At 43.1% G+C, this 59,298-nt stretch overlaps 1 protein-coding gene across 6 annotated transcripts; it reads left to right on the top strand.

Moving 5' to 3' along the window:
• The first annotated feature begins 35,251 nt into the window (after positions 1–35,251).
• Positions 35,252–57,561, top strand: ZNF133 (zinc finger protein 133). Of its 6 annotated transcripts, none has more exons than XM_045981736.1 (5): positions 35,252–35,619; positions 45,629–45,706; positions 52,494–52,620; positions 52,761–52,856; positions 55,010–57,561. In XM_045981736.1, the coding sequence occupies exons 2-5, from the start codon at positions 45,674–45,676 to the stop codon at positions 56,755–56,757; spliced, it is 2,004 nt and encodes a 667-aa protein (XP_045837692.1). In that variant the 5' UTR covers positions 35,252–35,619; positions 45,629–45,673; the 3' UTR covers positions 56,758–57,561. The 6 variants fall into 6 exon arrangements, with proteins under 6 accessions (XP_045837692.1, XP_045837695.1, XP_045837694.1 ...); XM_045981739.1 differs by lacking the exon at positions 45,629–45,706 and adding an exon at positions 36,905–36,977; XM_045981737.1 differs by lacking the exon at positions 35,252–35,619 and adding an exon at positions 36,967–36,977.
• Positions 57,562–59,298: the final 1,737 nt, after the last annotated feature.

Raw genomic sequence — 59,298 nt, 5'->3', positions numbered from 1 at the left:
CACGCAAGAATGAGTAATGGAATATTATTCAGCCCTTAAAAAAGAAGGCTATTCCGATGTACGCTACAACACCAACAACCCTGAAGACTCCCTGCAAAGCAAAATAAGCCATTGCCAGAAAGACAAACAGGGTATGATTCCTTTCACATGAGGAGTTTAGCATCTTCGAATTTGTAGAAATTCTCCGAAGTGTAGGATGGCTTCCCACAGACTGGGGAGGGAAGCGTGGGGAGTTGATTGTTGAATGGGGATGGAGTTTCAGTTTTACAAGTTGGACGGTAGGGATGCTTGCTCAACATTCTGAATGTGCTTAATGCCATTGAACTGGACACTTAAAAATAATTAAGATGGGGGCGCCCGGGTGGATCAGCCGGTTAAGCGTCTACCTTCTGCTCAGTCATGATCCCAGGGTTCTTGGATCCAGTCCTGCATCAGGCTCCTTGCTCAGCGGGGAGCCTGCTTCTACCTCTGCCTGTGCCCTCTCTCTCTCTGACAAATAAAGTCTTTAAAAAAATGGTTAAGATGGTAAAGTCACTGTTATGGGTCTTTTACTGCAATTTTTAAATTGGGGAAAAAATGGTTTAAGTAGGGCTCAAGCCAAACAAAACTTGTCTCCACTTGTCCCGGTGTGGCCCAAGATGCTGGGTGATTCCCGGGTTCAGTCTGTGAGCAGGCGCTGAGGGTCCTGCCCATCTTCTCAGACATGCAGGGATCCCTGATTTCTTGGTCTGCATCTTGGTCTGCATCTGGCTGGTACCCTCTGCTCTCTGTGACCCTCCCTGTCAGCCTGTTCATTCTCTCTGCTTTCCTCCCCAGCCCAGATCTGGAAGCCAGTCTTGGGAGCCAGGCACACTTAGCTTTGAATTCTAAGAGCCTCTGACTAGTCACGAAATGTTGGATAGTTTATGAGCAGCTTTGTCCCGTGTTTGTTTCCCACCTGAAAGCCTCTGGAGGTACCAGAACCAACTCCAAATGGCTCAGCCCAGGGGTCCTGGATTCACTGATCTGAGTCAACATTCATTGACCTGAGAACAACATTCGTGGCTGATACCAATACGTCCTGTACCTGTATGATATTAACGGTGAGCTCAGCTCCTGGCCATGTGAACTGGCTACCAGCATGCTGATTTGGAACAGTGCCTTAGAATTACAAATTCTCTTTGACCAGCGCTTAACCCAGGCCTTTAAGAGAGAGGCAGCAAAATCACCAATGCAAGTGGTGGGCAGGTGTTTTGGGAAGGTCAAACTAAACATTGTGAAGAAGAGAAGGCAGGAGAGGATGTATTCTTAAAACAGCTTTTTTTTTTTTTAAAGAGTTTATTTATTTATTTGACAGAGATCACAAGTAGGCAGAGAGGCAGGCGGGGTGGGGAGGGGGAGAAGCAGGCTCTCTGCTGAGCAGAGAGCCCGATGTGGGGCTCGATCCCGGACCCTGAGATCATGACCTGAGCCAAAGGCAGACACTTAACCCACTGAGCCACTCAGGCACCCTCTCAAAACAGTTTTTAAACAATTTCCCCCCACAGTCTTCTTGTAGCATTTAGCATTTCCACTGATGCCTCTTTCCCCTGAGGGACTCCAACCGACTTGCTTTTTCTGGCACTATAAAATTTAGTAAAAGTGGGGCACCTGGGTGGCTCAGTGGGTTAAAGTGTCTGTCTTCAGCTTGGGTCATGGTCCCAGGGTCCTGGGATCAAGCCCCGCATCGGGCTCTCTGCTCAGCGAGGAGCCTGCTCCCTCCCCAACCCCTCTCTGCCTACTTGTAATCTCTGTCTGTCAAATAAATAAATAAAATCTTTAAAAAAATAAAACAAAATTTAGTAAAAGTGAATTTGTTCTCTTGTAAAAGTAAATTTTTGAGTTATAGCTTTAAAATGTACCATCCCTTTTTTTGTGGGGAGTGGGGACAGGCACTAAGGATTCAAAAACAAGTTAAGTTGTGCAGAGTCCCTGTCTCCAAGGAGCTTATATTCTAGAGGAAAGAGAAAATTAACTGGAATGTTTTAAATTTCTGGACAAGAGGGTACGACATGGGTTCCATAGGATAGGGAAGTGAGCCGCTGGAGAAGAGAGGTCAGGGAGAGTGTCCTGCTGGGGGGGATGCCTGAGCTGAGCAGGAGTTAGCCCAGTGAGCAAATGGGAGAGGGGCAATGGGGAAGCACCCTGTGACATGGGGTCTAAAATCAGGACCAATATTAGTGCTGCGTTGATATCTGGCAGAACAGGGAAAGCCCCAAATGCCCCAACCGCAAGTTCCCCTCCCCATTCTGCTCCCAAGGGTCAGGTCTGTGGCCAAACAACCCTCCTTGTCAAGGAGAGTAGGTGTACCTCCTACATATCTCGGAGCCCAAGGACTTGTTCAAGCAAGAGAGCCTCATCCTCTCACTGAGCCAGAGGTCACCCCATCCTCTTGACACGATGAAGCCAGCCTCCACTGGAAACACGTTGTTCACTCTGTTTCCTGGCCCGGCTGGGCTGTGAGTATAGGCGAATCCTAAGCTATCTGTCCAGCACCCCGTGTGTGCACGGCCAGCCTCATAACCTTGAGACGGAAAGCCCTCCTCACCAACAGGATGAAAACAATGTCCTTAAGGGATGTGCATGAAGAACCATGAATCAACATTGAGGGAGGATTTGGCGAGGCTGCAGCAATGGGGTGGCCGGCTGTTTGGGGAGGGAGACCATGAAAGTTCTGATAAATTCAACAGAGCAGTGTGGGTCACAGTGGCAGGAGCCCCTAGAGGGCACTGAGCACGGATGGGAGCTGGCCAGTTCTGAGTTTTAAATCAAAGACTCTGGGCAGTGTGTGGGCTGGGTTCAGAGGAATGAGACCAGAGGTAGCAAGTCTGATTAGGGAGCTACCCACTACGATGTCTGGGTAAGAGATGGTGAGGACCCTACCTAGGACCCCGAGTGTGAGGTGCAGGGCCTTGGGGAGTGTTTGTAATGTAGAAAATGTAGTCCATTTGGCCCCACTCAATCAAAAGGCGGCAAATATGGGGCTCAGGTGATTAAGCAACAGACTCTCGATTTCAGCTCAGGTCATGATCTCAGGGTTGTGAGACTGAGCCCTGTGTCGGGCTCCACTCTGGGCATGGAGTCTGCTTAAGATTCCCTCTCTCCCTCTCCCTCTACCTACCCCCTCTCCCTCTCTACTGAATGAAAATATATTAATCAAGCTCTTGCTGGGGCCCAGCAAGATAACGGTAAGGTGGGGGGGAGCACATCCCCAGGATGACCAGCCTGAAGGGGAGTCGGTCCTGTGGGGCTCACGTTGCATTCCACTTTCCACACATAACAGGGACATTTGTAGGACATGATAAGGACTTTGGAGACCAGGGTATGCCCAGAAAGGCTGTAAGGTTGGGTGTGTGCAGGGTGGTCAGCTCTGGCCCCGGTGAGAGAGGAAATATACGTTGGGAGGCCAGCAAGCCACATCTTACATTAAAGGACTTTCAAAATCGCCAGCTTTCACTATCCCATGTTACTCACGTATTCTACTAGAGCAGCGCTCAGAAGTCTTGCTCCTGTTCTCACACCAAGCATTTAAGATTCAAGTACAGGAAAGCTGCAAGTTGAAAAAAAATATTCAAGAAGATTCCATCTCATTGATTCACATGAAGCACGTTATGGAGCACTTTGGAGGAACGGCTGTTATCCAGAGTGTCAGATGGGTTTGGAAAAATCGCCCAATGATTTAAAAAAATACATTATGTGTGAGACTTGGGAGCACTGATAATTAGGTCGACGTCTTAAATTCTGGTGACAATTTTTGTTTCATCTTCTCCCTACCCCAAAGAAAATAAAAAATCATTTTTCACAAGGACTTATAGGAGTTTTTTCCCCCAGTAAGTCCCCAGAAAAGTGTGGCAGAGTCCAGAGAAACCTGCTTTTTATGTGCCCCTGGGCTTAGCTGCCATTGTTCCTGTGGCTTTTGGCAGTTTCTTAGTTTTCCCACCAGTGTGATTAGTGAAAGGCCCTACACTCCATGGATAACATCCACAGCACCACGAGACTCTACCAAGTACTTTCAAGAACTCTGTTGTTTCCTCTTTTCTCTGTTACGTTCTTCTGGATTGTGCTAGGTATTATAATACATGTTTTTAACTGATAGCGCACTTCAAGTTAATACTGACTGAATTCTGGTAAAATACATCAATCTTTCCCCAATACAGATCCATTCCCTTCCCTTCCTTATGATGCTATTGTCTTACGTAGCACGTCCCTATATCTTATATTACCACACCTACTCACACACTCTTTACATCTATTATTTATAATACGATATTTATTTTAGCATCTTAAGTTAGTGTGGTACCTATGTAGTAATTGATGAACTGCTATTATTACAATATTATTAACTAAAAGTCTATCATTTACACTAGGCTTCACTTTTTGTGTTGTACAGAACTATAGGTTTTTGATAAATGCGTACTGCCATGTATCTGCCAGCATAGTTTCAGAGAGAATAGTTTTGCAGCCCTAGAAATCTCCTATGCTCTAACTATTCATCCCCACCCTCAAACCTCAAGGGTCATGAGAAGGAGCACCGGTGACCACTGGTCTTCTTGACTCTGTAGTTTCGGAGACAATGGCATATAGGTGGAATCATACAGAATGGGACCTTCTCAGGTTGGTTTCTTCCATGTAGCAATATGCCTTGAAGGTTCCATGCTCTTTGTGAATTCATAGCTCATGTCCTTTCATTACTGAATAATATGTCGTTGTATGGAGGTACCACAGTGTGTATATTCAATTACCTCCTGAAGGTCATCTTGCTTGCTTCCACTTTTTGGTGAATGTGAATAAAGCTGGTATGAACGTTCATGCGCAGGTTTTTGTGTGGACATAAGTTTTCAACTTATTTTTTTAAATACCTGGGAGTGCAATGGCTGGATTGTGTGATAAGACTACATTTAGTTTTGTAAGAAACAGCCAGACTGTCTTCCAAAGTGACTGTACCATTCTGCATTCCCCAGGCAATGATGAGAGTTCCTGTTGCTCCACATCCTCGCCAGCATCGGGTGTTGTCATTGTTTTAGATTTTAGCCGTTCTATCGGGTTTGTTTTAATTTATAATTCCCGTGTGATACATGGTGTTGAGCATTTGTTCATCTGCTTGTCATTATAGAACTCCTTTGAGGAGATAACTGTTTAATTCTTTTGCCCATTTGAAAAAGTGGGTTCTTTGTTTTCTTATTGTTGGCTTTTAAGAGTTTTTTGTATATTTTGGATAACAGCCCTTCTTCAGGTACGTATTTTGCAAAGTTCTTCTCCCACTCCATGACTTGTCTTTTCTTCTAAGATCATCCAACTTACCTATTTCTTCTTTTTTTTTTAAAGATTTTATTTATTTATTTGACAGACAGAGATCACAAGCAGGCAGAGAGGCAGACAGAGAGAGAGGAGGAAGCAGGCTCCCTGCCAAGCAGAGAGCCCGATGTGGGGCTCGAACCCAGGATCCTGGGATCATGACCTGAGCTGAAGGCAGAGGCTTTAACCCACTGAGCCACCCAGGCGCCCACCTATTTCTTCTTTCATAGTTGGTGCTTTTGGTGTTGTACCTAAAAGTTATTTCTGAACAGTTAGCATTATGCCCTCGAGGTCCACTTATGTTGTCACAAATGGCAGGGGTTCCTTCTTTTTTAGGGCTGAATTATATTCCATTGTGTGTATATACCTTATTTTCTTTCTCCCCTCATCTGTTAATGGACATTAAGAGTGTTCCCATATCTGGGCTGTTGTGAATAATGCTGCAGAGAACACGGAAGTGCAGGTATCTCTACAAGATCCTGTTTTTGTTTCCTCTGGATCTATCCCCCGAAGTTAAATTGCTGGATCATATACAGTTCTATTTTTTACTTTTGGAGGAACTACCATACCATTTTCCACAGCGGCTGCACCAGTTTACATCCCACCAAAAATACACTATTCTCGCTACACGATCCAGCGTTGAACTATCTTTACATCATGGGAATAAATCCCATCTGAGCGTGGTGTCTTATCCTTTCAACGTGCTGTTGAATTTGGTTTGCCAGCATTTTGTTGAGAATTTTTACATCTATGTTCATCAGGGATATGGGCTTGTGGTTTTCTCTTCCTGTAGTGACTTTATCCAGCTGTGATATCAGGGTAATGCTGGCCTCATAAAATGAATGTGAAAGTATTCCCTCCTCTTTAAATTCTTGAAAGTGTGAGAAGTACTGGCATTAACTTTCTTTAGATATTTGGTAGAATTCACCAGTAAAGCCTATCTGGCCTTGGGATTTTCTTTCTGGAGGTTTTTGATTACTGGTTCAATCTCCTTTAGTCATTACTGGCCTGCTTAGATTTTCTATGTCTTCAGGACTCAGTCTTGGTAGGTCATATGCTTCTAAGAATATATTTGCATCTTCTAAGTTGTCCAATTTGTTGGCATATTATTGTTCATAAGACTATCTTATGACCTTTTGTATTTCTGTGGTATCTGTTTAATGTCTCTTCTCTCATTTATAACTTCATTTATTGAGTACTCTCTCTTCTTGGTAAATCTAGCTGATGTTTTGTCCATTCTTTATATTCTCAGAAAAACCACTCAAAGTTTCATTGACCTTTTCTGTTCTTTTTCTATTCTGTTTTATTTATTTCCACTCTGAGCTTTGTCTTTCCATCTACTAACTTTGCCTTAGTTTGTTCTTCTTCGAGTTCTTTGAGGTATAAAGTTAGTTAGTTTGTTTGTTTGTTTGTTTGTTTGTTTGAGATCTTTCCTTTTTCCCAATGCAGGCATTTATCACTCTAAAATTCCCTCTGAGAATTGTTTTGGCTGCATTCTACACATTTCAATATGTTGCATTCTCATTTGCATTTGCTTAGAGATATGTTTCGATTTTTTCTTTGACCCATTGGTGGTTTGGGAGTGTGTTGATTAATTTTCACAAATCTGTGAATCTTCCAGTTTTCCTCCTGTTACTGATGTCTCATTTCATGCCATTGTGTTCAGGAAAGATATCTGATATGATTTCCACCTTTTAAAATTTGCTGAGACTTGCTTTGTGACCTAATAAATGATCCATCCTGGAGAATGTTCCATGTGCACTTGAGAAGAAGTGTAGTCTGCTGCTGTTGGATGGAATGTTCTCTATATATCTGTTAGGTCCATTTGGCCCAAAGTACAGTTCAAGTTAAATATTTCCTTATGGATTTTTAAGTCTGGATGACTTACCCTTTGTTGAACGTGGGGCACTGAAGCCCCCTGCTATGATTGTATTGTTGTTTATTTCTCCTTCAGATCTGTTAGTATTTGCTTGTTATGTTTAGGAGCTGTAATGTTGGGTGCATATAAATTTACAATCATTATACCCTCTTGACGAATGGACCCCCTTTTCATTATATAACGACTTTCTTTGTCTCTTGTGATAGTTTTTGACAATCTGTTTTGATAGTCTGGTGTAAGTACAGCTACCTTTTCTCTCTTTTAGTTTCCATTTGTGTGGAGCATCCTTTTCCATCCCTTCACTTTAGCCTATGTGTGTCCTTGAAGCTGAGGTGAATCTCTTATAGGAAGCATGTAATTGAGTCTTTTTTTTTCGCACCATAGCACATACCCTCCCCAATGTCCATCCCCCAGCCACCCCATTCCTCTCACCCACTCCCTTCCAGCAACCTTCAGTTTGTTTCCTGAGATTAAGAGTCTCTTACAGTTTATCTCCCTCCCTGGTCCCATCTTGTTTCATTTTTCCCTTCCTTCCCCCATGATCCTCTGTCTTGTTTCTCAAATTCCTCATATCAGTGAGATCATATGATTATTGTCTTTCTCCTCTTTAGTTCCATCCACGTCATTGCAAACAACAAGATTTCATTTTTGATGGCTGCATGGTATTCCGTGTTCTCTCTCTCTCTCTCTCTCTCTCTGTGTGTGTGTGTGTACCAGATCTCCTTTATCCGTTCATCTGTTGATGGACATCTAGATTCTTTCCATAGTTTGGCTACTGTGGAAATTGCTGCTATAAACATTCAGGTGCACATTCCTCTTCAGATCACTACATTTGTATCTTTAGGGTAAATACCCAATAGTGCAATAACTGGGTTGTAGGGTAGCTCTATTTTCAACTTTTTGAGGAACCTCCATACTGTTTTCCAGAGTGGCTGCACCAGCTTGCATTCCCACCAACAGTGTAGGAGGGTTCCCCTTTCTCCACATCCTCGCCAACACCTGTCGTTTCCTGACTGGTTAATTTTAGCCATTCTGACCGGCGTGAGGTGATATCTAACTGTGTTTTGATTTGTATTTCCCTGATGCCAAATGATGCCGAGCACTTTTTCATGCGCCTGTTGGCCATTTGGAGCCACTCTGATTTTCATTTGGAGAATTTAATTTATGTTTAAAGTAATTATTGATAGGTAAAGACTCACTAATACTATCATATTGTTTTCTGACTGTTGCATAGTTCTTTTGTTCCTTTATCTCTTTATCTCTCTTCCTTTGTGATTTGGTGATGATTTTCTATAGTGGTTTATTCTGATTCCCTTCTCTTTGTCTTGTGTATATCTACTACAGATTTTTGTTTTGTGATTACCCTGGGGTTCCATAAAGCATCTTCTAGATATCACAGTCTATTTTTGGCTGGTAACAACTTAACTTTGATGACACACAAAATTTCTATGCTTTTACTCTATGCCCACATTTTATGGTTTTGATATCGCAATTTACTTTTTTTTACATTGTGTATACATTAATGAATTATTGTGGTTATAGCTGTATTTAATACTTCTGTCTTTTAACCTTTATACTAGAGTTAAGTGATTAACACACTGCCATATTATGGTATTGGAGTATTCTGAATTTGACTATATATGTGCCATTATCAGTGTATTGTATGTTTTCATGTTACTGATTATGGCAAGGGGAACCCTTTCAAGCCAGGAGCTCCTCTTGGCACTGAGTTGTGCCATACTGGGGGATGGAATGGGATGTTGGTGACAAAACAGGGCTTCCTACTCTTCCTACTCTTTTTTTTTAATGTATTTATTTGCTAGACAGAGATCACAAGTAGGCAGAGAAGCAGGCTGTGGGGGGAGCGGTGGGGGGAAGCAGGCTCCCCGCGGCAGAGAGCCCGATGCGGGGCTCGATCCCAGGACCCTGAGATCATGACCCGAGCTGAAGGCAGAGACTTTAACCCACTGAGCCACCCAGGTGCCCCTCTTCCTACTCTTTTTGTGCAGTTATTCTCAGGGTTCTTTTTGTTGTTGTTGCACTGTGTTGCTGAAACTTCTTCAGTGGACTCCTGAGCTCTCCCAGAGCTGTTTTTATTCATGGATACTTGTCTAACTGTTGACCTTTGTTGGAGGATGGAGGTACTGGATCTCTTACTCCATCATTTTTGTTGCTTATGCACATACCTCTGTTTTGGGTTTTTAATGTAATTTAATTTAATTTTTAAGTAATCTCTACACCCAACATGGGGCTTGAGTCCACAACCCCGAGATCAAGAGTCATGATCTACTGACCAAGTTGGCTAGGTGCTCCCCAGACGTATATACTTTTAAAGAAAAAAACCCTACTGATTTTTTCACTTAATAAATTACAAACCCAGGGATTTAATTTCACATAAAATTATTCATCCAACAGATATTTACATACTTCTTATACATTACTATGTACAAGTAGGATAGAGAAAATATATGACCAGTGTGTGGCTACCAAACAGCTTAAATCCTCACACAAATTTGGTCCTTAACACACTGTGAATTAGGGTAAATGATCTCCTTGTGCCATGTTAGTATTTTTAGTGTTCATTTTATGGTGCCTATTAAAGTCTTAATTAAAAACATTAAAGTAATTATATTACTTATCCCTTAGTTTCTCTTTCTGTATAATCTCTGTTGGGGCAGAATATCTTCCTCAAGGCATGATAAAAGATAACAAAAGACAGATAATAGTGCAAGATATAAAATAGCAAATAATTAGGTTTCAAACTTCAAATTTAAGATTACATTCTCATCTTGGCATTTAATTAGAGAAGCAACAAGATGCAATTAAAAGAGTGGTTTTTATTTAGAGACCTGCATTTGTATCCCTGCTCAATCCCCAGGGGCTAGTTGGCACCCTTAGCAGGTTCCTTGACCCATTCAGGCAAAGGATTCTATGGCTGGTCTGGATTCCCTAATCTACTGTGTATGAAGACTTATTTCCCATGGATGGCTGGAAGGCATTCATCTGTGTCCAGGGCATAGATGATGAGAGTTTTCGTTCTGTTGGATAAAGGCTGCAGATAGATGTTCCATGAGCCCAAGTGAGGAGAGCTCTGTCCCTATACAGAAAGAATCTTGGCTTTCCCTGGACAATGCATCAAATTTTGGAAGAGAGAAGTCCTCTTATTTTATTTATTCCCTTTGCCTGCCTCTCAGTTTCCTCATCAGTGAAATGGGATAATAACCCTCCATCTGTCGGGATGATTGTGAGGAGAAGGACGATACCTGGCACTGAGTAGGTGATCAAGAAGTAAATTGATAAGTGATGAGCTTAAGCTTATCGCCATATGATTTTATTAAGGATTCTTGGTACACCGGGATTGTTTAAGATGCTTGCTGGGACTCACCGGCCCGTGACGCACCTTTGGTGAAGGCTCAGTGTTCTCTCAGCAGTGGTCTTCCCACAGGGCCAGCCCATAGAGTAAGACTTCTGGCCCTGCTGCCTGAGGGGTTTCTGCAGAGAATGACCGGCACATCCAGGGTGCTACCTTTGCAGAACTAATGTACGGGACTGGAACTCTGGAGCAGTGATGATGCTCCAAGGAACACTTTGGGAGGAAGTGAAAGTTGAGTGGATGGAGTCCCTGCAGGTCCCTCCTTTTCACAGCTGTCTCGAGGTCCCTTTGGAAAAGACAGTCTGCCTTCTGACTTAATCAGACCACAAGGAACTGCTCCTTAGCTTACAAGGATTCAGAGAGCCAAAATGCCTCCTATGTAAGTTTGGGGTTATAAAGGAAGGATAGGATGAGGCTCTGCATACCCTCTCCCCTTCCTATATTTAGAGAAGGCAGGAGCTGGAGCTTCTGGAAGGCCAGTGTGGTAGTTCTAAGATAAATCCACAGATTCTTTGAAATGACTCCCCTTGAAAGGTGGACCTAGTCCCCTCCCTGCCCCTGTCTTTGACTATGTGTGGGCTTCTGGTGAACAGAATGTGGTAGAACTGATGAACCAGCTGTCCCTTTTGAGGCCAGGTCATACAGCTTCCCACTCTCCTCTTTCTTGCTCTTGGAACCCTGTCACCATGTCGTGTGGAAGCTTGGACCACATGCAGAAGGGATGCGTGGCCATTTCCCCAGGTGCTTCAGTGAGACTCTCAGCCCACGGTCAACATCAATCCCCAGACATGTGAGTAAAGGAGCTTTCAGACAATTGTAGCCCCAAAACTTTGAGTCTGATAAACCACCCCCTTTGTGTCCTGCTTGAACACCTGTCCTCCAGAAACAGTGAGAAATAAGAAATGATTACTATGCTAGAAGCCACCAGGGGTTGGTGTGATTGGTTATGCAGGAATAGAAAACCAGTAGAGCCATTTTGTCGTGACAAGTTAGCGCATCTTTAAAGCAATGCCATAGTTGGACCCACTCACTACTTAGCCACAGGCTGTAGATGACTGTCATCACCTTATTTTCCAAAGGTCACTAGAAGGTCGAGGGAAGAAAAGCATTTTTCAGTCTGGTAAGGCAAAGCAGTGATTCTCAATGGGATACCATTCCCAGAGGCCATATTGGAAATCTGTGGAAGTGTGGTTGGGGGTGCAGCAGTGCGCAAGGAAGTCCTGCAAAAGGAAGAACTAGCTAACACCCCACACAGCTTTCAGATGTTCTTTGCCCCCTGGCTCCTGTTGAATCTGGCCAACGTGAGGCTCTGAGAAGACAATGGAGGGTAGAAGGAGAGAGGTCAGGCTCCTTAGTATCCTTGTTTCCTCCCCGCCCAGCAGTGGGTTGGCGGGGGCCAAGTTCCTGTGCTCACGGCTACAGTGCTGGTGTGGCCAGCTCCACAGCTCACTGAGCTCCATCCATTGCTGCTTCCCCTTGAACCTGCAGGAACTTTTGCTAGCCACTCGAGAGCCTGGTCCTGATGGTTTTCTGGAAGCCTGCCTGGACCTTCAGGAAACATCCTTTACTCCCTCCTTCAGTCATGCCCTCTGTGTCCGCTGAGGTGCCCATGGATACTTGGTGTGTCCACCCTGTCCCCCTCCAGGTGTGTATTTGTCCTGACAGTTATTCCTGCTCACATTAAGCTTAGTTCCCCATGTCGCTTTTCATATGCAAATAAGTGCTCTGTCTTACCTGAGCTCTCGTTTTCAGACTATCCTCCACCCTTAACTGTCATCTTTTATTTTTCTATCCTTCTCATCTGGAATGTATTCGGACTGTCTCACTTGCTTTTAAATCCAAATGTATTAGTTACAAGTAGGTATAACTAACTCTACACACAGGTAAAATTATGCTTTCTTATTCGCTCTTTTATTATGCTCTCTTATAGTCATGATAGAACCACATCTTGAAACACATATTATATAGTATTTCCTTTTTTTAAAGATTTTATTTATTTATTTGAGAGGCATAAGTTTATTTGCGATCACAAATAGGCAGAGAGGCAGGCAGAGAAAGAAGAAGCAGGCTCCCTGCTGAGCAGAGAGCCCGACATGGGGCTCCATCCCAGAACCTGAGATCATGATCCGAGCTGAAGGCAGAGGCTTTAACCCATGGAGCCACCCTGGCGCCCCGACATGAATATTTCTTTATTTCATCACCTCCCCAGCGAGACCAAGTGTCACCCACTTTGAATCCCACCAACCCAGCCGACATAGTAAGTACTCAATGCAGGGCTCTTAGTTGTTTAACAAACTGATACAAATATATAACTAATGTATCAAATTATATAAACATCTAGAAATAGATATATTTGCAGGAGATGCATATCTCCTGTAAAAATTAATTTACTTAAATAATCATAATCTAAGATGACTGTTTTGTTTCTTAAAAAATATTTCTGAAAAAAAGCTGTTTCTAAGCAAGGAAAAAATGTGACACTTCATCAATGATAATTAAGCAGGCACGATAATGAGACCCATTCATATTTCACTTGCAGTAGAACTTGAACTCCGAGAAATTCAAAATGTATCATATAAGCATGACTGCTTCAGCTTTTTTTTTTTTAAAGATTTGATTGATTGTTTGGTTTTAGAGAGAGTACACAAGCACTCACAAGCAGGGAAGGGGGAGGGGGAGATAGAGAGAGGGAGAAAAGACTCCCCACTGAGCCAGACCCAGATACAGGGCTAGATCTCAGGACCCTGAGATCACAGCCTGCGCCAAAACCAAGGGTCAGTCGCCCAACCAACTGAGCCACCCAGATGCCCCTTGATTTAGCTTTTGTAACATTTTTTTAACAATGAACCAGAAAAAGACACCAAAATATCCATTTAATATCTGATCCCTTGCTGGAGTCCACAAATCAACCCTAGAATTCTGAACTTCCAATTCCCCGAATTAGGGATTTTTTTTCCTTGGGACGTCTTCCTAAAGATGATCACTTTATAGTCAACAACACAGATCCTTCTATTTCATTTTGTAAAGGCCTAATCCCAATTATGACCCCAGAATGTCAAGTGCATGAAACAGGAAAACATTCTAGGGGGAATTTCTGATTGTTAACCTCTTGAGTTTTCCAGCTCTCTGAACAACCAGCGACCTCCCCGGCATCAGCAGTCTCCTCCCTTCTATCTCTGAAGTCACTCAGCAGGCCCTGGAGTCACGTGCCTATTTCATTGTTCTTATCTTCCTTGTCAGGGTTCCAACCAAGTCCTGAGCACTTAGTGGTGTCAGCTCTGAGGGCGTTAGGTGATAAAATGAGGCCTGGCACCTTTCTTGCGGGAGCTTGTTCCTGCAGGGAGAAAAAGCTGGGAGAAACATGCTTGCACCACACCATGATAAGGAACGTCGGGGCAGGGGAGTCTTGTCAGTCCGTTAAGCCTCTACCTTCAGCTCAGGTCATGATCCTGGGATCCCGGGATTGAGTCCCACGGCAGGCTCCCTGTTCAGGAGCCTCTCCCTCTGCCGCTCCCCCTGCTTATGTGCTCTCTCTCTTTCTCTCTCTCTGTCAAATCTTTAAGAAAGAGAAAGGAAGAAAGGGATGGAAGGAAGGAGGGAAGAAAGGGACGAAGAATGAAAAGGAAAGAAAAGAAACAGCAGGGCAGAGGCTTGTAACATACCCAGGGAAGCCACACGAAGTGGGGGCCGGGCGTGAATGAGGAAGCTTCAGGGGAAGAGGCAACACTTGAGCTGGACCTTGAACGACAAATGCTGAAGTTTGCGGGGGGAAGAAGGTATTACTCGATCCACAGAGCACAGAAAAGTAAGAGGCTTGAAGGACAAAGTTTTGAGGAAATTCTAAGTAGCCTAAAGTGGCAGAGAGTAGCAGGAGATGAGAGGGGGCAGAAAAGAGGACAGTGAGTAGTGGCTAAAACAAGGAGCGAGTGTGGTAGACGGGACCAGAACTGAGCTTTTATCCTGAAGGCATTAAGGGCATCTGGAGATTTATAAGAAGTTTGAGTGAATGGGCAGTGCTCTGTTTGGATAATAGGAGAGTGGAAGACTGAAAGGAGGTATGCTCCGAAGCTGTTGTGTTCCTCCTTGGAGGCAATGCCGCAGAGAGAACCTGACAGCTTTAAGAACCTAGGACAGACAAAGAGGGCTTGGTAACTGATTTGATGTCAGCGTGAAAGGAAAGGGAGATGTGGACAACGACCCTAAGAAGGTGGTTAATTGCTGAGATGCTGAGAGGAGAGCAATGAAATTGATGGAGACTGGGGATGAAGGAGGAGGCAGAGAACCAGGAAGGAGGGGACTGAGGTGACTCTGAGACATGCTAGGCTAGAGGTGCCTGACGGTCTCCCAGAGACATGCTCCTGGCGCCGGAGACTAGGTCTGGAGTTCCAGAACTTGGAGAAGTAATGTATCTTATAGGCTACAGGCAGTTTGGTTCTGACTGAAGAGACTGCAGGGATCTCTTGATTCTAAAACGATGGAGCAGTACATATTTCAGAAGGTGGGATAAGAGCGTGAGAGCTAACCTGGCAGCTGAAAATGACAGCCCAATACCAGCCTAGACGAGGATGTCTCCTAGGTTTTAAAATTTTGTTTAGTTTTGTTTTGTTGAGGGTGTGTGTATGTGTGCAGTTTTCTTTGCTTGCTTGTTTGTGGTGGTCATCTAGATATGAGCTGACTGTCTTCTCCCAAGAATGTACTTAATTGCTAGGATCTGGAATAGACTTATTATCCACTGGCATAAAAATTTATGTGTGCCTGCAGGTGAGAAGAACTGGTGACTAGAGGAAGAGGTAGAAAGAAGGTAGTTACAAAATAAGGTTATGAAATAAGTTGCTCTCCTATTTCTTACTTCACAGGACTTGATGAGACCTACCAGGAGAGCTGTTTGGTAGTGCTGCACAGGGTGTGCACTGAACAAAACTAAGGAGTGCAATTCACATCTTAGACCTTGTAGAAATAGATACCTAGCATGGAAAATTTAAAGAATATGGAAGTAAAATGCCTTAAGGAAAGGGGCATCTTTTTCTGGAAACTCCTCTTGGAGATGGCCACTGGTGAGAAATGTAAGAGCCATAACATACAATCATTTCACTCAGATTATTTGAAGGTTGAAGAAACATGATCCACTCATTCTTTAGTTGCTGGAATCATACTGTGCGTATCAGCATGAAATTCAGTCTTGAGCCAGAACAAATATAATTCAAGAAATAAACAGGTCTAAAATCTTGTTACAGTCAAAGGCAATGTTCTTTGACCAAAAGAGAAGGTCTAGCATCTCCACCTCCTGCTTCCATGTTGTGGAAGTGGAGAAGGAAGCCAGAAGCTATCTTTTTTTTTTTTTTTTTGAAAGAGAATCTTTTTTTTTTTTTAAGATTTTATTTATTTATTTGACACAGAGAGAGTCACAAGTAGACAGAGAGACAGGCAGAGAGAGAGGGGAAGCAGGCTCCCTGCTGAGCAGAGAGCCCGATGCGGGACTCTATCCCAGAACCCCAAGATCATGACGAGCCAAAGGCAGAGGGGTAACCCACTGAGCCACCCAGGCGTTCCAGCCAGAAGCTATCTTGACTCTCAAGTTCTTTGCTAGGATTCATGTATCAATTCCTTAAGTGGAAGATGTTTACTTGCGGGACCCCATGTCTTAATCCATTCTGGCTGCAGATACCATAGGCTGGGTGTCTTAAACAATGAACATTTATTTCTCACAGTTCTGGATGCTGGAAGTCCAAGGTCAGGTCATTGGCAAATTCCATGTCTGCTGTGAGCCCATTTCCTGGGGCTCTGACGTGTGTCCTCACATGGTGGAAACGGTGGGGAAACTCTCCAGGATCTCTTTTGTAAGGGCACTAACCCTTTATGAGGGTTCTGCCTGCGCGAGCTCATCACCTCCCAAAGGCCCCACCTCCTCACATGGTCATATGGGCAATTAGGCTTCAACATCCGAATTTTGGGGAGGCATACAAACATTCCATCTATAGCAGCATATCATCAAGAATACTATAAATAGGGGTGCCTGGGTGGCTCAGTGGGTTAAAGGCTCTGCCTTCGGCTCAGGTCATGGTCCCAGGGTCCTGGGATCAAGCCCTGCATCGGCCTCTCTGCTCTGCGGGGAGCCTACTTCCTCCTCTCTCTCTCTCTGCCTGTCTCTCTGCCTACTTGTGATGTCTGTCAAATAAATAAATAAAATCTTTAAAAAAAAAAAGAATAGTACAAATAATATTTTAAGGTAGTTAAAATTAATTCCAGAGAAGGTAACAAAACTTCCATCCTGATTACACCTTCACTTGTTTATTATTTTTCAAAAAAAAATTTATTCCCTGGAAATAAGCTCATGAGAAGATAGACGCTGTCTTATTACCAAACCCTTAATGCCTGGAACAGTGCCAGGCACATAGCGGGTGCTCAGTTCAATCTGATTTGAGGTTTACATTTTTGCTGACTAAGCAAATTGAAATTAAGTTTCGGAAGACTTCAGTCAGATTGGAAAGAAATCAGGCCAATTTAAAACTATAATGATAATCACGTTGTGACTATGGTGAACATTTATTGAGGACAACTATGTGCCAGGCCACTGTTCTAATGGCTCAACCGTATAGACCCATTGACTCCTCATGACCCACTGAAGGCTGAATAAAAAATTTCCCCCAAATCAGCTAGTTGGGAACTAATTCCGGAACCCGTGCTATTGACCACAATAAGTGCTTTAGCTATCACGATTAGTTTGAACACTAATAGCCTTCCTTGAGACTGAGAAATACAAACTGAGCTGGCTTTCTTGTCTTTCTTTCCAGAATGTTTTCTCTGAACCGTGAACTCATTCAACAGTTTCTCAATTACCCCATTTTGCTGGTGGGAAAATTCCTGAATAGATAGCAGACTTTCTATCCCAGGAGTGATTTCCTTTGAATATTATCTGGTGTTTGTAAGGGCCACACCTGTGGTTAGCTCTTATTTGACTCTGCTTATGCGTTCTGATCCCGAGACCCTACTTCAGCCCACTATCTTAAAATGCTCATACAGTGTAGGTTTGAATGGGGGCAAGGACTTTGTGCTGTTAATGCTGTAAACAAACAGTGGTGGGCACAAAGTAGACCATCCATAAATATGAATGAAAGAATGAATTCATGTTCTGAGAAACTGGGGGCATTATGTGAAGTCTGCACCCCCACACCCCCCAAAAAGACTACCTATATTAGGTATCTCTGTTTAATTTTAGAGCAGTACATTGCCATAGAACTATAAGAATGTAAGTCCTTTATTTCCATCTTCTTCGAGAATATCCAGACTTCAAATACAATGAAATGTTTGTCTTACCAATATTTGGAAAGATACAAAATCAACGGATTCCTCGGAGGCTTTGGTTAGCTGTGTTGTTCAGAGCGAGGGCTGACTTCTGAACAACTAAACCCTAAATTTTGAGAAGTTGGCGGGCTCCCATTGTCCTCCTGGATCCCCAGGAGGGCTTGCCTGGAAGGGAATGGATCACTGAGTTTAGAGCGCCCCCTGCTGTTCAGCGCTGCCGCTGGGAGAACCGGGCAGGTCTTTCCATGGAGGAGCCGCTTGGGTGGAAGGTCCGGGAACCACGTATTTCATTTCTGGAAAGGACCTCAGAGGCAATTAGTTGAAACCCATATATTACAGGTGGGGAAACTGAAGCCCAAAGAGGTCAAAGGTCTCACCCCCAAGTACCTAGCTGGTTAAATCTCTTGAAGGGGTGGAAGCTAGATTCCCCTACCTGTGCCTCCCAAAGAGGGAAATTGAACTTGGAACTCATCTCTTCTGCCTTTTAAAAAAATTTTGACCGTCATAAAAATGAGCTGTTGAAATCCAGCCAACAAAAATGTGACATTAATGAAGAACTCGCATTTGGAGGAGCTTCAGTAAATGAACTATTACCGGAGCAGTGAATCCAGTTTAATACAGATCCAAAATGAAGCCATCATGAGAATTACAGGGTAATGGATAGAATGTAAACTATGTGAATTTTTACAGAATAAAAACAGTTCACAAAAACTGAGCTCTTGGTGGGGGGGCTATTTTTATGCTGATTTCCATGTTTCTCACAGCACATCAACAGGTCCTGCCTAAAAGTGAAATATGTACTTTAAAAAAATACTCAGTTGCTTCACGCTTTTCATGATCTTTTCCTTTTCTTTAGAAGAATAACTTAGGGGCGCCTCCGCGTCTCGGTTGGTTAAGCGTCTACCTTCAGCTCAGGTCATGATCTTAGGGTCTGGGATGGAGCCCCACTTCCAGCTTCCTCCTCATCCTGTCAGGCAGCCTTCTCAGCAGGGTGTCTGCTACTCCCTCCCCTCCCCTCCCTCACCCTTACCTTCCTGCTCTCACTCTCTTTCCCCCCAAAAAAGAAATAAAATCTTAAAAAAAAAAAAAAGATAACTTGAAGGAGGAGGGTCATGTTATAAATGTTTAGCTGGTGCTCAAAGTTCATTTAGACTTGTTTAATTTCTCCTTTTTTCTCTAAATTCAAGAAAATCTAATTCATTAAACTTCAATAAATCATTAAAATAGCATGATTGAGGGCACCTGGGTCGCTCAGTCAGTTAAGTGTCTACCTTCAGCTCTGGTCATTGAACCCAGGGTCCTGGAATCGGGTCCTACATCACGCTTCCTGCTCAGTGGGGAGTCTGCTTTTCCCTCTCCCTCTGCCTCCTGCTCCCTCTGCTTGTTCTCTCTCTGTGACAAATAAAACCTTTTAAAAAATAGCATGACTAATATAATCCCAATTTTGTAAAATGATAGCCAAGTGGTTAAGAGTCTGAATGTTTTTAATTTAGATTTGATTAATTAGCATATAATGTATTATTGGTTTCAGAGGTAGAAGTCAGAGATTCATTAGTTTTATATAATACTCAGTGCTCATTACATCACCCAGTTACCCAATGTCCCACGTCCCTCCCCTCCAGCAACCCTCAGTTTGTTTCCTATGATTAAGAGTCTCTTATGGTTTGTCTCCCTCTCTGATTTCATTTTGTTCTATTTTTTCCTCTCTTCCCCTACGATCCTGTTTTGTTCCTTAAATTCCACATATGAGATCATATGATAGTTATCTTTCTCTGATTGACTTATTTCGCTTAGCATAATACCCTCTAGTTCCATCCGTGTCATTGCAAATGATAAGATTTCCTTTTTTTGATAGCTGAGTAGTATTCCATTGTATATATATACCACATCTTCTTTATCCATTCATCTGTTGATGGACATCTCGGCTCTTTCCATAGTTTGGCTATTGTGGACATTGCTGCTATAAAAATTGGGGAGCGAGTGCCCCTTTGGATCACTGCATTTGTATCTTTGGGGTAAATACCCAGTAGTGCAATTGCTGGGTCATAAGGTAGCTCTATTTTCTATTTCTTGAGGAACCAAGAGTCTGAATTCTTGACTCAGATTGCTAATGAATGAAGGCTGCTCATTTTCTCTGAGTTCATCTGTAAAATGAGATTTATAGTCACTAGTTTATGATTTACAGGTAATCCATGTAAAGTTCTTAGTACAGGTTCAAATGTTAGCTCTAACTATCTCTCCTTCCAGCTTTATTATTCATATCTGTAATGATATTCGTGAAATGTTAATGATAATTGTTTCTGGAGGATGGGATTTGGGTTGATTTCTTTCTTCTTCATGCAGTTCAGTATGGCCTTGTGTTTGGGTGTTTTTTCCTTTTTTACAATGAGTGACACAAAGCTGTCCTTTAACAAATAAAGTAAAAAATATACATACACTTTTTTTAAAGATTTTATTTATTTATTTGACAGATAGAGATCACAAGTAGGCAGAGAGGCAGGCAGAGAGAGATTGAGAGGAGGAAGCAGACTCCCTGCTGAGCAGAGAGCCCGATGTGGGGCTCGATCCCGGGACCCTGGGATCATGACCCAAGCTGAAGGCAGAGGTCTTAACCCACTGAGCCACCCAGGCACCCCATATACATTTTTTAAAAGTTAAGAATGACTAATCACAAATTTACTCTACCATTTCTTATGATTTATACCTTCCACTTCCTATAATGTGAACTACTTACATATTCAGTATGTGATTTAAAATAAATCATCCATTATTTTTGCATCTCAAGTGCTCCCCGTGAATGATTCTCCTTGCACATGAATGAGACACTTGCCTGTTTTTAGCCTAGATAATTCATCATTGTTTTTCTCCATAGGCCTCATATTTTGAAGGTTTTTAATCTACCAAACAATGCACACATTTAGAGGGAAAATGTGTTTCCTGGTTTTTAAAAGCTCAGATACAACTGCCACATACAAAATGCTATGCTACTGACTGATATTATCCCATGAAATCAGATGTGTAAAACCCTTAAAACAGTGGCTGTGACAGAGCGAACATTCTGGAAACGTTAGGTATTCTGATTACATAATAACAGCCCAAACTAAGGGGACTCAAAGATATTTCTGCCAGTCTGTGCTGCCTTCTGGAAAATTAACGTATCCCTTCTACTTGACATTTTGAAATATGAAAAATAATAAATGCTTGAAGGCGACCCCAAGGATACCCTGAAGTCTAGGAGCCTTGACTGCTCTGGGCCATTGTATCCCCCACTCAGAAGGTTGCTTTGCTCTCTCATGGGACTATGATGCTCCCCGACCAAGGTACCCAGTGCACGTACCCTGGTAGGAAGACCTGTGCAAGCTTCCAATCTTTCTTGCCACTCAACAAAAACAAACGTTTCCTATAAACTGATTTTTACAGATGTGTATCTGAAGTCTACTTCATCTGCAAGTGTTTGCTAAGCTCACAGGCTTCGCAAAAAAAAAAAAAAAGTTAATTCTAATTTTGTGATCTAGGACAGAAATCACTAATCTAGTGATTGTCCCTGAGGCTGTGGGGATGAAAACTGACTAGGAAAGGACGATTTTTCTGGAGTGATGGGAACATTCTACATCTGGAGAACGGTTTGGGGCATCTGCTTTGGTCAAAATCCATCCAATGGTACACCGAAGATTTGTGCTGATTGTAATCAGTTTTGTAAACTGATTGTAAATCAGTTTTACTTAAAGGACTATAAACAAATATTGAACTTTAGTTAATGATGATATGCACATGGATATGTTTAGAGGTGAAGTGACTGATATCTGGAAATTTTGTGATGCATTAAAAATTTAGAGGGACTGTGTGACAAAAGCAAACAGTAAAATGTTAACTGCAGTGAGCAGCTGGATAGTCACTGTACAAGTGTCTCAACTCTGATGTTAGGAAATTTCCACAGTAAAATGTTGAGAGGGAGAGAATTAAGGTAGGGTCAATCTTTTTTTTTAAATCTTTAAATATAAAGTTACTCCAACATATTTCACTTTCAAGATTCTACTTTTTTTTTAAAGATTTATTTATTTATTTATTTATTTATTTATTTATTTATTTAGAGAGAGTGCACAGATGGAGAGGGAGAAGCAGCAGCAGACTCCCCACTGAGCATAGAGCCCAATGCCAGGCTCGATCCCAGGCCCCTGAGATTACAACTTGAACTGAAGGCAAATGCTTAACCGGCGGAGCTGCCCAGGTGTCCCCTCAAGAGTTTACTTTGTAGGGGCGCCTGGGTGGCTCAGTGGGTTGGGCCGCTGCCTTCGGCTCGGGTCATGATCTCGGGGTCCTGGGATCGAGTCCCACATCAGACTCTCTGCTCACCAGGGAGCCTGCTTCCCTCTTTCTCTCTCTCTGCCTGCCTCTCTATCTACTTGTGATCTCTCTCTGTCAAATAAATAAATAAAATCTTTAAAAAAAAAAAAGAGTTTACTTTGTAAAAGAGCATTTATTACAGCTCTAATCAAAGAAGTCTGCAGATCAGAAGCCTAATACCTCGGTGGTCCTTTTCTTTACTGCCATGGCTGGATAGGAACTCCTTGCAGACACATCCTTTTTGCTCCAGTCTGTGCTGCTGCAAGGTTGGGGAGTGCCTCACAGCACATGGTTTCATGAACGCTGTAAATGGTGGGTGGTGGGCACTTCATTTGTGTGTGGTCAGAGCTGGGTTTTGGAGCCAGACAGGTTCAGATTTGACTGCTGCAACTTACAAGCTGCCACCAGCTCTGAGCTCCTGTGTCCCCATCTTTTTTTAAAAAAAAAAGGGAGTCTCCGTTTGGCTGCTACAGAGGCTTGAGTGAGCTGATGTAGGTAGAGCACAGTATCTGGCTCTTGAGAATAGCTTTAAAAATGTAGCCCATGGGGCGCCTGGGTGGCTCAGCGGGTTAAAGCCTCTGCCTTCAGCTCAGGTCATGATCCCAGGGTCCTGGGATGGAGCCCCGCATCGGGCTCTCTGCTTGGCTGGGAGCCTGCTTCCTCCTCTCTCTCTCTCTGCCTGCCTCTCTACCTACTTGTAATCCCTATCTGTCAAATAAATAAATCTTTAAAAAAAAAAAATGTAGCCCATACCCAAGGTTGAGCCACCCCTGGATGATTAAGCCCTCTAGGAACTACTGGGGACAAAAACTCCAAAGGGTTTGGTGGTGGTGGTGGCGGGGGGGACTGTTCACGCTTATGGGGACTGAGATATCTTGTCATTCCACAGCTCCTTCGGTAGCTTGCCTTATCCACATGGTCCCTGTCATTTATGATATGCCTCCTAGGGACTGGCAGCTCTGAGCCTGGGCCTGGACCAGGAACATCTCCCTTGCTGGGGAGCTCAGGTCCCTGGGTCACGATCTGCATCTTATCAGAACCCCCAGCATATTCATCTTTGAAAAGTTCTGGTCTACATTAGATGGAAGTTATGATGACTCCTAGTTGCCCACTGATGATAACTCTCATTTGTCTTTAGCAGAGCTTCCCCGCCCCAGTCCTTTACTCTCTTCATTTCACTTCTTATGGCCCCATTTCTTTTCATTCTTCAGAACTTGCTCTTCAGGGCGTCTCGGTGGCTCAGTGGGTTAAAGCCTCTGCCTTAGGCTCAGGTCATGATCCCAGGATCCTGGGATTGAGGTCCCCCCCCCCTCCCCGCTCAGCAGGGAGCCTGCTTCCTCCTCTCTCTGCCTGCCTCTCTGCCTACTTGTGATCTCTGTCAAATAAATACATAAAATCTTAAAAAAAAAAAAAGAAAAAGAAAATACTCTTCACTGCTGCTACATTATTGTCATTCAAAAAAAAAAATCTGATCATGACACTCAGTCTTGTTTAACTATGAATATGATTAAAAAATTAACTTATTGGGGCGCCTGGGTGGCTCAGTGGGTTAAAGCCTCTGCCTTCGGCTCAGGTCATGATCCCAGGGTCCTGGGATAGAGCCCTGCATCGGGCTCTCTGCTCAGCAGGGAGACTGCTTCCCCTCTCTCTCTGCCTGCCTCTCTGCCTACTTGTGATCTCTCTCTCTCTGTCAAATAAATAAATAAAAATCTTTAAAAAAAATTAACTTATTAAAGGACAATTGGCTTTTCTGAAAATATTAAATATACGAGTACATGAGTGCAGTATTTAAATAAAAATTACTACATTGATAAAGTTCTTTTCTCCACAATTAGGTTTTATATTGTTATGGTTTTTATAGGCTCACCAAAGTTCAGGACAGAATCTGGACACCTGGGGCACCTGGGTGGCTCAGTGGGTTAAGCCGCTGCCTTCGGCTCAGGTCATGATCTCAGGGTCCTGGGATCGAGTCCCGCATCGGGCTCTCTGCTCGGCAGGGAGCCTGCTTCCCCCCCTCTCTCTCTCTCTGCCTGCCTCTCTGTCTACTTGTAATCTCTCTCTGTCAAATAAATAAATAAAATAGAAAAAAAAAATCTGGACACCTCAGCCAGGCAGGTGAGGAAACATATGGAAGCCCCCCTCACCAGCCTTGCCTCCTGCCACTCCCACCCTCACCCGACCCCGGCCCACTTCCTGAGCCCTCACAGCTCTCTGCACCTCTGGAGAGCCCTGGTGACTGGGATCAGGGCTGTGCATACCCGTCTCTGACTGCTACCTGGAAATAGTACTTCTTAAAATAGTATTTTCAGGGCCCCTGGGTGGCTCAGTCATTAAGCATCTGCATGCAGCTCAGGTTCTGATCCCAGGGTTCTGGGATTGAGCCCCACATCGGGCTCCCTGCTCAACAGGAAGCCTGCTTCTCCCTCTCCAGCTTCCTCTACTTGTGTTCCCTCTCTCACTGTCTCTCTCTCTGTGTCAAATAAATAAAATCTTTTAAAAAATAGTATTTTGAGGGTGCCTGCATGGCTCAGTCAGTTAAGTGTCTGGCTGTGCTCAGGTCATGATCCTGGGGACCTGGGATTGAGCTCCCTGCTCAACAGGTAGTCTGTGTCTTCCTCTGCCTCTCCCTCTCCCTCTGCCTCTCCCACTGCTCATGCTCACATGCTCTCTCTCTCAAATAAATAAATAAAATCTTTAAAAAATAATAAAATACCATTCTATTCCAATGCCTAGTGACGACTGGACAATAGGAAGGAGTGCAGGCATTAGAAAATCATCACTTTGTAAACATCATAGTAAAGACTGATTTAGGCAAGAATCATTAATGGATATATGGTCTCCCCAAGAGATGGTCTGAGAGAAAGTGTAACTGTACAAGGCAGAATCAGGCACAACCTAATGTGATACCCTGTGAAAGACACAACCCACACACGTCAGTGCTCAGCCTGAATCTAATATGTAGGAACTCCCCCAGCAAGAAACGTTCATCTACCAAAAAGAAGGTCCCTCTTCTTCAAGACGCGATTGTCATAAAAGACAAAACCAAAAACAAGACTGAGAAATATTCCAGATTTAAGGAAAGGAGGGACACAACAACTAAAGTTAAAGGCATAGACTAGTTTCTCTATTAGAGTGGGGGAAAGGTACAAAACACATTATCAGGCTGTCAAAGTGGAATATGGACCATAGTTATGTAGAAATGTCACATAAATGTACAGAACCTAATAACTATGGTGGTCATGGGAGAGAAAGTCCTTACTCTAAGGAGACGCATGCTGATATACCTACCCGCAAACGATTCAGGGAAGATGTAGGTATATATGCTTCTCTGTGTGTGTATGTGTGTGTGGCTTTTTTTTAAAGATTTATTTCAGTGAGAGAGAGAGAGCAGCAGAGGAGCAGAGGAAGAGAGAGAAACTTGAGCCAACTCCACCCTTAGCTCCACACAGGCGGGCTGAAACTATGACCCTGAGATCAGATCTGAACCAAAACCAAGAGTCAGATGCTTAGCCAACTTTGCCACCCAGGGACCCCATCTTTGTGTTTCTTTTGGGTATTTTTTTCCTAAGTTGGGTTGAACGCTTTGTTTTTTGAGCTTTTGCATTTTTTTCTTTCCATAATATAATCATTTAAATCAGCGAATTTGTTATGATCAAAATTCTGGTTTTCATATATAGCAGTATTGTTTTGTTTCTAATGCAAAACGAAATGACTGGCGCTTAAGAAAAAGGCTTAGTTTGTCATATGCACACTGAAAAATTTCCTAAGTTGTTCATTAATGAGGAAATTTCACATGTCCTAGAATGCTCAAAAGTAGTGTTTCATTGTGGCTGTGTTCATCAAGGACTGAGAGCTAGCATTCTGGATAGGTTGGAAAGAATCCATAAAACTGCTACATGATGGATTAAGAGGGTCCATTTTTCAGAGGTCAGGAAAAATCCTTGAGTTAAGTCCAGAAAGTTTTTGGCCTAATGGGGTCATTCAAAGTTCATGGTTCTGAATAGATTCAGTTAAAAACAGACAGCATTTAGTTATCTTCTAGGGAAGTGCTGCTAAATAAAATATTTTCTTTTTATTGTCCCTCCTTTTGGTCCTTTCTCTTCCTAAAACAATGGGATGACCATGCAAATACGTAACAGCCAAATGACCAGGTTTTCAGTCCTACACCTCTATACTGTTTTCAGTGTCATGCTCACAGAATTTCTTTGCTTTTATCAGAACTGCTTTAATTTCCTTCTGATAGAAAATCACCTGTGGTTTGAACCGATGGGTTGGTATCTCTGCCAAGTATTTAATACTTTGTTCACAATGCACTTCACAGAAGCAACCACTGGGAACAACTAAGGCAACAGCCTAACTAAGATAGGTAAAGGGTCCCTCAACCAACTTCCTGCTTGGCCAAACCAAGTCATATAAAAGAAAATTTGATGGTAGAGTTTGTCCTGCCCAGGATAATCAATCGGCTTGTTCTTGAACTTTATTATTCAGACACATGTATCTGAGTACAAGTAAAAATTACAGTCACCACACAAATGCCAACTTGTTTGATAAATAATATCCCAAAGTGATTCCCTTGTCCAGCGCCTTTGCAGCAAGTGACTTAAGGCTTTTCTGTTGTTTGTATAGTAGACACAGATTCCATGGGCCAAGACTGTCATCATAAGAGACAGTTTTCCACATGTATCCTACTAGTTTCAAGTGCCCAAAACCAAGGGAAAACGCTGGACATAAGGCAACAGAAATCAGCTGCCTCCTGGAAAGAATACACTTCCTCCTGGGAAGTCTGCACTTCAACAGGCACACTGATGAGAGAAGATTAAGTCATTTGAAATCTGGGTAAGGAGTGTAGATATATTAAACTAAATCATGACATAAAACCATTCCCCAGAGGCCGACTCCTTCCTCTCTCCAAAGCTGACATTATACGGTGATCATACCTTGGCATGAATACATCAAGCATAGTGGGGGGGAAAATGAGGAAATTTGATACATTCTGTAACTATTTCCCAGATGTCAGGAATACAATATAACAAAATACGTGTAAGGTTATAATTTAAAGGTGTAATAAATTAAACCAGAACAAGGACTTTAACTAGTTGAATGTAATAATTATTATTAGTTATGTCCTGTAATCCAACATCAGCACAATTATTTATTACAAGGTTTTACAAAAAAGCTAAATACCACATAGCTGAAATATCTGTTGTGTTACCAGAGATAATAGTAACACTGGTAACATACCTTTAAATTTTCAACCCATTAAACTTATTCTGTGTCAAAACTGGTTCCTGAACATCGTTAACCTGTGAGGTAATTTGTGTGTGTGTGAGTTAAAGAGAAACATGTTTAACTTTGTTTGTGGCTAAACTTTATCACAACTGCCACTGAAGATTTTTTTAGGATACCCTAGTAAAATGTATCTGACAAGTATTCCAGAGAAAGAATGAGAAACCCAACACTTATTAAAATTCCTTATACACCCATGGCCTTACTAGTTTTTTATGGAGGTGTAACTGGCATACAGAAAACTAGTTATGATTAATGTAGACAATTTGGTGAGTTTGGACGCGTGTACACACTCATGTTACTATCACAATCCAGGTAATAAATATATCCATCATCTGTTTCCTTGTGCTCCTTTGTGTGTGAGTGGGTGGCAAGAACACTTCACATTAGATCTACTCTCAACAAATTTTTAAGTACACAACATCTTGCTATTATCTATAGGCACTATGTAATTTGGCAGATCTCTGTAAATGACTTTTGTATAACTTTATGCCTACTGTACAACTCCCCATGTCCTCTTCCCCAAGTCCTCCAATAACCATCATTCTATTGTCTATTTCTGCACTTTTGACTATTTTATTTTATTTTTTTTAAGATTTTTTTATTTATTTAATTGACAGAGAGAGATCACAAGCAGACAGAGAGGCAGGCAAAGAGAGAGGGAAGCAGACTCGCCGCCGAGCAGAGAGCCCGATGCGGCAAACAAGAGAAATCGGGTAGTATTTCTCCTTTGGTGATCGACTTATTTCACATACCAGAATGTTTTCCGGGATCATCTGTGTTGCCACAAATGGTAGTGTTTCCTTCTTAAGGCTGAGTGGCCTTACTGATTCTAACAAATTATTGCTTATATAAAGGATTACTCCTAGAATTAGAATGTCAGAAATATAAATATTAATTTTGTGACTGAAAGTTACCAGATGAACTTGGCTCTGCTAGCTACGAGGGAGTAGCTGGTACCAAACCATCATTTCTATGATAAATAACCTTAACAATGGAAAGTATGAGGTAACTGCTTTTAGGCACTGGACCACAGGCAGCACAAGACTTTGATTCCTGAGAGAGGGGAAACTTATAAGGGGAGTCTCACATTTCCCGGGCTGCCAGGCTTGGGGACAATTTCTTATAGGGTGGTGGGGCTAGAGCATACTGGTCCCCCACTAACGGGAGGCAAAAAAGACTTCAGGGATGATAGTAAAGCAGATGAAATGAGTGGGGCAGATCTCCAAGGAGGCAGCTGTGCAGAAGGGGCAGAACCTGTCCTCGGCTGAGGGTGTGCCTTGCCTGTGCGGTGCAGATTGCACAAGGATTAACTATACGAGCTGCTTTACAGTTGAGAGGACAGAGATACTGGAAATTGGACAGGGGTCGCAACTGCGTAAGTTCTGATTCCACCAGAGACCTCATCAACAGGTCATGACTCTAGGAGTAAAAACCACATCTTTTTTATTTTCAGGATAACATTCTATTTCAGTGACTCTCTCTCCCAAGTTTTCACCTAATACCTTATAATCTATAACTGTAATAACCCCAAATTTCAAAATTCTGGTTAGATGAAAACATCTCTTTTTACACATTATTCTTGAATAATAATTTAGCTGGTATATGATTCAGAGTTATTATTCTTTAGCCCTCAGAAGATATGACTCCATAGATTTGGTCTTCATTGTTGCTGTTGAAATAACTGCTCTCAGTCTAATTGCCAGTTCTTCTTCTTTTTTTTTTTTTTTTAAAGTAGGCTCCACACCTAATGTGCAGCCCAGTGCAGGGCTTGAACTCATTACCTTGAGATGAAGACCTGAGCTGAGATCAAGAATCGGATGCTTAACTGACTGAGCCACCCAGGTGCCCCAAACTACCATTTCTTAATAGCCAAGCATTCTTTTCTTTCTTGCTGTTGCTAAGATATATTTTTTTGTTCTTTGAATACTAATATGTTTAGGCATAGCTTTCTTTTCTTTCTTATTTCCTAGTTTTTATTTTATTTATTGATTTCCTTTTACACTGCTAAGAATTAAAAATGAATTTTGGAAAAAATTCATCCTTTTATCTCTTTGTTTACTGTTTCTCTTTCATTACAAAATTTCATATTGTCTCCTTCTTATTTTATCTTCCATATCTCCTATTTTCTCCTTAACACTTTTCCCCTTTGTCTTTCTGTGCTATATTCTGTGTAAATGTGTGGCGTTTATCTTCCACTTGACTAATTCTCTCAACTATTTAATATAATGTTTAACCCACTTCTAAGAAAAACCACATCTTATAGTAAGGTCTTCTTTAAACATGCTCTAATGTAATCTAAAATAAAGATGTAACATTTGCATGGGTGAAAGAACTTGGAATTGGAGTCCTGCCAAGTCAGAGAGGCTCAATAAATACTTTGAACACCCAAATATCTACCCTAACAAAGCATAAGATAAAACCTATAAAAGTTCAAAAGGACCAGTTCATAACTAAACTGCCTACAGGAACAAAAAACACACTCAGAGGAGAGGGACAGAAGAGAAGTTAGTTTTACTACCAAGAAATTCCAGTATAAAATTGAAAAATTACTGGACATGCACAGAAACATAGTCAAGGAAAAAAAAAGCAGTCAAACAGGAATAGATCCTGAGATGGCCTTGTGATTTTCCAACAGCAGTTATAAATATAATAAAGGAATATATGCACATAATGAGTCAACAGGAGGGGGGAATCTCAGTTGAAGGGTAAAAGTAATGAAAAAAGAACCAAATGAGAATTCTAGAAGTGAAAAAGCATAATAGATAAAATTTATCAAAGGGGCTTAAAAGATTGAAGATGACAGAAGGTAGTGTCAGTGAATGTGAAAACAGATAGTAGAGATTAACCAACCTGACAAAACAGAAAAAAATACTGAAGAAAATTGGACAGAGCTTCAGTGAACTGTGGGATAATCATATGGTTTAATATATGTATAACTGGAGACCCAAAGGGAGAAGAAATCGAGAAAGTGGTTAAAAGGTATTTGAAGATATGATAGCAAAAGTTGCCAAATTTAATGAAGAATATTGGCTTAAAGAATAGAGAATCTTAACAAACCTCACACTGGATAAATAACAAAGAACAGCATCAACACAGTAACAAACTATCAATATCAGACTGTTGAAAACTGAAGAGAAAGCAAAACTTCCAAAGCAGTGAGAGAACAAAGAAACATTATATACAGGGGACAAGAGTCCACATTAAAGCTGACTTCTCAATGAAATGATGGAGACCAAAATAAAATGGAAGCACGACTTTTTTCAAAGTGCTAAAGGAAAATATGTGAACTCAGTTCAGTATCCAGCAAAAATAATCTTCACAAATGAAGACAAAAGAAAGACAATTCCAAATAAACCAATATAGAATTTGTTGTCTGCAAATCCAGGCTACACATGCTAAAGGATGTTCTTATAGCTACAGGAAATTAAGAGCAGAGAGAAACTCAGTTCTTCAGAAAAGAATAAAGAGCACTAGAAATGGCAAATACATGACTTATTTTTTCTTCTATTAATTTCCCAATGATACAATTGACTCTGTAGATGTAACGCTGTAAGATGGGGGTTCATGATGTATATAAAGTGAAAGCCATGGGGCACCTGGGTGGCTCAGTTGGTTGGGTGTCTGCCTTAGGCTTGGGTCACGGTCCCAGGGTCCTGGGATGGAGCCCCATGTCAGGCTCCCTGCTAAGCAGGGAGCCTGCTTCTCACTCTGCTACTCCCCCTGTGCTCTCTCTGTCAAATAAATAAAAAAAATCCTAGGGGCACCTGGGTGGTTCAGTGGGTTGGGCCTCTGCCTTCAGCTCAGGTCATGATCTTGGGGTCCTAGGATTGAGTCCCACATCGGGCTCTCTGCTCACAGGGAGTCTGCTTCCCCCTCTTTCTCTGCCTGTTTGTGATCTCTCTCTCTCTCTCTGTCAAATAAATAAATATTTTTTTAAAAATCCTAAAAAAAAAAAAAAGTTAAATCTATGACACAGACCAAGAAAATAAGGCTTCCTGTCTCCTCACAGGGCACGTTAGTGAAGTTCCTTTTTTGTTTGTTTCATGCACTGAAAACCATGATCTTGACCAACCTTAACAGGGCAAGTCGCTTGCCTATGATCACTTGCCTATGATCACATGATCACATATGATCACATATGGTCCCACATAATGGGACCAAATACCCCAGCCAAACCTGTTGACTCAAAATGCCAAAGTGCAGGTGGGGCAGAGAAAAGGTTTTTATTGGATCCCTCTGACATTCAACACACAATTTCTTGGGCAGTCTTGGGCACACAGCCTGGTGCTCATTTAAGATTAGGCCAACTGAAAGAAGCACATGAATAGAGAAAGACTGTATAACCTTGAAAAAGAAAGCCCAGTGGGACACAGTGCATTTTCCCAGCAGAGAAAGAAGACAAAGTATGCTAGAAACCCCTCTCGGGTAAAGATGAAAGTCTGGAAGAAAGGCAAGGCCAGGTAATCTAAACAGTAACCCAGAAAGCCACAGAAACAGCTTCTTCCCTAGCACTTCAATGGCGTCTCCTAATTCCTGTCCTACTGACCATGTCAACTGCACTCAGTACCCAATGACCTAGATAGGGGCCCAGCAGATGTTGTGGCCCTTCCTGAACAGCTCCAGTGAATGCTGAGTTCTGGTTTGCAAAAATGGGATTCCTGAGCATACAGGTGGGGAAATGACATTACTGTAAAATACAAGTCTAAGGCACCATTTCAAAACTCAGAGCTAAACTGGGTGAGTGAACTCTCAGCAGTGGAAAAGGAATGAGTAAGGGAAAGAAACCTCAGATCAGCAAAGCAGCACATTATGTCTAGTGCATGCTGGGTGGATGAAAAAAAATCTTCCCTGCCTAAAGGAATAGAGTATCGAGGAATAGAATCCAGCCTAGGGAAGAACGTCTAAAGTGTAGGAAACACCCACCCTCCAGCTCCACCATCTACCTATTCTCAACTCTACAAAAAAGCAGACTTTCCTTGGAGGGATGTTGGAAAAGCACATCTCTGTATTGAGGTCCAGTCCTAAGGCAAAGGTCAGCTATGCCTGGCAGCTGCATGAAAAGTTTAAACTAGGTCAGATTTGAAGTTCTAAGGGAAGTCATCAGTACCCAGTGAGACCAGGTTGCTATAGTTCCCCAGCATTACCTGTCTGTATAGGACTTGTGCAGGACTCCATGTCCTCCACACCTCCTAGTTGAAAGCCACAGCCACACCCATGAACACTATAAAGGCCTGTTATACCAAAGAGTCCTCTTTACTCTGTTGCCAGACTTGCCTATGATTCAAAGTGAAAAGCAAGAAAGCTGCCCTGAGAAAGATAGGAAAAATGTCTTTCCTGCCTTTCACTATAACCCTGGTGTGGGGATCCCAAGACCATTAACTCTGGTCTCTATCCAACCAGCATCTTTTGTCTACTGTCTAGGTCCTGGTCTGGCTACTATGGGGTTTCCAAGCAAAGCAAAAATAGATTTCCTAAACCTGAAGTACTTTAAACTTAGGGAAACTACGCATGAAAATAAAACATAAATATAGAATTATAGTCAGATCTGAGTTTTAGGAATTTGGAGGATCTGAGGCCGATTAAATTCTTGCTGCCTTAGTGTGGTCTGAGGATAGAGTCAACATCATCTGGAAGCTTGTTAGAACTGCTGATGATTGAGCTCCAACCCAGTCATGCTGGTTTATAATTTGCATGTTTACAAGACCTCAGGTGATACAGATGGACATCACACCTGAGAAGCACTGGGTTAAAGGATCTACCCAGGTAAGTGGTTCAGTAACAGCAACTAACCATGAATGAAACTTTCTTTCCAAAACAGAATCTGTCCTCTACATTACAGGTGACACTTTCCCTTCTCTGAGTGAAAGCAGCTTTATTACAAACATTGGATGCCAGGGCCCCACTCTAAACTTATTTCTTGGGGTGGTGTGTTATATTTTTCAAAACTCCCAGGTACAGCCAGGGTCAGAGGAATCTCAAGAAATCACCCTAGGACAGATTAGGGAAGGGTTCAGGAAAGAAAGTTGGAAATTTGATCTTGAAGGATGTGCAAGATTTAGAAATCAAGGAGGAGAAGGTAAGGTATTCCAGATGAGGTAGGGAGTGCGATAGAGTGGGTGGGAAGTACTGTAAAGGAAAAAGAGATAGAGAAGAGAGGCCAGGAGTCTTTTTAGAAAGCTTGAAATGCTTGGGATGCCTGGGTGGCTCAGTTAGTTAAGCATCTGCCTTCAGCTCAGGTCAGGATCCCAGAGCCCTAGGATCAAGTCCCACACTGGGCTCCTTACTCAGCAGGGAACCTGCTTCTCCCTCTGCCTGCTGTTCCCCCAGCTTGTACTCTCTGACAAAAAAAAAAAAAAAAAAAAAAAGGCAATCCAGAGTTTTAGATGGAAACTCCTAGTTATTAAATGCTGAACTCTTTCAAATATGAATCCTAAGGCTGGCCAAACAAAACATCTGCATGCCACATGTGAACAGTCACAGGGCATCCTTGCCTATATGCAAGAAAAAATCAGCCAGATATAAGAACGTTTGTCGTTGTTGTTTTTTAAACCTCCCTCACTGAGGCCAGGGCAGTTTACCCAGTGACTAAGCCTCTGAGACTCTAACCTCACTTCCTGCTCTCTGCCCACTGGCCTGTCCCCCAACTCTTCCTCTCATGTACTCCCTCAGGGAAGCTCAGGCAGTCTCTTCTCCTGGAAGTCTTCCTGTTTCCTCATCTCTAAGGCTCCAAGGATCCCAGCCATCGCTGCCCTTGGCATACAGCAAGCATCGCTGGACACTTACACAGGGACGTCCCTGCACTGTTACTTTGAACCTCCAATGGGTGTTAACAGCTAATTTCTTGGTGCCTAAGTCACGGGTGGAGCAGAGAGGAACTATCAATAGAGGGCTCCAGTTAAGACTAGGCGCTTCTCCAGAGCCAGGGATGAACTGAATTCACTATGAACAAGGCAGCGGGGCAAAAGAAGGGAATAGATTCATTTCACAAAAGCTAAGAAGTAATTTTAGTCTTTTTTCCTCCCTAGTTCAGGCCACGTGGACGTTTTCTTGGGTCTTCCTAGAGAACTGAATTTCTGAAAGCCTGTCTGAGGAAGGGTAAAGACAAGCGAGAGGGTGCCCGGGTGTAAACACCCTCCCACGACTGTAGTGGGGCTTATTCTCCAGCTTCTGAATTGGGGTGTTCCTGATGGGCACCAACGCAACCCTGTTCGCAACCACAGCCCGGAACAAAGATCCAAAGAGCCAAGCCGAAGGCGGGCTCTACTCCAAGCTACGGTCAAAGAGTGAGGTTCCTGTTCCCCAGCAGACAAGTGAGAGTTTGCCCTAAACTCTGGGCACTCCAACAGAGGAAAAAGATCTCAGGGACCCCCGCAGTGAATATTTCGGGTTGAGGGCGTGTGTTCAGAACCTGGGTCTACCTCGCACGAGATGGGAGACCTCAGGAAGACTGCTCTGCGTCTTTCAGCTTCGCTCTCTCCGTGGACCTCAACACAGTTAAAAGGGCCCGTGAGCGAGACGAGACCACGCCTGCCGGTCGTTCACGGAACACGAGACAAGGTGTGCAACACCGCCGCTGGAGAACCGCAACCTCACCTCCCTACTGCCGCTGACCCCCGCCAATCCCAGAAGCCAAGCTGAACCTCCCCGTGATGCGTCACTTCCGCCGGTCGGTAGGCGGGCCGGCACCGGATGCGGAAGTCACTGCAGGGGGCACTGGGGCGTGTAGTCTTTGAGGCGGAAGCGTTAGAGAAACCGTCACGGCAGGGCGAGAAGCTTCACCCGGGACCCTGTACATGTTTTGTGAACGTGATTTAAAAAAATACCGAGAATCCAGGTGCCGCAGTGGTCATTCTCTAATGACCGGGGCACGTTACCCAGAATTGGCTCCCTGGGAGGCCATTGGGAGCTGTGGGCTGTCAGTGCTGGTCTGGTTGCGCGGAGCATCCTGGGAGGTGTGGTCCCAGCGCCACGCCGAGGATGCTGGATAGTGTAGTCCCGGCACCGTACAGAAGTCGGTCCCCAGCTGGTGGCTGGAGTGACCCCTTGTTCTTTGGTGGCGCTGGTGAGTGAGGCTCCCGCGGGATCCTTGCGGCAGCTGTGCCCTTCCTGGCGCAGCAAGGTAGGTCCTAAAAGGCTGGTCTATGGGCTGAGGCTGGGGACGGTGCAGATGGCGGGGAGAAGAGGTAGTGGTGGGGACACGCTGTCGTGGCTCAGGCCGTGCTCTCCCGGATGTCTTATTTTGGGGGGTGTGAGCGCGCATCTCCGAGGAACGTGGGTGAAGCTCAGCCGCAAAGCCCAGTGGTAGTGGGTCCTGGGCTTGGGCCTTTCGTCCAAGGGTTCCTGCGGGTGGGGACAGGCTCGGCCTTTGCCGAAATCGCGGTGTTGAGAGAGGGCTTGCTCATGTCACAACTCCCCGGGTTTGCGGAGAGTTCAGTAAGTAGGCTTTTGGGGGTGGGTATTTCCTAGGTAGTGGTGTGGGAGCCGGCCCTGGGGCCATGTGTCCGGGGTTTCGGTGGGTGGATGTTGATCGCCTTTTTTTGGGTCCAGCTACCCCTCAGCTTTGCCGAGGCGGGGCGACAGGCAGGCTGGCTTGGCCAGACGTGCCCGAGTTGCACTGGGTGTGGAGTGGCCATTTTGGCGCGATCCTACGCCCTCAGTTTGGCTGGTCGCCCCAGGGTTCCGGCCTTGGAGGAAGAGGTCGGGTTAGGGTGCACTAGGCAAGCTTTTTAGAGTCCCCAGGATCCTCACTGACCACAGAAATCACAGATTCCCAAATCTCTGGTGTGAACAGGCTTTGGCATTTGAAGGTCCATTTTAACTTTTTATGTTGGAGAAATTTCGGTCCGAAGTAGATAAAACTCCATAGACCCATTACTCAAGTTCAGTGCTTATCACCTTATGACCGGTTTTGATTTCTTCCCATGAGGGATACAGTGAGAATCCTTAGAACCCACAGAGATTGGCCATCACCATCCTTACTGGTTAAGAATATGGCCTCTACAGCCAGATCTCATCCAGGCTGTCATAGCTGTGCCACCTTGGGCAAGAGACTGACTTTTCTGTGTTTTCCTTTTTTTATGTGTAAAATGAAGATAAGAAATTGTGCTTCACTGGGTGAGGAGGATAAGGTGAAGCTCCTACAGTGCCTGGAACAGTCGCTGGTGTATATTTAGTGCGCTGGATAAGTACTATTCTTACTAAGAACAAAGGTGAGGGAGGATCAGCTCTGCTCATGCTTAGTGTCAGCGGCGTGTTGGGGCAGGCTGTGTTCCCAGCAAGCTACCCACAGTCTTGTCTTCTGTGATAGGTCCATTCCTTTAAGGAGGAGGCCCTACCCTACTGGAACTTAAGAGTTTCCAGTAACTCTTCTGAACATTTTTTTATTTTTGATCTGCCTTCTGCAGCCCCTGCCTGCCAAGAGAGGACTGCCTGGTGGGCAGAGAGAGGACTGCTGGACTTCTGACAGTCCAGCTTCAGGTGGGGACCCCTCCCCATTTGCATGCCGAATCTCAGTGGGTTTCCTTTGCTCAACTTAGATATTTTTTGCCCTACAGTGTCCCATCTCCATGAAAACAGGGTAACAGTTTTCACAAGGACTGTTCTCCAGACCTTGTGTCCTCATTTGTGACCATTTTGATTTCTCCATGCCTCTCTGCTTCAGTAGAAACTCTGTTGATTGAGCTCAGATGCTATCCCACTGCAGAGCATTCCTGGATTCCAGTGTGTCCTTGTCAGCAGCAGAACACACATGATCAGGACTCTTGGGCTCTCATGCTGCATTGTGACTGTCCAGCTGTCCTGCTGGATTAGGTACCTCATCCTTCTCTTGAGTCACCGATCAGTACCTGGCACCTGGTCGTTGCTGGTTGGAAGGGACATTCAGGGATGGGGGAGAGGTGGCTGATTGGAAAGGCATGGATAGGGTGTTGTTAGCATGAGCCCTAAACGACAAGTTGATGAGGGTGGCCTTGATCTGAGGGCAGGGAGGAGCAGAGCAGTGGCAGGATTTCCTACTCGGGCTATGGCTCTTTGTCTCCTTTCCGTTAGAGCTGAGCTTGAAAAAATTGCCTCTGCTGCTGTCTTCATGTCTATCCTTCCTTCATCTCTTAAACATTCCACTGAGGCCTTTTCAGCTCTACCCACTGAAAAACGTTCTCATCGAGGGTGAGCATCATATGGCTAATGCCGCAGTCAGTTCTCTGCAACATTTTACGTTGTTGCATCATACTTCCTTCTCCTTAAAGTATCCTTTCATGTGGTGGCTCCTGGTTTCCAGGTTTTCCTCCTACCACATAGGCTGCTCTGCCTGTCCCTCTCCCAGCTTCTCTTGTCCCAAATCCCCACTGCTCTTGGACCTCTCATCTTCTCCAGTCACCATCTTCGTGGTGGCCCCATCTCTTCTCAAGGTCTTAAATGCCATCTCTCTGAGGTTCAACCTAGACCTAGGCCTTTCACCCCAGATTCCAGTCTCCCCCTGTCTACTTAGAATTTCCTCATGGATATATGTCTCTAGCATCCCAAACCTAATGTGTCCAACAACAAGCTCTGATCCCCTCCCCCAAACATGCTCCACCCCGAAAGAATATAGAGCACTTTCTCAGAGAGCTTAGCTCTCATAGGGAGCAGAGACATGACATCTCCTTCCTTCAGATTGCTCAGGATCAAAACCTTGGAGTCATTCTTAACTTTCATACCCCATCCCCAGTAAGCAAATCTGGACCCTTAACAATCTCCAACCTCTGCTGCTTCGGTCGTGGCCAAAACCACCAAATGTCTCCTAGCTCACCTGGGTGATCATAGCCCTTGAATGATCTCTTTGCATCTTCCTTCATTCCCCTAACATATATTAGCCAGTACAGCAACCAGAGGGATCTTTTAAAATGTCAATCAGATCATGTTAGGCATTTGCTCAAAACCTTCTAGTTGCTTCTTATCTCAAGCAGAGTCAGACCCAGTATCCTACAAAGCTGCATTTGCTCTCCCGATGTGGAAATGAACTTTCTCCCACTCAGTCTCAAGCACAGCACGCCAGCCATAGTGAACTCTGTACTTTGACCATGTGCTGGCTCTTGTCTAAGATGCTCAGCATACCAGCCCCAGTGAACTGGCTCTTTTCAAAGCTACCTGCTTGGCTCACTCCTTCACAGGCTTTAGATGTTAACTCCGTCACCTTTTCAGAGAGCCCATGCCTAACCACTATTTAAAATTCTAATCCCCCCCAATTAAATAAATGACTAAATAAATAAATTTTTAAAATTCCCAAACCGCACCCTGCGTCTCTTAACTTTTCTCCTTCCCTCCTATATTGGTCTTCATCTCCCCATCACTTCCTGGTGTACTGTGTGTTTTACTCATTCATTTAGTATGCTCGTCTTCCTCCTCTGGACTTCCATGTCAGTGAGGCCAGATGTTTTTTGTCTTTGTTCACTTTTGTATCCCCAGTGTCTAAAATAGTGCCTATCATACAGTAGAAGCTTAATAAATATTTTACTGACTGAATGAATGATCCAGCCATATATACATAGATCTAATTCTGGGAAAAATGGATGAGGCTGCGTGGGATGCTGGGAGAGGGTCTGCAGACCCTACCAGGAGGATCTCTGGCCATTGTCCTTCTCTCCCAGTGGGTATAGGAGTGGGGAGGAATTGAGAGGGTTCTCAGAGAGAGAATCAGTTGGCCTCGGTAATGGGTTTTCTGTGGCAAGTGGGGAAGTAGGCCTGGTGCCTGAGTAAGGCACATGGGCAAGAGGGAAGGTGCTTCTGTCATTAAGGAAGTTGAGGGAGAAGGCATGGCATGTCTGGAAGGGTTCTGATTGTTGATTGCTACAGAACCACCCACCCCAAAAAGAATCAGCATGTTATAATTTCTCACAATTCTTTGGGTTTACTGGGATCAGCTTTGTGGTTCTTCTGCTATGTGTATTACAGATCTGGCTGTGGCCACAGTCCCTTGGGGCCTGCTTGGGTTAGAACTTCAGAGATGGTTCCCTCATATATTTGGCCCTTTCTGAGTTGGCTAGAAGGCTGGGGTCAGCTGGGACAGCTGGGCCTCCCTCTCTCCATGTAGTATCAGGGCCTCTGTCTCTGCAGGGTCTCTCCAGCAGAGGGGTTGAAGTTCTGACATGGTTATCTTGGGCCTCCCTATATCGTAAGTTCTCTGGTCTTCTTAAGACATAAATCTGTAACTGACAGAGTGTCACGTGGGCCACACTGATTGGGCAAAACAGCAGCAAGGCCAACCTGAAGGAGCTCCCAGTGTTTGAAGCTGGAATAATTTCAGCAGCCAAATAGTGATGATATTCTATTATAACCTGTGGGATAAGATGTGAATCCATACCGATATAAAGAATTGAATAAATTTAAAGAATGGGGAGAAGGGATAGCTCTTGCTTACAGAACAATTAATGAATTTAGAATTAAAAAGGAAGATAGAACCTCGTCATTTGGTAAATACCACCATAATAACTATTATTGAAACCTCCCAAAAATGCATGCTAACGTTAATGAGTGTACATTTGAAGAGAATCAGGGTATTTGTATAATCTCAAAGTATCTCTCCCAAGATATTTATTAATTGTAAAAACCCAGCTGACATCGCCTTAACCAAGTGATCAAGATCAAGGTTAATATCATCAGTAATGAGACAGAACAGTATCATCAACCCCTTGATGCAGTGCACTGAAAAGGACATGACATCACTTCTGAGATAATCTAGCCAGAAATGAACTAACCTCCTTCTAATCATGAAAAAAACATCTGACAAGTCCAAAATTGAGGGATATCCTTCAGAAGTGTCAAGTTCACGAAAGACAAGAAAAGACAGGAACTGTCACAGATTGGAGGAAATTAAACATACCTGGCAACTAAATACAATATGGGAACTTCATTTGAATCCTGGACCAGAAAAAGGACATTAGTGGAGACACTGACAACCTTTGATTAAGTACTGTGGTTTAGTCAATGCCAATTTCCTGCTTTTGATCATTGTACTATCATTGTACTATGTACATTAGAGAAAGCTGGGTGAAGGTTATATGAGAAATGATATTTTTGCAACTTCTGTGTAAGACTAAAATTAGTTCAAAATAAAAAGTTTTGAAAATCCATCAATCTTATATTCTTGAGTGTTTTCTTTTTTAATAAGGAATGGGTGTTGAGTTTTGTCAGAGAATATTTCAGCATACATAAAAACACTTGATTTTTCTCCTCAGATCTGTTGATTAAATGGTGTATTATAGTAATGGATTTCCTAATATTGTACCAGTCTTGAATTTCTGGGAATCCTACTTTGTCTTAGTGAAATATTTTCTTATTATCATGTTGGGAGTCTCTTAGCTGATATTTCTAGAATTTTGCTTCAGTATTCATAAGTGATACGAATTTTCAGTTTTTTAAACTGCCATCAAGTTTAGGTGTCAACATTAGAGTTGCTTTATAAAAAGAATGAGGACATTCCCTCCATTTTTTCAGTGCTCTGGGACAGTGTTCAGAGCATTGGGACTATCTGGTTTGAAAGTTTGGTGAAATTCCCTTGTGATCATCTAGGTTCAGTTACATTTCCTTAGAAGTTACGCATTTCATCTAGGCATACACATTTTTTATAGAGGTTTGAAAAATATTCTTATGTGACTTTTTAAAAAATGTGTTTTAGTGATTCAGTAGTTATTTCCCCTTTGTTGTATCTTATTTTCAATATTTATGTTTTCTCTTTCCTTGAGTTAGCCATGTTTTACTAATTTTTTACAGAAATGGGATGTCACTTATTATGCTTTCTTCTGTTCATTAATTTGTTTTTATCTTTATTAAAATACCTTAGGCTCGACATTTCCCTCACCTCACTGTTTCAAATGACTCCCACACATCCACAGTGTTTTTGTTATTATTTTTAGAAATCTGTGACTTCATTTGTGTTTTCCCTCTAACTCCCACCTGATGCAACATTCAGTAAACCTTTTCTATTTTCCCCTTCCCTTGGCTCTTCTCCCTTTTTAGTGGCATTTCTACTTGATGAGGACACATGCCATATACCATTAGTATATATTTTTTGCTCTCTTACCCACCGTGTAGTGCTCACCATCAGTTCTTTAGCTGGTTTCCCCTGTCCTGATCATATTTAATATTCATCTTCCAGCAGATTCCTCACAAAGAGCTCATGGCTATAGAATTCCCCAAGCTCTTGCATGTGTAAAAGTGGTTTCCTAGGGGCTTCTTACTTGAAGAATCCCTTGGGTGAATTTGAAATCTTTGGGTCATAATGTCTTTCCTTTTAAGTTTCTGGTAAATGTGGCTCTGCTGTTGCCTTGCTTTGAATGACGGTTCCCAGAACAGAAATATCTGTTGTAGTCCCTGCTTTCAGTTCTTTTGGGATATCCCCAGAAGTGGAATTGGTAGATTAAATGATGATTCTATTCTTAATTTTTTGAGCAACCACTATATTGTTCTCCATAGTGACCACACCATTTTGTATTCTGAGCAGTGCATGAGGGTTGATGATTTTGATAATGCTGATGGAAGTCTGGTATATTTTTTGCCTAGGATCACTTAGGATTCTTGTTCTTAAAGGTCTGATGGCTTTTCTAGTAGATATCTTGAAGGGGGTGGTTGTGAATAAACTTCCTGGTACTCTGTAGGTCCTTCGTATTCAGGTCATTTATTCTTGAGGTTTTCTTGGACTATAGTTTTAAATATTGTTTCCTTTTTTTGTTTGTTTTCTTCAGGAACTACAATGACACTCTTTTTTGGGGAGGGGGGTTCTGATTTCCATTTCAACCACTTTCTCCCTAGCTCGTCCTTTATTTCATTTTTATTCTCTTAAGTGGTTTTCCTGCGACACTTCAATGCCCATCCTGTTTTCATTTCAATCTATTTGTGTCTGTCTTTTAACTTTGTTTCATTTCTTTCTGAAATTCAGTCAACACTCATTTTGTTTCTTTATTTTTTGCCCATTTCTGTTTAGCTTTTGAATTTTGTTTCCAGTTCTATTGAACTATAATTGACATGTAACATTGTGTTAATTTAAGGTGTGCAACATAATGACTTGATACATATATTTGCTGAGAAATAAATTTAAGTCTATCCATTTCCTCAACATAGTTACAAATTTGAATTTTTGATTCAAGATGATTTCTCCTTATGTTTGAGGATATTGAATTCAGCTTACAGTGTTTTTGTTTGTTTGTTTGTTTGTTTGTTTTTTAAAGATTTTATTTATTTATTTGACAGACAGAGATCACAAGTAGGCAGAGAGGCAGGCAGAGAGAGAGGAATGGAAGCAGGCTCCCTGCTGGGCAGAGAGCCCAATGCGGGGCTCCATCGCAGGACCCAGGGATCTTGACCTGAGCCGAAGGCAGAGGCTTTAACCCACTGAGCCACCCAGGCGCCCCGCTTATAGTGTTTTGTTGTGACTTTTTCTCTGTCACTATTTTTTCTTTCCTTTTCTTCTTTTTTTTTCTTTTTCCTTTTTGTTTTTGTTTTTGTTTGTAGAATTTTCTTTAGCTGAACTTTGGATTCCCATTTTCTGTTTTGGTTTTCTATAGAGGAGGACTGCATATCTGCATTTCTGTAGACAACTGTCAGATTCTCATGTTTTTGAAGTTTTCTAGTTCAGGGAGACTCTTCTGTTGGTATAACTAGTATGCTATTTTTGCTGGATTGCAGGAGGAGGAGAGATTGTATGTTCTTTTTAAAAATTCTCTTCTGTTTTGCAGTACCTTTGCTTATTTTTCCCCCTTGCTTATTTTTCCCTTTACCTTGGAGTTTCCAAAAGGTGCCTTTTCCTTGCTTGTAACCCCCCTTTCCCCTGGAGCTTCCCCTTTCCAGGACTTTCTGTGCTCATTCTGCCTATGCTTTTAAAGTCCCATCCCTGTAGTTAAGTGCTCTGACCTATCAGTACACCTTTTCAGCATTTTCTCATGTATGGTAGCTTTTTTTTTTTTTTCCTGATGGTTGTTTTCTATCAACTTTAAATCATCTTAGTTCCTCTCTTCTCTTTCATTAGTTTTCCTCCCTGAGCTGCTCTTCTACTCTCTGATGGCTTAATGTTGGAAGTATAGGAGATATGTCACTGGTTTCGTGTTTTATGCTTTTTTTGTTTTTTGGGGTTTTTTTTTTGTTTTATGCTTTTTTAAAACTTTTTTTTTTTTTTTTTTTTGCTTTTTAAATTTATTTATTTGAGATAGAACGAGAGTGAAAGAGAGAGTGAGAGCACAAGCATGGAGAGCAGAAGGCAGAGGGAGAAGCAGACTCCCTACAGAGGAGAAAACCCAATGCAGGGCTCAATCCCAGGACTTGAGGATGACAACCTGAGCCAAAGGCAGATGCCCAACCAACTGAGCCACTCAGGCACCTCTATTTTTTGCTTTTTAAAAAATAGATAATTTATTCACAGGTAATTTGAATTTAGAATGTCCTCTGTCAAGGTATGCTCAAAGGATGTATGTTTTGTGTAAATGACCTATGTTTCAGTAGAGGCTTATCTAAGGTATTTAGCAATCTTTGACGTGATTGGACTCAAGCTTTAAACTAGTCTCACCTGTGAACAGCAGCAGACACCTGCACAGCTCTGTTCATCTTCCATCGCTTGTTAACCACTTGAGCTTTTTGTTGTCTTGCCTTCTGCATTCAGCCAAAGTATTCCGCCAACTTTAGGAGGTGCTTGTGTGTAGATGTGAGGCTCCATCCTTAGTTGCTCCCACTTTTCTAGGATTTCGCCATTCGGTTTCCAGGAAGTCGGTAAGCCACAGACTCTTGATATGTTGTTCCCCATGTGCCACTTGGACTAGGGAGTGCCCTCCAGTGAAAAATGAGTTAAATACAGGTCTCACACAGGGTGTGTCCCTTCTTTCAAGGTTGTCCCCCCTTCAGTTATGTGCTTCTTTTGGCTACAGTATCTTCAAATAGTTGTTTATTATGTTTTCACTAGGGTTTATAGTTTTTAGTAAGAGGGTTTAGTTTGATACAAGCTGTTCTCAGTATCAGAATCTACTGCTACTGTTTTAATATACTGTTTCTTGTTTTCTTTTTAAAGATTTTATTTATTTATTTGACAGAGAGAGAGAGATCACAAGTAGGCAGAGAGGCAGGCAGAGAGAGAGGAGGAAGCAGGCTCCCCACGGAGCAGAGAGCCCGATGTGGGGCTCAATCCCAGGACCCTGAGATCATGACCTGAGCTGAAGGCAGAGGCTTAATCCACTGAGCCACCCAGGCGCCCCTGTTTCTTGTTCTTTTAAAAAATATTTTCTTCTCTTTTTCTCTCTCTCTTTTTTTTTTTCTGCTTTCTGGAGTAGAAGGCAAGTGAAAACGGTTGTTTGTTTGTTTTTAAAGATTTTGTTTATTTATTTGACAGAGAGATCACAAGTAGGCAGAGAGGCAGGCAGAGAGAGAGGAGGAAGCAGGCTCCCTGCTGAGCAGAGAGCCCGATGTGGGGCTCGATCCCAGGACCCTGAGATCATGACCTGAGCTGAAGGCAGAGGCTTAACCCACTGAGCCACCCAGGTGCCCCTAAACGGTTGTTTGTTTTAATGCAGTACTTTGACACTTCAAAAACTGGCATTTTCCCTTTGTGGTTTCTTATTTTCTATATTTCTTTGAAAAACAACCAAAATACCATTTTCACCACCCCTCAAATTCATAATACTACATTTAACATTATCTACTGCCAAGTAAATGGTCTCAAAAATGTCCTTTTAGGGACACCTGGGTGGCTTAGTCGGTTAAGCCACTGCCTTCAGCTCAGGTCATGATCCCAGGGTCTTGGGATCAAGTCCTGCATCAGGCTCCTTGCTTCCTGATGGTTGTTTTCTATCCTTTCTATCCAGGCAGTGAGCCTGCTTATCTCTCCGCCTCTGTCTGCCACTCTGCCTGCTTGTGTGCACGCTCTCTCTCTCTCTCTGACAAATAAATAAATAATTTAAAAAGTCCTTTTACATTCAACTTGTTGTGATCAGGAGTTTGGAACTGAACTTGTTGAAGGCCTGGCTTTCTGGACCTTTTTCCAGGGCCCTAGTTGAGAATCAGCCTGGCAACATTCCCCATCATACCACCTGTCACCCAACTGAGGCCGGTCTTGCCTCACTCATGGGGAGAGCATTTCCACCTGACACCCTTTCATTTCTGTTTTCCTTACCCAGATCTGCCTTCTGAGATATCATCCTTCTTTAGGGATACCAGGAAAAATGGCCACAGGGTCCCGGAAAGCCAGGGTCATGGTGAGTGTTTTCTGTATTTCCACACTGGCTGTTTCAGAATAGACACATTGTCTTATCCTGGCTGTCTTGTTGGTACCTGGCAGAGTCTAGCACTAGTCCTGGAGGTTTGACTTATCTTACCTGAAGCCTGTTCCACGTGTGACTTAAGTCACTTACCAAGTGGCTGACTCTAAGCAACACAAAGTTCGTATAGGAGAGAGTCCCATTCCCTTGTTCAGCTTTAAAACTTTTTTACAAGTTGAGAGTGATATCAGGGAAAATAATGAAGTAGGAAGCACCAGGAATCTGTCTCCCTACCTAGGCAACAATTATATTGGCAAAATCTTTCTGATATAACTATTTTGGAACTCTGGAGTCTAGTTGAATGGTTACAGCTTCCAAAGGAAGGTTTGGAACAGTCAGTTCCAGCCCTTACTGCAGTACCCATCACTCACCCCATCCCTGTGGCAGAAAGCCGTGCGTCTGTTGCTGAAGCAGTTTGCACACAGCTTGTGGAGGTCAGCCTGGGCAGTTAAGGACCTTGTCCTCCAAATATTGAGGATCTGTGTTCTGATTCACGATTGCTGCTTCTCATTACAAAAATGAGCCACCATTGTTACAACTCCCACTGGCTGAAGTACAAAATTTAAAGACTAGATCCTGGGAAGTTTCTTCCCCTTTGTTTTTTCCCATTTCGCATTTTTTGTCAGATATTTCAGGACTCAAACATCCAAAACAACTGCATATATAGGGGATTTAGAAAGTTACCGTGCATGCCCATGGAAAGGCAAAGGATCAGAAAAGCACAAGAAAGACCGGAGAAAAATCCTAAGTTTACACCTCAGGCTGAATCCCAGCACAGACAGCCTACAACAACTTTAAAACCCAGTAGATACTGGGGAGTGTGAGTTCCAGAGTTGCCATATTATAAGATTCAGATACCCAATTTTCCACAAAAAATCAGGATGCATAGCAAAAAAGAGGACAGTATAGTCCATTCAGAGGAAAACATAAATCAATAGAAACTATCCCTGATAAAGGCCAGGTGGTGGGACTTCCTAGACAATGACTTTAAAACAGATGTCTTAGAGATTCTCTGAGCCAAAAGAAGACATGAACAAAATCAAGAAAATTATGTTAGGATAAAATGGAAATAGAAATAAAGAGACTGAAGACACAAAAAGCGACTAAGAAGCTCAACAAACTCCAAGTGGGATAAAGTGTCAAAAAGATCCACACCACGATACAGTGTAACCAAACACTTGAAAGCCAAAGGCAACAGAGAATTTTGAAAACAGCAAGAGGGAAGTAACTTGTCACATACAAAGGGTCCTCTAAAATCTATCAGCAGATTTCTAATTAGTAACTTTGGAAGCCAGAAGATAATGGGTTGATATATTCTGTGCTGAAAGAAAAAATTGTCAACCAGGAATTCCATATCTAGCAAAACTGTCCTTCAAAAAAGTAAAAGTAAGGGAGAAATTAAGACATTCCCAGAAAAAGAAAAGGCATATAGTTTGCAGCCACCAGACTTGCCTTGCAAGAAATGCTAATGGGAGTCTTTGAGGTTGCAATGAAAGGTACTAGAGAGTTACTTGCTGTTATAGGGAGAAATAAAATTCTGCAGGTAAATAAGTCAGCAGTTATATAAGCTAGTGTTATTATCACTTTGGTTTACTACACTTTTTGTTTTCTGCATGATTTAAGAGATTAATGCCTTAAAGAAAACACAGTTGTGAGTCTATATTTTGGGACACAATGCATAGAGATGTAATTTTATGACTTTAATAACTGATAAGAGGTAAAGGCAGCACTATATAGGAGAATGTGTATACTAAAGAAGTTAAGCTGATATCAATTCAAATTAGGGTGTTACAACTTTAGGATATTAAATGTAATCACTGTGATAACTCTAATGGAAAGAGAGGTAGAATGTACACAAAAGGGTATGAAGGGGTACCTGGGTGGCTCAGTAGGTTAAGTGTCGTGCTCTTGATTTCAGCTCAGGTCATGATCTCAGGGTTGAGATGAAGCCCCATGAGGGACTCCGTGCTGGGCATGGAGCCTGCTTAAGATATTCTCTTACCCTTCCCTCTCAAAAAAAAAAAAAAAAAAAAAAAGAAAGAAAGAAAAGTAAAAGAAAAAGATGCCCAGGAAACAACATAGTTCTACAACTTAAAAATCTAGAAAAGAACAAACTAAACTCAAGGTAACAGAGGAAGGAAATAGTCAAGATTAGAACAAAGTTAGAGGATAGAAAAATAACAGAGAATATCAAAGAACCAAAAATTGGTTCTTAGAAAAGTTTACCAAAATTAACAAAACTTTTAGCTAGCTTGATTGAGAAAACAAAAAGTCTTAGATTACTAAAATAAAAATTGAACTGGGGCATTACTACTGACTCTACAGAAGTAATGGGGATTATACAAGAGAGTTATAAGCTACTGTGCCTCAACAAACCAGATGGCCTAGATGAAATGGACAGCTTCTTATAAATAAAAAACACATGGGTGCTAGGGTGGCTCAGTTGGTTAAGCATCTGCCTTTGGCTTGGGTCATGATCCCAAGCCCAAGTCCCACACCAGAATCCGTGTTCTGCAGGGAGTCTGCTTCTCCCTCTGCCCCTCCCCTTACTTGTTCTCTCAAGTAAAGAAATAATTTTTTTTTTTTTAGAAAGAAACAAAAAACCTCAGGACAGAATCATTGAGAAATAGAAATTCTTGATAGACTAATAAGGAGATTGAATCAGTAATTAAAAGCTCCCAACAAAGAACAGCCCTGGAACAACCCTGGACCTGACGTTTTCACTGGTGAATTTTATCATACATTTAAAGAAAAAAATGGCAGTTCTCAAACATTCCCCCTCCCATCCTGAACATGAAGAAGGAGCACTGCCTAACTAATTCCATGAGGCCAGCATCACCTTGATACCAAAACCAGACAAAGATAGTAAAGAAAATTACCGGCCAGTATCCCTTGTGAATACTGGTGCAAAAACTCTCAACATAATACTAGCAAACCAAATTCAGCATATTAGAAGAATTACACAGTTTTCTGCACTAGTGAAAAATTTCTGTACACTGTAGGGAATTACATAGCATATTAAAAGAATCCCACTGACCAAGTAGGACTCAGTCCTAGAATGCTAGGATGGTTCAACATGTGAAATCACTAAATATATACCACATTAACAGATGAAGGGCAAAAACCCCATGTTCATCTGAACTGATGCAAAACGTATTTGATAAAATTCAGCATTTTTATGATTAAAAACACTCAATAAACTAGGAGTAGAAGGAAGCTACTTCAACATAACAAAGGCCATATATGAAAAACTCACAGCTAACGTACTCCATGGTAGAAGACTATAAGCTTTTTCTGAAGATCAAATATGAGAGATATACCCACTTCTGCCATTTCTGCTGGACACAGTATTGGAAGTTCTAGCCAGAGTAAGTAGGCAAGAATAGTTTAAAAAAAAAAAAGGCATTTTAATTAGAAAGAAGTAAAATTATGTATGCAAATCACATAACTGTATATATATGTAGAAAAATTTCCAGATACACACACTCAAAAAACCTACTAGAACTAATACACAAATTCAACAAAATAGCAGGATACAAAATTAACACACAAAAATCAGCTGCATTTCTACAACACTAACAATGAACAATCTGAAGAGAAACTAAGAAAATTCTACTTCCAGTAGCATCAAAAATAATAAAATACTTTTTAAAAAATGTAAGGAGGTGAAAAATTTGTACATTGAAAAATACACGACCTTGCTGAAATAATTAAAGCAATGGAAAGACACCATGTTTGTGGATGGAAATTTTAATACTGCTAAGATGATCCAAATCAATTCAGTGTAATCCCTACCAAAATCCTAATGACTTTTTTCCCCCAGAAATAGAACTCTTCTTCTTAAAATTCATATGAAATCTCAAGGGACTCTGAATAGCTAAAACAAACTTGAAAGAGAACAAATGTGGAGGGCTCACAGTTCTTGATTTCAAAATTTACTACAAGGGCACAGTCATCCAAGCTGTGTGGTACTGGGGTAAAGACAGAATTACAGAGTAATGGACTAGAACACAGAGCCCAGAAATAAACCCTCATGTATATGGTCAAATGATTTGGGACAAGAGTGCCAAGACCATTCAATGTGGAAACAACACTATTTAATAGATAGTCCTGGGAAACTGTATGCATACATGCAGAAGAATGTAGTTGGACCCATACCTCATATCATACACAGAAAAGAACTCAAATTGGATAAAAACCTAAACAGATAGGAACTGAAACTATGAAACTCTTAGAAAAAAATAGAAGGAAATCTTCGTGAAATTGGATTTAGGGTTGAGTTCTTGGATATTACACCAAAAGCCCAGGCAACAAAAGAAGAAATAGATAAATTGGTCTTCACCAAAATGTATAACTTCTGTGCAAATATATTTGCAAATGACTTATCTAATAAATGATCTGAGAAGTGACTAATATTCAGAATATATAAAGAAGCATAACCCAACAAAAATAGAAACACCTCAATTCAGTGGACAAAGAAAAGGACTTGAATAGATATTTTTGCAAAGAAGTTATCTAAATGGCAAATAAGCATATGAAAAGATGATCATCATCACTAATCATTAGAGAAATGCAATTAAGTCCACAATGAGATACCACTTTATACCCATCAGAAGGCTGTTAACAAACAACAATAACAACAAACAGAAAGCAACAAGTGTTGGTGAGAATGTGGAGAAATTAGAACCCTTTTGCATCACTAGTGGAGCTGTAAAATGATGCAGTTGCTGGGGAACACAGTGATTCCTGAAAAAAAAATGAATGTGAAATGACCATTTGGTCTTGTAATTCTACTTCTGGATATATACCCCCAAAGAATTGAAAGCAGGTACTCAAACAGCTCATTATACATCAATTTGCAAGGTAGTATTATTCACAGTCGTTAAAAGGTGAATACAAACTAGATGTCCATCAATGGATGAATGGTGTATACATAAAATCAAATGTTTTTTAGTCTCGGAAAGAGAGGAAATTCTGAGTTCATGCTTCCAAAGGAATGAACCTTGAAATTAGCCTGACACAAAAGGACAGATACTGTTTAAGTCCACATATTTATACTTTGTAGAATAATCACATACCTGTGTAGAGATGGAAACTAAAATGGTTGGTACCAGGGTTTGGGAGGAGGAGGGGTTATTGTTTAATAGTTACAGTTTCAGCACAGGATGATGAACAAGTTGTGGAGATGGATAGCCGTGATGGTTGTACAACTACGTGAATGTACTTAAGGCTACTGAAATGTACACTTAAAATGTACTTAAATGTACACTTGAAACAGTAAAAATAGTAAAATAATTGTTAGGTATATTTTAAATAAAAATTAAAAATCAGTAGGCTGCTACATTCCACCCCTTCTGTATTCTACCTTTTATTCCTCTTGGGTTGTCCTCTCTGTTCACGTGGTGGCTTCCTCTCTTCCTTTGCTCACAGTGTCATCTTCTCTGTTCCCCACATGCTTCATCTGGAATACCTAACACTCCCTCTTCTCACTTCTGTGCATCTTAAGAGAAGTTCCTGGGGCTGCCTCAGGACTCTTTTCCTGATGTCTGCACGTCACAGTGCCCTCCATTTTGAAATAGAGTTAAGCAGATGAGTAAAACGGCAGGAGGGTGAGATAAAATTGTAGGTTGAGTGGCCAAGAAGGTCCACCCTGAGCATCCACAGTGTGGGGCCATAAATTTAATATATTATCTACATTTCACTGGTTGACCACAGAGGTGGGCCCCAAACCCAGACAGTACGCTCAAGTCCATGCTCTTCACTGCTCCCCACTTGTGCCTCTCAGACCCAAGGAGGCAAAGGGACCATGGCATTTAGGGAAAGGACTGAGTTATAGTTAGGCTGTGCCATTATTGAGTTTATGAACTCTAGTCATTCAGATGCTTCATTCAATACTAACATGATTGATAATATTACTTAATTTCTAAATTCTTAAAATTCAAAAGTCTGTTGTGTTTGTACTTTTAATTTTTATATGTTGTTTGCTCTTCTGTCTGCCTAGATTTGAAGTTCCTGAAAGTTAGGGACTCTCTTTTGCACATACTCTTCACACAGCCCACCCAAGATCTTGACTGTAGATTCACAGTGTTGTTGACTGGCTAGCAACAGAGGTTTAAAGGTCTTGGAACACATGGCATCAGGGTCACAATCAAAGGCAGAATCCTCCCCCCCCCCTTTTTTTAGGTTTATTTCTTTTTAAAGATTTGCTTGATTTATTTTGAGAGGGAGCACACAGGTGTGCACACACAAGTGTGGTGAGGGACAGAGAGGGAGGGAGAGAGAATCCCAAGCAGGCTCCACGCCCAACAAAGCCTGATACAGGGCTTGATCTCACAACTGATGACCTGATGTGAAATCAGGAGCTGGACACTAAACTGACTGAGCCACCTAGGTGCCCCTAAGGTTTATTTATTTGTTTGTTTATTTATTTGAGAGACTTAGAGACAGACAGAGAGTGCACACGAGCAGGGGGAGGGGCAGAAGGAGAGAGAGAGAGAATCTCAAACAGACTCCATGCTGACTGAGGAACCTGATGTGGGGCTCGATCTCATGACCCGAGCTGAAATCAAGAGTCAGAGGCTTAACTGACTGAGCCACAATGTGCCCCAAAGACAGAATCGTGATAGCTCACCTGCCTCCCACCGGGCAGCCTTCTCCCTTCCCCTCAGCCTGATCGTGGGTAAGGCTGGCTCCCCAGTAAGCAGGGCTCTGTATTCTGTTACAGGCACACATGGCCTTCAGAGATGTGGCTGTGGATTTCAGCCAGGAAGAGTGGATGCTGCTGAGCCCTGCTCAGAGATCCCTATACAGGGAGGTGATGCTGGAGAACTACAGCAACCTGGTCTCCCTGGGTAAGCCCTGGAATCTCTAAGGACTCACGTTCTTGCTGCTGGATGTTTTACGCTATGCTTAAAGCAGCCATCTTGCTTTCTGAGTTGGCCATTGTGCCCCTAACCTACAGCCACCTTGTTTTTTCCTTTCCTGTGAGCAGGAATTCCATTTTCTAAGCCAAAACTTATCACCCAGCTGGAGCAAGGGAAGGAAACCTGGGGAGAGGAGAGAACGTGCCCACCAGCCACCTGTCCAGGTGAGTGGGGAGTGCTGAGCAAACAGAGCCCAGAGCTGTGGGCAGCTGGGTGTGGGAGAAAGGAGGCATCACCCCAGTGCTGGAGAGTGCTCTTCTGACCTCCTGCCCTGTGGTGGTTGTTGCCTGGCATGGTCTCCCTTTTAGACCTTCATCCTCACCTGCAGGCAGGGCTTTCCTGGTGTCTCTCACCTCCGTCTGCCACTAGAAGCCTTTCTTCCTCCCACTGGGTTTGCCGTCTTTCCCTCACTCAGATCTCTTCCACAGTCATGGGCTTCTTTTTTCTTTTTTTTTTTTTTTTCTTTTTAAAGATTATGTGAGAGAGATAGCAAATGAGAGAATGAGAGAGAGAGAGTGCATGTGCATAAGCGGGGGGGGGGGGGGGGCAGAGGCAGAGGGAGAAGCAGACTCCCTGCTGAGCAGGGAGCCCAACTCGGGACTCAATCCCAGGACCCAGAGATCATGACCTGAGCCAAAGGCAGACGCTTAACCAACTGAGCCACCCAGGTGCCCTTGTGGGCTTCTTTCTGTTACTGTATTTTAAAAAGACTTTTAAAAAGACTGAGCAAGAAAGTAAGAAAAAAACCCAGCGAGCTACAGAAAGAAGACAGGCTTGCAGATGCCACCCTCTCTTTAAGTCCTCATGTGGCTTCTCCACGCATACACATCCTCGCTGTCTCTGCCTCCTCTTGGAAGGACGCTACTCACATCGTCTGAGAGCTCTACCCTCATGACCTTTTTAACCTGAATTACCTCTTAATTAAGGTTTAGCTTAATTACCTCTTTAAAGGCGCCGTCTCCAAATACAATAACACTCTGTATTGAATACTGGAATATAGATGTGTATACAGTTGGTTTTAAAAGTTCACTTCATTGGGGTGCCTGAGTGGCTCATTCATTAAGCATCTACCTTCGGCTCAGGTCCTGTTCCCAGGGTCCTGGGATCGTGCCCCGCATCAGGCTCCCTGCTCAGCAGGAAGCCTGCTTCTCCTTCTCCCCGTGTATGTGTTCCCTCTCTCACTGTGTCTCTCTCTGTCAAATAAATAAGTAAATAAAATCTTAAAAAACAAAGTTTGTTGATCAAGAAAATTGTGTTCAGGTTGGTCCACTACAATCACTACCTGGTGTCTCAAATTGTTTGGTCATTTATTGCCTTCAGGAGACTAAAACCAGCTGTGATAATACACTCAGTGTTAGCATCTTCTGCACATGAGGTACAATAAGAAGGAATTTCTGCTTCTGTGCTGATTTCTGTTTAGATTAATTGTGGAAATTAACAGAGCTTAAACTGGTCAGGGACCCCAGGAGGGAACATCTTTAAGGGAGTAGAGGACTATACTGTGTTTGTGTCATCCATTGCTGAAAACCTGTGGCCTCGTAGAAATTCTGGCCCAAAGTCATCCTCTAATAAATATGTGCTGGTGAGTGGAGGAACTCCAGGCATCTCACACACAAGATCTCTTCAGCCATCTTTATGCTGCCTTCTACAACTAGGGGTTCTCCATTCTGAATGACTGTTCTCTCCATCTGTCCCTTTGTTCTCAGGGGGAAATAGGGAAAGACCTGACACTTCCATACAGGTCCTCTGGTCAGATCTCTGTCAGTCAGTGAAAATACTTGCGGACACGGTTTCTGTCATGTGTATGGTGGTGAGGAGCTGGTTGCGGTAGCCGGGGAATACTCTCGCTTAGTGGCCCTATTTAAAAGAGCTGAAACTGTCTGTGGTGATTTTTATAGCTGGCTACATGGGAGAGGCTTGAGAGTGGATTTTCTGGGTTGTAATGGAAGAGACTGGAAAAGCATTTCATTTAAAGGAAGTCTTGAGACAAACCATAAGAGACTCTTATCTCAGGAAACAAACTGAGGGTTACTGGAGGGGAAGGGGCGCGAGGGATGGGGTGACTGGATGATGGACATTGGGGAGGGTATGTGCTATGGTGAGCACTGTGAATTGTGTAAGACCTGTACCCCTGAAACAATTAATACATTATATGTTAATAAATAAATAATATTTAAAAAATGAATTCTTGATTGGGTAGCTGTCAAGTTTTCAGCATTTTGAAGAGCAGGGAATTGGGTCCCACAGCAGACTGGGCAGACTTTCTTGGGCTGCCCCACTGAGTCTCAGTTCTAACTCTGACTTTTCCCTTCTGCAGCGGGACCAAAGCCGGAACTCCACCTCTGTCCTTTCTGCCCTTCGGATTTTTCCAGTCAGAAATTCCACATGCAGCACATGCTGTGTAATCATCCACCGTGGGTCTTCACGTGCCTGTGTGCAGAAACTCACGTCGAGCCAGGGGATCCGTGCCCAGGGGACCAGAAGCAGCAGCAACAAGCCTCAGATCAAGAGCCGTGGAGTGATAAAGCAGAAGGTCAAGAGACAGAAGTCGCCAAGCCTTTGTTTGGCAAGACAAAGAGGAGGACTTCGGGGACATTCTCTAGGCCACCCCAAAAGCAGTCAGTCAGCTCTAGGAGTGGCATCAGAGGCATGGAGATAGAGGCCAGCCCCACTCCGACGGGGAACCCTGAGGAAGCAGACAGACTGTTGAAGAGGATAGAAGTCTTGGGCTTTGGAACCGTCAACTGCAGAGAGTGTGGACTGGGCTTCAGCAAGATGACAAACCTGCTCAGTCACCAGAGGATTCACTCTGGGGAGAAGCCATACGTGTGTGGGGTGTGTGAGAAGGGCTTCAGCCTGAAGAAGAGCCTCGCCAGGCACCAGAAGGCCCACTCAGGGGAGAAACCGATTACGTGTAGGGAGTGCGGCCGCGGATTTAACCGGAAGTCAACGCTTATCATCCACGAGAGGACACACTCAGGCGAGAAGCCCTACATGTGCAGTGAGTGCGGGCGAGGCTTCAGTCAGAAGTCAAACCTCATCATACACCGGAGGACACACTCGGGGGAGAAGCCCTACGTGTGTCGGGAGTGCGGGAAGGGCTTTAGCCAGAAGTCTGCTGTCGTTAGACACCAGAGGACACACTTAGAGGAGAAGACCATCGTGTGCAGTGACTGCGGACTAGGCTTCAGTGACCGGTCGAATCTCATCTCACACCAGAGAACTCACTCCGGGGAGAAGCCTTATGCCTGCAAAGAGTGCGGGCGCTGCTTTAGGCAGAGGACGACCCTGGTCAACCACCAGAGGACACACTCCAAAGAGAAGCCTTACGTGTGTGGAGTGTGTGGGCACAGCTTTAGCCAGAACTCAACCCTCATCTCGCACAGGCGGACACACACCGGGGAGAAGCCTTATGTGTGCGGGGTGTGTGGGCGTGGCTTTAGTCTGAAGTCACACCTCAACAGACACCAGAACATACACTCAGGGGATAAGCCCATCGTGTGCAAGGATTGCGGGCGAGGCTTCAGCCAGCAGTCAAATCTCATCAGACACCAGAGGACACACTCAGGTGAAAAGCCCATGGTGTGTGAGGAGTGCGGGCGAGGCTTTAGCCAGAAGTCAAACCTCGTAGCACACCAGAGGACACACTCAGGGGAAAAGCCGTACGTGTGCAGGGAGTGTGGACGGGGCTTCAGTCACCAGGCGGGTCTCATCAGGCACAAGAGGAAGCACTCGAGGGAGAAGCCTTACATGTGCAGGCAGTGCGGACTGGGCTTTAGCAACAAGTCAGCTTTAATCACACACAAACGGGCACATTCAGAAGAGAAGCCATGTGTGTGCCGAGAGTGTGGCCAGGACTCTATCCAGAAGGCACACCTCCTCTTACATCAGGTGACACACCAGGGGGAGAAGCCTTACGTGTGCAAGACGTGCGGCCAAGGCTTTAGCCACAAGTCCCACCTCGGCAGACACAGGAGGATGAAATCTGTCCACTACAAACCGCCACTCCAGCCTGACCCTGAGGCCTGTACAGGACAATCTCCTGACCTCTTACACTCTCTTTGAGAGTGAAAGTGGTAGCAAGGACTAAATAAATCATCCAGATTGTGACACTTCCATGAAATGGAGTAAAGAAGTGCATTCTAGGAGCAGTCAGAGGACATTTGACTTAGTTCACTTTCTCCACTAAGTCTTCATGTTTTGGGGCCTTTTGTTCTAATAAACATTGCTTCTTTACAAATCTGTAACCTTGACTACATACCTCATTCACTCATCTGTAAAGATAAGGGACAAGGAGTGGTACAGATAGTTGGAATTCTCTAAGGCCACTCTTCCGCAAGAATTCAATTCCTTGGAAGACAGGAACCTCTGAGTCACTAGAATATTTACTGGAAAGTCTGGTCCTTGGTAGAGGGGGGAAATGGAGGAACCGTATTCAGGGATATCAGGTGAAGGGAGGGAATCTTCCGGGTTTCTGCCCAAAAACATGGCCTCCTCTAGCAGATCCACTTCGATCTATAGCTACCCTCTTCTGCTGACATCCCTGACGGCCCCCTTTCTCACTTCTCTCCTCCTAGCTCTGAAATGTCTCTGCTGTTGCCTTTGCTGAATCATCCCCTAATCATGTTAAATGCTTTTTCTTAGGCTTTATTTAGTCCCTGGTCCTACCACCATGGAGACCCTCCAACAGTACATTGTAACACTCCAGTCCCTCGCACCTGGAGTCTTTCAGCTGTGACCAACCAGTTCTTTCATCTCAGAGCCTGGAGTCTCCAGTCACATTCCTGTCAGACCACCAGAAACATGGAGGCTCTCCAGCCACCCCCAGCCACACCACCTCAATGGCACTCCAGTGATATAATGGCCTTTAATAACCACATGCTCCCCTCAGTCCTCCAGTAACAGGGAAAAGACTCTTGGATCCACTCCCCCAGATCAGTCCTGGAATACCAGGGTTTAGAACTTATAGTCATGTTGGGGTGCCTGGGTGGCTCAGTAGGTTAAAGCCTCGCTTTCGGCTCAGGTCATGATCTCAGGGTCCTGGGATCGAGCCCCACATCGGGCTCTCTGCTCAGCAGGGAGCCTGCTTCCTCCTCTCTCTCTGCCTGCCTCTGTGATTTCTGTCTGCCAAATAAATAAAATCTTTAGAAAAAAAAAAGAACTTACAGTCATGTTCCTCAGCTTTCCATCCCAGGCCCAGGCCCCATGCCAGCCATCCAGGAACTGGTCCAAGGTCCTTTAGCCACACACCCTCAGCAGTTCTCCAATTGCAAGTTTAAAGATACTCAGCCATATTTAAAGACTCCTAACCATACTTTCACAGTGTTCCAGTCCAAAGTCCATTTGCTCAAAAAAACGAGCTTTAAGATAATGACCCATCTCAAGGACAGAGCTGTAAAACACCCCCCCCCCCCTTTATAAAAAGGCAGACTGCCACGCGCAGCACCTCACTTGGATGTGTCTGGAGTCTTGGAACCTTGACTACCCTACGTTCTTCTACAAAGGGACCTTCAGAGCTTGTTTGGAGGTTCTAGCAGGGGAGCGCAGCTACTCGTATACCCTTGACCAAAGAACAGTCCTCTATCGGGGAAGGTCGTCCTCTTCGACTGAGCATGCAGCCTCGGGAGGGACGCACTTGGAGCAGTGAGGGAGGGAGGGGACAGCTCTGGTGACAGATGTTGCAGCCTGATCGTCCTCACATCCTGTAAACCCTTTTTTAAGATTTAAGAAGATTAACTATATAGCTCCTAGACTCTCAACTACACAAAACATCCTCCTACAGCACCCTGGCAACCCAAACAAGAGAGAGCCTTCACTTGAAGAGCTCTATAGACGTTTTATCTAATGGAGTAAACTCCTGTAAGAGGCATGGGAAACATGAGTTTGTAGTAGAAACACCAGCCTGGCCTGAAAAGGACAGAGAAAAATCCCTACTTTTTCCTCTTTTTAAAGATTCTTATTTGAGAGAGAGCATGAGCAGAGAGAGGGGGCAAGGGAGAAACAGACTCCCCACTGAGCAGAAAGCCAGACACAGGGCTCGATCCCACAACCCTAGGATCACGAGCCAAGGCAAAGGCGGATGCTTAAGTGACTGAACCACCCAGGTGCCCCCAAATCCCTACTTTTCTATAAGCAGGGAGGCAGGCAGAGAAAACTAAGCAGCAAATACAGGTTATTTTGTACAGAAAAGGAAGAATAAGTGTAGACATAAAATCAATTGATAATCACTGCCAGAGAGCAGTACTGGACACTAATTAAGGAACTGGGGGCATGTGCCCAGCTGAATTTCAAAATGTCTGAACTGGTACCTGCTGTACATCTGTCATTTCTCCATTTTTTTAAATAGAAGCGTTTATTGTGATATTTTATCCCCAAATCAACATTGAAGGTCAGATACAAGTCTTCAGCCCTCAAGTCTTCTGATAAAGAATCATCTACGCTTGGACATGGGTTAGATAACAAGATTCTGAACTTTAGAGTCAATGCCATAATGAAATAAGACTTTGAGGGTCTTAGGAATGAGTGTATTTTCACATGGGATGGACATGAAGTTTGGTGTTCAGATGGTAGATGGTGCAGATAGTCTCCAAGATGGTTATTATCAAT

Source organism: Meles meles, chromosome 16, assembly GCF_922984935.1.
Source record: "Meles meles chromosome 16, mMelMel3.1 paternal haplotype, whole genome shotgun sequence".
In the NCBI taxonomy this organism is placed as follows: domain Eukaryota; kingdom Metazoa; phylum Chordata; class Mammalia; order Carnivora; family Mustelidae; genus Meles; species Meles meles.
The sequence above is the reverse complement of the archived record's forward strand: the minus strand, read 5'-3'. Positions and strand labels throughout refer to the sequence as shown.

What these genes read in the sequence shown, in the direction of transcription:
- ZNF133 (XM_045981736.1), top strand. Translation starts at nt 45,674, where the DNA reads ATGGCCACAGGGTCCCGGAAAGCCAGGGTCATG. An exon ending in CAGCAACCTGGTCTCCCTGG is followed by an intron (nt 52,621 to 52,760) that starts GTAAGCCCTGGA and finishes TCCTGTGAGCAG; the next exon opens with GAATTCCATTTTCTAAGCCA. An exon ending in CCCACCAGCCACCTGTCCAG is followed by an intron (nt 52,857 to 55,009) that starts GTGAGTGGGGAG and finishes TCCCTTCTGCAG; the next exon opens with CGGGACCAAAGCCGGAACTC.